We start from the raw sequence: 72,089 nt of genomic DNA on the forward strand, positions 1-72,089 counted from the left end.
AGATGAACTAATGCTCTAAGGTCATCTTTCTTCCTCTAATGCCATCCTAAAATAGAAAGAGAGGCCCAAGGCCAACTCAGTTCTGCATAGGAACAGAGTAGCCCTATAGGGCTACCTGCCTTGTAATTCTAGCATTTGAAAATGAAACCTGTAGCTAAATGAGCATCTATATGGAATAGGGTTTATTGGATGATTTTAGGATGTGCTCAGATAATGGTTTATCTGCATTACAGTAAAGCTTCTCATTGTCTGAAACAGCTTTATTCACATGATGATGCATGGAATTTAAAGTTGCAATAGCTCCTCAGAGTGAGTTGTCTTCAGTAAAACAGCAGGTTTGTCTGGGGTTGCAGAAACTTAAAAAGCCACTTCAGGCCAAATCCTAACAGCACAACATTCTGGACTTTGACATTTTTCCTTTTTTTTCCTTAGCTGCTGGCCTGGGTGAATGGCTTTGAGCATCATGGGAGCAGTTCACTCTGGGATAAGCCCCTTCAGCCAACTGTTCAAAGCCCTTTTTGCATGGTTTGCCTCTCTAGCAGGTGCCTCTGAACTGCCTCTCATTTTATTTTTGGATTTAAAAGAATTTGCTCAAATCTCAAGAAAATCCTTTCAGTCCTCTGTGTGGAACAACACTTTACAGATGTATAAGGATCACATACTTGGTAAATGCTGAACCTAAAAAGGAATCCCAAAGAGATGATAATAACTGCGCTCAGAGCTTTCAATGTGGTGGAGGATGTGGTGGGAATTATTACTGCAACAAAAACACTTCAAATATAAAGAGGCTTTTTCAACTGAGCAGCAGCCCAAAACATCCAAACTGCACAGAAAACAGGAAACTTAGGGCTCCTTAACAGCTTGTTGGAAGTGAAATAAACAAGAAATGACTACAATGAAGATTACAGCTAATGAATTATCCTGGGTCTTCTTTGTTGTATTTTGCATTTCATGATGGGCCAAATGTTGTCATTTGGTGAAAAGTCTGAATTACAGACAAGCCCGCAAACCATCCGGGTTATTTTTACTTATGCTTTTGTAACAGATGCATTGCAAGGCCTTGCATGAAAAATCTGCTTTTTGTGTGGGAACAAATGTTGCACTAAAACAGGTACTTTTCTGCATTGATGGTGTTTTTCAAGGTCTACAAATGCAACCCCAAAGCATCAGAGATGCAGGACTCTAAACATTGCTTAGTGCTGGTCACTAATTTCCTGAATCGATACGATTTGATTTTGATTAAATCTGATTTGACTCAATATCGATTCATTTACAGCTAATTGTGTAACACCACCTGTTCTTTCTTTTATATTAAATACATTCTCAGATAACTATTTTATAAATCAATGAGTCCATTTACTTGACAATCAAAATCAGTTATCTGGAAGTAATCAGATTACTGTAATAATCTGCTCTGAAACATCTACATGTATTTCTGAAATACTATAACAATACAGTGTTTCCTCAGTTTTACAGCCAGAAATGCTGCAATGAAGAAAAAAAAAAAAAAAACACTGGACAGATAAAAGTTAAACTTAAATGTCCTGATGAAAGCGTTTTTATTCAGTGGAGTCGCTCTAAATATTCTTAAAGTTCAGATTTCAGATAACATGTTGATGTCAATAAAGCCTACAAATAATACTGAATCCATTTAAACCCATAATACGACTCAGAAATTTCTTCAATGACGGTAGATTCAGCCTGTTCAGCTGTGCGCGTTTCCATGACGACCGTGACGCTAACATCGTAACAGGAGAAATACTCCATCTGCTCCTCATTGGAGCAGGATGCTTCCATCTTCACCTGCCTGAAAAAATTTGGAAAACTTTTTTGATTGACGTGTTTCCTGACACGTGCACTCCGTCTTCTGATGGAAACCTGTGTGTACACGCACATGTGTGTGTGCTCACTGCCGTGGACACAAAGAGCAGCTATGACATGCCGTCATGTAAACCAGATAAATAACATCAGACTGTTTATTGTTTGATAAAAGGACGAAGTGTAAACTTGTTCTAGAGTAAAATTTCCTTAAATGACTATACCATGTTTTTTTGTTTGTTTGTTTTTGAATGGTGTTAGCTGCTAATGTGAGCAGTATTACGTTGTAAAATACTTAGCAAGTGAACGAAATCCACACTGGCGAATGAAAACATCTGAACTTAACATTATCTCGACAAGAGAAGCGGATTTTGGACCAAGCAGCAACCTCCAGCAGTAAAATGTGAAACCTATGTGGATGTCCAAAACATTGCAGTTCACCCCTCATCCACTAGGGGCTGGTTCCAAAACAAAGTCAAATCCCCATAGACTCCCATGTTAAAAAGACCAACTTCACAGCAAAAATACACGTTTAAAACCTGGTACAAAAATCCATTTTAGGATTAATAGGTCAAGTTTACCTTCATGACAACTGTGAGGGTGGTGATTTTTTTCTAACTCATCCGTTTGGATGTTATTTAATCTTGAAATTCTGCATAATTAGGGGCGTGTCCTTTTGACTGACAGGTATCCAATATCCACGGCAAGAAGGGCGAGTGCAGCACAACTGCGGTTTTTAGCCAGCTAACAGCGCACCTTAGCTTTAGTCCACATACCTCCGTTAGCTGGTTAGCTACTGTTAGCTCCGGTGTTAGTTTGGTTAGCTCTTAGCTACAGGCAACTCGGAGTTTGATGGGTGTCAATCATTCACCCCCACCTTCACAGTCCCCCTGTCAGTTCCACCTCTTTGCCAATTTTTGGATTTTCCAGGAATCAAGACACGCGTGACGCTGCCAAGATGGCTATGTTGGTGGGAACTGTCCAATGAGTTTCAATTCAGTTCTTCAGAAACCTACCGGTGACATCATGGAGGCTCTGTCCATACAGTTTATGTTTTGGACAGAGGCTGAGTCTCATGATCAACATTTTGCTGAGTCTTGAATTTTATAAATTAGAATTAGTTCATATTGATAAATCAATTTTTAAATCCAGCCCTATAAGTGCTACAAGTCCATGATTTCCAAAATTAATGTCAGATGATGACTCTTCTGAACTTCTTTTCCCCTTTGCTTCAGTCATTTTGCTCAAGTTTTGGCCCAAATGGAAAAAAAACAAATCGAAAACAGCACCATTTTGGGACTACAGTATGTTATCTCCGATAGCAGACATGTTTTGTAGGGCTGGGCGGATTGATTCTAATATAGTACTGACACCAAGGCTAGTATTGGTACCACACTAGCTGATGAGATTGATGATTTTCTTGCAGAGGGCTAACACTGGGTTTTGCTTTTGTTTAGCTAATTTGCACTGTTGATTTTATTTTTCTCAAAAAATTGTCTGTAAAAAAGGGAATAACAAAGTTATTTAATCATTTTATCACATTGTTGATGTTGTTATTTTATATAGTTTGCTAACAAAAAGCTTAAATTAAAAATTTTCAGTGCTGCCATTTGGTTTGTTAATAAAAATGTTTTATTTGACAAAAATCTTTGTACTGTATTTGTTTTTTTTTATCATAATCATGATCAATAATTGAAGCCAAAATTAAATAATTGTGAAATTTGAAGCAACAAGTATCAGTATCTGTATCGGTGATACTTGCTCGGCATTTTCTGGTAATCAAATCGATAGGAAAATTTGCAATATCACCCAGCTCTAATATTTGGGCCTAATCTGGGCTAGTTTTAGCACTTTTGGCTCAGTTAAGGTAAGTGTTGTGTAGGCCAGAAACGGTCCAAAAAGGAGGCCAGATTAAAGCAAGTTCAGTGTGGGCCATGTGGTGATTATAAGGCTGAGTTTTGGCTGCCACACTCACATGGAGTCATAAATTCTGTTTTTGGTTTTTATCCATGATAGAGCTGTAACCAGTACTTTTGGATGATGAAGTGATCTGTGTTCACAGAGAAGGATTTCTGGATGTGTTCCTGAGCCCATGTCGTAATTTAAACAACAGAATCGTGTCTGTTTGGAGTAGGACTTCTACAAATGTACCATCAGGATCTGTGGGACTTGGTTGTCTTTGGTTTAGTTCTTGTTACTTTCTTGCATCTTTAGTCTGGTTGGCTTTCATTTCCTGCTCCCCTGTCTCACCTGATTCTCAATTGTTCATTGTCTCTCTTGCTCCTTATTTATTGTTAGCTCCCTTTACTTATATACCCCCTGGTTTCTTTTATTCCTTGACATATCCTTTTTGTTACTTTCTTGTCTTCCCAGTCCTGTTTTTTTCCCATGTATTCCTAGTATTAGTCAGTCTTAGTCCATTTAGTGTTTTGTTGTTTTAGCACAAAAGCACTTTGCTATTGCAGCGCCTTCTGTTATTTTTAAGTAAATCAGAATTCCTACCTCCGCCTCCATCTTGCCTCATCCTGCACTTCGGTCTGAACTTCTCCTTGTGACTTGACATATAAAATACTTTAGGCTGCAATTTTGTGCCTTGATGTGTAAAGTTCATGATTAGCTTCTGACACTTGGCTGACCTTCTCATTGTGATGCACATCTGTACTTTCACTTTTTTACTTCAAACTTATTCACGTACAGTTTTATGATAGAACTTCAAGGGTGTAGGATCATAGAGATTTTCTTATGATCTACAGTCTACTGAAGAACTTTACAGAATTAGATGTCATCTGTCTTCTGCTGTTTTCACTGTGGGTTTCAAAGTGAGATAAACATGATAAAGAGACTGCTGGACATATGCATCTAAGCAATGGAAGCTCTACCTCATGGATGTTCATTCATATGGTAGTTGTTAGTTTACAAAGCACTGTATGGTTTAGAGCCAAAATACATTCTGGATCTTCTGGTTCGTTATGAACCAACCAGATCCCCCAGGTCATCAGGATCAAATCTACTTTCTGTTCCCAGAGTAAGAACTAAACCTGGAGGCAGCATTCAGCTTTTATGCTCCTCACATGTGAAATAAACTCCCAAAAAACTGCAGCTTTGCTGAACTCAGAAGTTTCACATCAGGGTTAAAAACTTTTCTATTTGCTGCATTTTATCAAAACAACTATTAATTCATCACACTGGAACTTTATTCCTTGCATTTTATCTATTTTCTATCTATCTATATTTTAGCTTTGTTTTTTGGTTGTTGTTTTTATTTATTCTTTTCATTTCTTTTAAAGTTTGCTTTGATGTACTTTTTAATGCTTCCTGCACTCCCCTGTAATGCTTTTAATGTTTTATGTAAAGAACTTGAATTGTCTTGTACATGAAATTAGATATTAATTAGAAATTAGAACTAATGTGTGTGCTAGCGTGTGTGTTTATGTGGGTATCTGCTTGTTTGGGCAGGGATGGGATGGTGCTGGGGGATTTGGGGATAGGAGGAAGGAAGGGGGTACTGGAGGAGGTGCAATGCCCTGACTTGGGCATCAGGGTGGGTGCTGGCCCACATTGGCTGTCCGATGACACCTGGTCCTTCTGGGCCTTGGGTGGGCCTCTGCCTTGGGTGGGCTGGCTTGGATACGTGCTCTTGGGGTGCGGCTGGTGTCCTGGGTCCCGGCGCCCCCTGGGATGGTTCTGATCTTTTCGATTCATTCCTGTTATTTACAGGAATAAGTAATAATAATTAGGGACTAATACTGCATGCTGAGACAGTCACTGTGTCGCGTTGTGTGTTTAATCACCAACAACTACAGTTATGTTCATATTTTTCTTTGTGCTGCTGATGTTTTTGTTGTTGTGACTGATGTTTTTCTACAGCTTGTCTGTCTTTTTTATAGGTCAATTTTGTTTTTTTTAAAGTTGTTGCAGGTGTTTTTTTCCCTTGTCTTGAATATCCTTGTCTTTTTTTCCTCTTTTTTTCTCTCCTCTTTTTTCTTTCATTCTTTTTCTTTTATTTACTTTCTCCTTCTTACCCCTCCAACCCTCTTGTCAGGTCCATCATAAAATATAAAATCAGCAATAGATAGATTGAAAAGTAAAGAATAATGTTTAAATTATTAAAAGGGGCCTTATATCCATGAAGGTCCTCTTGGCAAAGTAAATTTGTTCAGCACGACACAGCAGCCATTGTGCTTGCTACAATGGACAAAGTAAAATAAAAAACACAGAAAAAACAGAAGCATAGAAGATGTGGTATTGAAAAGGATAGTGACCAATAATTAATTCAAATGTACAAAACCAACCCAGTCTCACAAAAGAAGGCATGATACCTACTTTGGTCTATGTAACAGAAAGTTTCAGTTCCACAATAAAGAATAAAAGTTGCTCCATCTTTCTTATTCTTTTCCCTACAGAGATGCAGGCAAACTTCAATACATAAGCACAGAGATGTTTCACTACTGTTTATTTGGTCACAAATTTATAAAAAGAAGAAGGAAGCAAAAGAGAAAGGTGCTAATTCTCTCATTTACGTCTTAGTTCAAGACTTGTGCTTATCATTTTTCACTTCACCAGCACACCCACAGTCAAATCGAAACCATTGTTTGGAAGAATATGTGTGGGAGGAAGATATTTCAAAAACACCACCACCCTAAGAAAGCTCAAATATAACCTCTGATCAGACTAAATGTGCCTTTAGATCAGTGTTTATGATACGAATGAAGATGTTTTAGTGCAGTTTTTACTGTGAAATTAATAATCCTTAAAGTCTCTCTTCAAGAGAAGATTGATCTGATTTTATAACAAATGCATTAGAAATCTTACTAGAAAGAAAGAGCCTTATAGAAAAGCTTTAACAAACACGTTCATTTTATACTGCATTAATTCTTTTTATTATTGTTCAGTGTTGTAATGTGGGATAATGGAATTAGACAATTGAGTTTTATTGTGCAACAAGGGAAAGCGGGAGGCGAGGAGGAGGAGGACAGAGTAAAAGCGAATAAAAGGGTTTGTTGAGGACAATGGCTCCACTCTTCAGGGACCTCTGAGGTCTGTTTATTCTGTTCTTACCTCATGCTCTCGCTACCCAATGTTTATTCATTGATTTTACCTCAGAAATCCAAGGAGATGCCCAGGCAAGTCTCGTAGTCAGAACCTGTCCATCTGTGGAAAGACAAATGTGATGAAATATGCATACCTGATCCATGCATACACTGGGCAGCAACTTGCCTTATACATTATCTCATAGAACAGCCAGGTGACCTCATGTACGCGGTTCATCACCATCACTCAAATGTGTTCTTTTGAAAGGCGATTAAACACACAAACACTAAAGAACTGAGCACACCTCTGTTTTTTTTCACTGCACAAAACCACAAAACCTATATACATACATACATACATATATGTATATATATATATATATTCATTACACATTTGGAAGTTTTTGCTATAGAAACATGGAAACGTTTTTTCTAATTCAGTAAATGTGCATCTGTGAATATACTAATCTGGCCTCACTAGCAGCTGCTAGTTACTGCCTGACTGGCTGGGTTTTGGCTGCTAACAGCTAATGCCCACTCATTAAACAATGCCAAGTCCCTACACTGCTGCCAGCCAGCATAGCCAGGCCACATCCAAGTGACAATAGCCCGCTGGTTCAGCCAGACCAACCTCCAGCTAACTTTTAGTCAAGCTTAAGCTAGCTTTTTATTTCATCAGTTCCTCACCGTGCAAATAAAAATGCAGTACAGGCCCACTCTGCTCACAGTTCTCCTATCGAGTAGATACAAGCTCTGTACCATATCCTTAATTCTGTCATCTGGTCAAATGGGCTTCTTTCCAGCTACTGTCTTTTCTTCTATTCTGTTTTTTTTTACCTCCGAGCTGACTTTTGCACAACCTGCCCTTTATTCCATCTCCACCTCTTCCTTATACCAGATGATTCTTATCATAAGGCTCTGCCATTCATAATTGTTATATATACATTATTTTTAGGTATTTTACATTTTTATGCAATTTATCCATTTCTGTTGGCTCGGTGTGATCAGTCGCAAAGCTAAAACAAAGACTAACAACCAGTGGCAGAGTTAAACTTTTACACAGGGCAAGACTTTATAAAGAAAGGAAATTATTGTGTTGTCTGCGGTCACATTAGAGAGATGTTGGAAATAAAACATCATTACGATAATAATAATGAACACAAAGTGGAAATATTTTCAAGAAGTTCAAAGAGGCCCATAGAAGGTTCAATAAGGATCTACCAGATGGTCCCTTTAGGGTGCAGAACTTGGTGCTTAATGTGGTAGAAGAGGGATCAATGGCTGATGAAACTGATGTAGGGACACTGGTGATGCATGCTGTCTGGAAAGACATTTCCATCCTCCTCCAACAGTGACCTGTCAATCACCTAAAGGTGCACCTAGGGTGTTTAATCAGATTTCAGAGGTAACCAGTGCCACCCTTGCCACCTCCTAGCTCCGTCCCTGCTAACAACCATGCATGTCCATGCTCACATAATGATGATTGTCATCAGCTAACGTAACATGCAGGAAATCTGAGCACTTGAATGAAACCCACACAGAACCCACACACCAGAACATACAGTACAAACTCCAATCAAAAAGACCCCAAACAGAGGTCCAACCCACAAACCTTCTTGCTGTGAGGTAGACCACTTAATTTTGTGGTAAAGTTAACTGTAACTTAACCAAAAACTTGATTGACAGTATCAGTAAACACTTTGGACATACTTCTCTACTGGACTTAGGGTTAGGGTGGAACTTGTTGATGATAGACCCTGGCGATGGGAAGTCGTGGGTGGTGAGAGTAAGTCATCCATCATCTGCCCATTAGGTCTCCGCCACTGGTGCGAATTCTATCTTTCTTCGGTGATGTCAGAGCTGTCTCTGTTCGACCCTCTCATTTGCACCCTCTCACAAAGCTCTTGGTATTTGTAACCTCAGTGCAGACAGGAACACAATAACATCATTGAATGTACGCCCCCCCCCCCCCCCCCCCCCCCAATCTCTGTACTCTGTATCATTAGCTCCATGTTAGCACTTGTCAGCTGTTTTAAACTGTTTGAAAAATTTAAATACAAACAAACGTTGTAGCGTATAGAGTAACAGACAAAAGTTTTTCCTATCAAAGAAAGATTTATCTAACTGACATATTTTTTTTTATCAGGAACAGTTTTTTTTTTTTTTTATAAAACAACATGGTCTCAGTACTCTTTGTAGATAACACCCCTCATGAATGACTCACAGTGAAGAAACTGCCACCCACATGCTTCTGCAGAAAAATGACGCAAATGTTCCATTAAGCAACTTTTTCTTCATCTTACGTGTAATTGATATAATGTTTAGCTGATGGCTGTGGATCTGTGAATTAAGTGATTCATCACTGAATCAGGGCCTCAGCTTACATAACTACTGCACTTTTCCAGGATGTGACTGCTCGTCCTCTAATGTAGCCAAGACACTTTGTCTTGCTGTCTTATAAAACAGGACAAATGTAATTTATTCATTCATTTGATCAGCTTAAAGTTTCCATGAAAGTATATCTGTTTACAGCTGATTGTGATGTTGTTTTGTAATACTTTCTCTCTGTTATTAAGCTTGTACTGCCCTCTTCTGGTTCTAGTCCATAATGCATCATCGACTCACCCATAGCATATACTCATCTGGCACTTTTTAAGGTACTTCTGGCTACTACCAGATTATACCCTATTTATTCCTTCATAAACTGTGCCACAGATTCAACACAGTGAGGGAAACATTCCTCTGAGATTTTGCTCCACAGTTGCTGCACATCCATGATGAGAATCTCCTGTTGCACCACATCCCAAATCTGCTCTGTTGGATCTGGTGACTGTGGAGGCCAATAGAGCCCAGTGAACACATTGTCATGTTCTAGAAAGCGGTTCAGTATTACTGAAGCTTTGTTACATGGTGCATTATCCTGCTGGAAGTAGCCATCAGAGAGATGCTACACTGTGGTCATAAAGGGATGGACATGGTCAGAAACAATACTCAGGTAGGCTGTGGTGGTTAAATGATGCTCAGTTGGTACTAAGGGGCTCAAAGTGGGACAAGAAAATATCCTCCACACCATTACACCACCAGCAGCCTGAACTGTTGATCCAAGGCAGGATGGATCCATGTTTTCATGTTGTTTGAAACAAATTCTGAACCTACCATCTGAGTGTGGAGCTGAAATGGAGACTCATCAGACCAGCAACGTTTCTCCATCTTCTCTTGTCCAGTTTTGGTGAATCTGTGTAAATTGTAGCCTCAGTTTCCTGTTCTTAGCTGACAGGAGCGACTCCTGGTGGTTCGGTATTTTTTTTCTTCTTCAGACCATTCCCTGTAAACCCTAGAAACGGCTGTGTGTGAAAAACCCAGTAGATCAGCAGTTTCTGAAATACTCGGACTACCAGCCATGCTACGTTCAAAATCAATTAAATCCCTTTTGTGCTCAGTTTGAACTTCAGCAGGTCATATTGATCATGTCTACATGACTAAATGCAGTAAGGTGCTGCCATTTAATTGGCTTTTTACATTCAAACCTAAAACGGTTCATGCATATAGCATGTAAACAAACATTAGGAATGTAGAGAATCCTTTTTGAAAGATTGAATGGCTTTAAAATGGCTCTGCAACATAAAAAAGGCCAACATAAAGAAAAATGTGCACTAGGTGGCAATTCCAAACTTTTGATTGGTGTTGTAGCTACTAAAAGAGCTTAACCAGTGTAGAATTATGAAATACAAACCACATTTATACAAAAGGTGGGAAGTTTTCTAAAATGGTACAAAAACTTGAATTTGATTCAGGAAATTTTAATGCAAGATGGCCGAAGCTGGAAGCCACTCGCATGAAACAGCCATGTCATGCATAGCCACATGGACTTAAGAGAAAGCCATATATATGAACTCAGTATCTTCTATTAGGAACTATCAGATTCTTTCAGGTGAACAGAAAGACAGTGGACATATGTACTGTGGTCAAATGAGTCCACGTCACAGTTGATTTTGTGAAAAGTGAATGTCAGATTCCTTGTTGGTATAAGGATGCATCTGTGTCTGTGGCATAGATGACTTGCATATGGATGCGTTACCCCCTGTAAAGGGGAATAATGCAAAACAGACACAAGGCATGACGTTACTGATGTCACGCCCAGTGTTGGAATGGACTAGCAGGAGCAACACGTTTCCCTACCATAATCAATTGAGACACGATCAACAGGTAAAACTCAAACTTTGAAGAAAACACTCTATGAAAACAAATGTGCAATCAAAATCAGCTAAAAGAACATCAGCTTCATACAGTAGGTGAAGATAAAGTTTATATAGTGTTGCATGCATAAATATCTACAGTCATGTAAATTAAGTATGTTGTGATACAAGAATTCATCATACTGTGCTACTCACCTTAAATCTCTCACTATCTACAGAAATGAGAATTGTTTTTTATTACAACTCAGTGGAAACTCTTAAAAAAAAGAGTATTTTGTATTTTGCTGTATTTTCCAGATAAAATGCTTGAGGCAACATTTTTTCTAAACGACTGATCACTGGCACAGATAGAATCCCGCTGCCTGGTATTGATGCCCTGATTTGGAAGAGTGCATCCAGTAAGATCTATCATGAAAATTAAATTGTAAATGTTCATGCAATTTAGGCAGGGCATCATTTGATGGAACATTTCCTGGCAAACACTAACATTTGGCATATTAGAACTGAATAAGGGACATAGTTGGAGGCCAGTCTGTTAAATGCAAAAAGCTGAGGCCTTGATACCGGTCCTACTTGGTATTTATGTGACGGTGGGATCTGTAGCCAATTAACACTGCTTTACGCAGGCCAGGAAGGGCAGAGCGAAAGTCTGTCTTTTCTTGGCAGAGGCACCGTTCCTGACAGATGGTGCTTAGAAAAGCTAAGCTGTGTACTTCCCTCTCTGGAGATTAGAAACTGTAGTAAACATGACTGCAGGTCAGCTAGGAAACGTTTTTTTCCTCAAATTTTTGCCTTAGAAAAAATATTTTTTTCTAATTAGGATTCCCTTTTTGTTTCGACTCTGCATATCCCATTTTTTGTGTACAGTCATTGGAGTGATAAGATGTCCCTAGAGGACACAACACAGATTATATATTTGTTATAAAATTTACTGCTTTCCATCTGGGAGTCTTATTTACCTGCAATGATTTTTGGGTAAATTATAAAACAGGAAATACAACAATTGAAATGTCAGTCAACAGAAAAGTAACTAAAATAGCTGTAATCATCTAGAGTAGTCTCAGAAGTGATAATAAGAGTGTCTTAGTCATTGTCCTCCCACAATACATTCACACTCTGAAACCTCCTCAGTGTGTTCATAAGTTTATCATTGTGCTCCCATAGAACTAAAACTTGCAGGACATATTAGATGAATGTGAGTGATTCATTTAATTTTTATTGTTCAGTATGTTCTTCTTAAAAACCCTGAATCTGTCCTTTCCCATGATGCACAGCACAGTACAGTCTATTTGACCTTCCTGACTGACAAATACAGATTTTGGTTTTTGTCTAACTTTTACAATCACACTGAAAATATTGATATGTTTCTTTATATGCTAATTATTTTCTTAAAAATTGCACAGTAGATGGATGCAGAGCATAGAAAAGACAACACCAGTTGGGCCTATCATTAATTTAACCATTTCACTTTATTTACCTGCTAAATAAAACTAGTTTTTAATATATCAAAAAAGAAAAAAGAATATTTGACAGATATACAAAGCAGAGTTTGAAGATTCAGAAATTGTTTAAGCAGGAACTAACAGCAATATTGGTTATACTGATTTATCATTGTTGGGACTGTGGTTCTAGCTTTGCAAATCACTGGATTTCTGTTTGTAGTCTTGGAGGACTAGGATAACCATTGTCACTTCTTTTCTTTCGATGCCTGCCCGTTGATCAGGCCACATTCCCAGCGCTGCCAAAGCTGAGCCTTCTGACCTCCGGTTCTATGAACTTTTGGGTCCTGCTGCGAGATAAGACGGAGAAAAGAGCAGGATTTAAAGTAGGAGATTAGCTCCTGCATGTTGATCCTCTGAAGTTAAGATGGGAAGTATTTGGACTAATCCAACAATTTGCGTTTTCTTTCACTCTTCATTGTGACAGCCACATAGAGCAGTACACCTAAATCCATGAATTACATTACTAGAATTTAACCTAAGTCTTTCTTGATATACAGAGATTAGAGCTGAAGCATCACCTGTGTTTGCTCAGATGTCTTCTGGTCTTTCTTAGAAGGTGGAGGCCAAACCCGTTCCAGTTTCCCACGTGCCTGTAGCCTAAAATCTTAAGGGAGAGAAAAATAGACCATTAAAGGCTTTATTATTACCATTTTTGAATCCTAACATGCAAACGCATGTTCAGCTACGCAGCCTGGATGTTATTTTGAAGGGTAAATGGTTATTTCCCCAAAAACATGTTTAAAACGATTTTGTAGAATTTGTAGGAGCTGATGCAGGAAGTTACTCCACCAGACTGAAGTCTAGTCGCTTTGTCCTGCTTAACTGGGATAGTCTACTACTATAGTTCAACATTGAGACTAACAAGCTTTACCCTGTAATACATTAACGAATGTTGTTCATCTCCATATCTTGCTGCTGTAAGCAAGTTTTTAGAAAATGACTCAGCCATAGATTACTAGCTAGTGTAGGTACACGTGTGTACCCAAAATTATGCAATTAAAACATTAAGGCCTGTACATACGCTGAAGTACAGAAACATTTGTTCTCTCTTGCAAAAGGTTCACCTAAGCTGAATGGTTAGTTTTTTAGCAAGAGCTCGAAAAGGTGATGAGGAAGTTTGCAAAAACTACGCAATGCATAAAGTAAGGATTATAAAGAGTAAACCACCACCTCGTGCTCCTGTCCATGAAATGTTCTGGTCAGAACAAACTTTGTTCTTGTTTTTGCCACATCATAAAAAAGACCTTGTGGAGTATGTACAAGCTTTAACTCTTAAAAATGTGCAGCTAACACAACCTCATTTTAAAACCAGACAGTCTGAGACATCAAAGTGACATCTGCTAAGTTAATGCTAGCCTAAGCTGGTAGCTCAGGGATCACCAAGTCTGGACTTCTTGGGCCAGTGTCCTGCAGGTTTAAGATATTCCTATGTTGCAACACACCTCACTAAAATTGATGGATTATTAAAAAGCTTCTGCAGAGCTTGATAACTATCTTTTGGAGAACCATTTCATTTGAATCATGTGTTGCAGCTGGGAAACATCGCAGGACACTGGCCAAAAAGGTCAACTGATCCCTGTTCTGGCTTATTATTGCTCAACATTAGTCTTTCAAAAAATGTAGTATGTTTAGAGCATACAGCCAACACAGCCTTATTTTAAAACAAGACAGTTTCAGACATTAAGGTGACATTAATAGAATGTGTTACTAGTTAATGCTAGCTTAAGCTTCTAGCTAGTCATAGCAGAAGAAATCTTCTAGCAACTTCTTTGGAAACTGTGTTTATATAACAAATGGTCACTTTAAAACTTTCTAGTTTTTACATCTTATATGCAAAGATATCACAGTTGCACAAAATTGTCCTCTTGGAATGTTCTCTTATCTTTGATTAAGCATATCATAGTGTAAAACATCTTTTCGATGGTTAGGTTGCTAGCTACAGAGGTCACAAAACTTTAGCTATAATCATGCAATTTCAACATATGTCTTTTAAAAATGTAATTATGTATACTGTATACAGCCAACACAACCTCATTTTTAAACAAGGCAGTTTTAAATATTAAGGTAATATTAACAGAATGTGTTATTAGTTAATGCTAGCTTAAGCTTCTAGCTAGGTATATCTGATGAAAGCTATTCAGCAAATTTTTAGAAACTGTGTTGGCATAGCAAATGATCACCTTAAATCTTAATTTTTACATCTATTGTGCAAAGAAATGCCTGTGACACAATTTAAACTGTCTCTTTGGTTTAGCAAAGTTTTTACTTTTGATATCACAGTTCCACAAAAATGTCCTCTTGGAAGTTATCTTCGCATATTACGATTTTCTCATAAATTCTCATGTCCTAATTGTGATCTTATGAGTCAACCACTTAATTTACACAATCTGCTACTTATTAATCATATCTTAATCATCTTAATCTTGCTCACTCACCATCATTTAGCCACTTTGGCTGAAAATAGCAGCATTGGGCTGCTCAGTCTCTGTCTGGTTGGCTACACTGTTTTCTTGGATCTTCAGCCAACATAAGAAGGCCCAAAAATTCACACAAGCTGTTCACACTCAGTTTTCCTTCCAACAAGACAAACTGACTGAAGCCATTTGTATTTGCACTGTAAAACTATAAAATTATAACCAAAACCAGAGCTGCCTCCAGCTCAAGTATAAGTGCAAACAGTAGTCCCTCATTTTGGCACCTGGCCTGTTGGCATCTGCTGACTCAGCTCAAGGTGGCTGCTAGAAAGATGCAACCCTAACTGGAGGTGACAGACATGGCAGTATGTTGGCGATAACTACTTGGATAACTCTATGTAAAGCTAATGTAGAGTGGCATTTATTTAAGTGTTACTGACTACATTTTTTAGGGTTGGGAAGCCGGATGAATAAAGATCTAAGTGACACTCATTTATGATCTCAATTTGAAAGGCTTTTGGCCAGACTAGTAGTTCCAGTTTGCATTATAAAAGTCTTTAAGAATATTTAAAAATGAATGATATTTCAGTGGTGAAACAAACCAAAAAAGAGACACAGCTCTATGTTACTACTGCGTTTTGAACTGAAACTTTGGGATTGATGGTAAATGTGAAATTGATGTATACGATGTAAAATGCAGACTAACCTGATTTTGGTGTCAGTGCACATCGAGACTTTTCTTCATCTTCACTATTCTGTCTGCAGACCCCATACAAAGTGCTTCTCTGTCTGCGCAGCTCTTCCTCCCTTTCCCTGGCCTCCCGAATGTCCTTCGCTACCTCTGGCTGCAGAGCCAGTGCAGGACGCAACTTGAAGAAGGGGTTTTGTTTAAGGATGGGGGATTCCTGGCTTTTATTTGCCTCCGTTGTTTTGCTTCTTGTCTCCACAGCTGATATAGTGGCTTCACTGTTTATTGAATCCATGCTTCTGTGCAGTCGCAGGTGCTTGTCTTGTTTTGGGTAAGGAGATAGGCGTGTTTTGTCCCGAGTGCCCCCAGTTGGGCTCTTGGGTCTGAAGTTTTCAGGACTTTTGTCTCTCTCTGAGGTTGCAGGGTTGAACAGCCTGAGAGAATGTGTTCTGGAGACAGGAGAGCTCTTGAGAGTAAACATTTCAAGGCTACGAGTTCGCTCCAGAACAGAGGGGTAAACTTGATCTTTCACCACAGTGACGGGGGGTTTCAGGTGCCTTGTCAGACCCTCGCTGTTGCCCTGTTGGAAAGCTTCAAACAACAATTTTGTCTCCTTTAACTGGCGGACCTCCCCTTTGCTGTACTCCCCAGGAATCTTACCCTGGTTGACCAGCACCAGCTCTCTCTGAATTTCCTGACTTATCTCTTTCTGCATCTTCTTCTCAGAGAATTGCCACTGAGTGTGTTGACTGGTGCAAGCCTTAGTAAGAAGTGACTCAAGAGAGACATTTGTCTTGAAGGGAATCTCTAGTACATCTGGATTACCTGCAAGGTTAAAAATACCGTCGGCTCTCTGCAGGTTCGGCTTCCCCTGAGCTGCCTCATGGATCTGTCTTTCCGTTGAGGTTTCAGCAGCTGAGAATCGCTGTCCAGTAGACAGAGAGGGAATTTCAGTAGAGGATGCTTCATGAGGGTTAAGCGGCAAATCCGAAGGGATCAGGTGGTCACTCTGATCATCCTCAGAATCGCTCGCTTCAGTTCTGGTAATCTCCTTGGGCTCTGTCTGTCCTGGCATTGTAATCAAAGATATCCCTGCTTTTGCTTGAACTTGGTTACTCTCATTCTTATTGTCAACCATCAAGTTTGTATTTGCTTTGTCTTGAAATCTACCATCCTCATCATCTTCATCTGGCACACTCCTTCCTCTCACTTTCCTGTCTTCAAATCCAACCTCTTTTTCACTTCTCACCACTTTCACAACCTTCTGGGACTCATTAGGGATCTCCTCATGTCGTAACTGCACCATTTGCAGACGCTGAAGCAGCTGTTCTCCTTGTTGGATATCAGTAACAATTCTCCGGCTTCCATCTACTTTCTCCACCATTTTTTCAGAATCTTCGGAGGTGGGAAGTTGAGTTACTTGAGTTTCTGTACTGCCACTCTCTCTTCTCACCCAGAGAAATTTTGTGAGGGTGTAATCCAAAGACCTGCTCTCAATTTGCCCTTCACTGTCATTGATCACCTCTGCTGAGAAGTCAGCTACCTGTGGCTGATTGGTTGTTAATTCTATCGTGTCTTGCTTGCTTTCAGAGATAACTGATGGCTCAGAGGCTTGAAAATCACCTTGATTTACACCGCGACCAGGCAGTGTTGGGGCCATTTTCTCGACACAGTCTAGATCATCCCTTGATAGTTTGGAGTCTCTTTCACCATGACAACAAATGTCTTTATGTTTAGTTTCACTTTCCTCTTTGTCTTGACAGGCCTCATTTTCCTTCAAATTTGAAGGCTTTTGTGGATAATTGTCCTCTTCTGTGTCAGTCTCCTCACAACTTTCATCTCCTTCACTCAGAATTAAAATGTCTTCAGGCTCTCCATCTGATCCCTGATCTCCTGATATGTTATCCTCAAACTGTTTCCCAGCCTCATCTGATGCTTCCATCAGACAAACGTTATCGTCAGTGGATGTTTGTTCTTGATAAGCTGGTGGAGTAGAGTCCTTGTCATTGGACGGTAAAATGTTGTCCATAGACTCCCTTGAAGGCTGCTCTGTTCTTAATATGACTTCATCCGTCTTGTTTCGTGCTGCCATTAACTGCTTCTCAGTCTCATGCCTGTCTAAGCCTCTGGGATTAGCTTCAGCCTCTGTGGCGTCAGCTGCTCCATTTGAAAGGGTCACACCAGAATTACTGTCTGTTGTTCCTGGGCTTCCCTCTGCTGGCACTGAAGGAACCAAGCAGGTTGTAGGAAGAGAGGTTGGGTGGATAAAGACATCATCTGCACCTTCATCATCCATCACACTGTAGTACCTTGTATTCAGTGTAGGAGCAGCAGGTGGAATGTTTGTTTGAACTTGGGGTGTCTCATTAAAGATGTCTGAGGAACTCTCTGCACAATTAGTCACCTGGTTGGAGTCCATCTTCACCCACAGGCTACCATAGTCCTGGGAGACCACTTCAAGGTTTGGGTGTGGAATCTATTCTTTCAGTGATAACAAGTCTTTGAAGCACTTAGAGCTGTTTCATCTGAATCACCTTTCAAGTTCCTTTAAGGTTGAATAAAGGAAACATGACAAAACATCATTGAAGTTGAAAATTAAATGTACTAACAACAGCACACATGCATGATTTTAGTTTGGATGGTAAATGGACTTGTACTTATATAGCACTTTTCCAGTCAGCTTGACCACTCAAAGCACTTTACACTACCTGTTACATTCATCCATTCACACACACACACCCTGAAAGGCACAACGGGAGGCAACATGTCTTGCCTAAAGACACTTTAATAAATTGTGAGTGGAAGCCTGGAATCAATTCATTTATATTCCAGTTGGAAGATCTTCCTCCTGAGCTACAACCACCCAGGTAGATATTTCTGTTAACAGTTTTGCAACTCTGTTGATGCATAGGTGATGGTTAGGCTGTCTAGAGACACATGTGGCTGAAGGAATTACAAGCATGTGTGCAATAGTACAAGGCATCTACAGTAAGCTCTCACTGTCTGTGACACTAGTTTAAAGTAGGTAAACTAGGCGATTTTTAATAATTATTTGCACCTTTACTTATTCACATTCTCTAAATGTGTATAAAATGTCAATGTAAACTGAGCTACTGTCCAAATGTTTATGTCTTATGCTAATTTAATGTTTTTAATTTGACAGAAACAATACATTAACCATTTGAGCTCTGTGCCGTTTTCTTTTAGGCCTCTGCTCATGATTAAATTAGTATCTAACTGCAGCCACAAGGTCTATTTGTATACTTTTGGAGTCATAGTAAAGAGAGATGTTTTTAAGATGTCTAAATATCACTGTATGTGTTACTGTTAAAGAATAGATGAAGATGTGACATAGCACAAATTGAAAAAAAAGTTTCAGGCTTGCCTAAAAAAACTGGATGAACTCAGGCTTTAAAAGGTTAAAAACATGTTATTGAGAAAAAATGCAGCCCCTGATATGTATGTACATACAGTTAATTTGCACTCCTTTTCCCTGGTTAGTCTTTATATACAAAAAATGAAAGGAAAAAGAGAAAAAGAAACACTACACCTCATATCAGAAATAAAAAGAGCATATGAAATTAATTGAATCCAAATGAGAAGAAAAGAAGGGAAGCAAAATCATCCTTCAAAAGTAGATAACGCTTATGTCTATATTTAATGATTGCAGAATTAACTTTATTTAATCAATGTTTTACCTGACAGTTAAAAATTTGCAGGTTTGTTAGCATTTTTATTTATCATAATAGTGCACTGCAGATCTGTAGACTATTAAAAGAGAAAGAAGACTGTCCAAACATTGTTTTCAAAGTTTCCTATGTGAAGTCACAAAAACATTTTTCCGTATACATGTAGGGGCACCAAAGTCAATAAAAGCTACATTACCTTGTATTTAGCAGGACTTAGAATAACTGTCTTGTTTGGGTGATTTCTTTATCCCACTGTGTCCTAGTGCAGGTAGTTCTGCTGATAAAGGGAAAGAGTAATCGGCTTTCCTCTGTGTTTTGACACGCACTGTCCACAGTGTCTGCCAGTCTGCTCGGCCTCAGAGACTCTTATCATAGCAGTTTGCCCATTAAAAATGACATTTCTTTCATGTTTCTGTTTGGTATAGATATTTTAAATTATAGGAATAACATCTATCCATGAGCCATACTGAGCATTAGGTTTTTTTGACCCTCTTTAACTGGATATATAATGCATATTTACACTGACGTAATATCATTATTATTCACTATGTTGTGTTATTGATGCCTTTTTTAAAGAATATGTTCTCTTTGATGGAAGTGTTATCCTGGTTTAATCTAGTCCACTGAGCTGCCGGTTTAAATCTAGTTTATATTTACACCTGCATTCAGGGGCTTAATGCCATCCACACTGCAGCTCAGGATTATCAACAACAGCACACAGTATATAGAGCTCAAGCAACAGGACATATTAATGCAACTAAATGAGCTTAACCTGTTTACACCACATGCCTTTCAAGGAGCATTTTCTGTTCCTTTGTTATGAAGATTATTGCAGGTTATTATCATTTAAATGATTAAATTAAACAGATTAAACAGACAGCATTAGATACAATAAATGTTAAATTAAAAGTCTGAACATGTTATGTGATTATCCGATATCTGTAAGCAGGTTATTCTGAGTGCACATGCTGATACACAACCACACACATACACACACTGTATAATTTTTAGTAGCATTCATGAAAGCAGCGTTTTGATGAAAAAGACTTAATGTTTATCTGTAGTTAAACTTTTTCCTCTGCTATCACGAGACAGTATTGCACAACTTAAACCTGGCATGTAATCAGAAAACGAAATATAACAACAAAAAGCTAATTTCTGCAAAAGTTGATGCATCATATGGAAGTTTTTCAAGCAGACACCCACCTGATAGCGCTGTGACCATGCTCCTACTTTCCTCAGTGTAAATATGAATGACCAAGATGATCTGCTTAACAGATGTATCCTCCTGTCCTCTGTGTCACGTGAGCAAACAAAATCGTCTTTAAAAAGCAGCCCCACTGTTCAAGTGAGCCACAGTACATACAAAGTAATAACATGGATTGTGACTAAAGTAGGTTATATATTGAATTCAGGTCCCACTTTGATCGTCACAATAGATAGATAAATCACAGATGTGCTGTGATTTGTGAGTTTAAATCTGACTTTACTGTCAATTTACACAGTTAACTTACTGGTGATATACAACCACATAATCATGCTTTTCATTTGTTTTAGTTACTAAATTTTGAACTCAAACCTCAAAAAGTCACCAAAAGACCGATGTAAAATGTTCTTTTTCTGCCTTTTTTTAATATGACTGTTTAACAACATATTTGACAGGTTGTGGCCCATCAACACAGAAGAGCTGATGTTACAGCTTTCTCTGCTCATATTTCTGCACAGCTGCAAGCTGGAGTTTCTGCAATAAATCCACTTCTCACCAACAACATGGGGACAGCCTGATTGTTCACCTGTTGAAGAGACAGAAGCAGGAAAGAGGGAAAAGTAAAACAGATCGAGAAAGTGTACTTAAACATTATTGTATATCCAAACCACATGACGACATTATTCTTCAAGGAAAACAAATGGACCTTGCTTCACTGAAAATAATGAAATGACCTCCAGATTATTTGTATCTAAACTTGATGAAATTATGGTGAAAAAAACAAACAAAAAAAAAAAAACTAATACATAAATAACTGTCAGTGCGATGAAAATGAGAGTTTAAAACTAAAGAAAACATGTTGATCCACTGAAATTTTAGGAATTCAAGCTTCTCAAAACGGGACTAAAACACCCAGGTAATGAGGTTGGAGGGATGCATTAACTTCTACACTTAATTGTATATTAACATAATTGAATGAATTAACTAAAAAGGATTTTCACATTACCACCTTAATAAAATCAGGATTTTATAACCACAGCGTCATCTGATAAAATAACCCTTCAAGTCATTTAAATGCAACATGTTTGCGATACTCACTTGCAGGTTTTCTTTCACAGTGTACAGTGAGGTTAGTTGCACATAACCTCAGTTCCCCTCCTGGGCAGCATGTATACTGGAACAAAGACAGTGGTCCAGTTATTTGTCCAGGTGGAACTCTAACCATAGCTTGGCTCAAATGTGGATATAACCGCACTGGATTAGATGTAAATGTGCTAGTTCAGTTTATGGACATCTCACCCTTCAATGTACAGGCTAGCAGGGCTATTTAATTTGGTCCGACAAGCCCCCAGTCCTGCAGATTTTCAGTGTGTACCTGCTCCAACACACTTGACTCAAATTAAATTTGATCAAACAGCATATGAAGCACAATGACTTATTAATTTGAGTAAGGTCTGTTGGAGAAGAGAAACATTGAAAACCTGCAGGACTGCGGCCCTCGAGGGACCAAACTGAATTGCCGTGGCTTGGAGGATATGCTACTGATGATTTGATGAAAAAAACCACCAGACACCACTGGAGGTCCTGTTGCATTCTCCTATGAAATTATGTCATAGACCAACTAATTATCTGTTTTGCTTCACCAGGTGTGAAAAGTCCAACCATGTTATTAACCCTTAAGGAATTAGTATAAATTATCAACACTGACTGGGTTAGCAGCTTGGCAGTTGTAGCTAAGATGGCAAGTTGTTTAGTTCACAAACTGTACTTTAGTTCCCAGCCGTGGCCTATTTAAATTGTTCTGATTTAACTTCTTAGTTAATGTAAATGTAGCAAGAAAGCAAATTAGTTGAGTGCATGTGTAAAAAAAGATTAGCTGAACAACTTGAATGAATTGGTAACAAGTGATTGAATTAAGTTTATCCAAGTTCAGCTATTAAGTTGGTCCAACTCAACAGCTTAAATTGTTTATTTTCTTTCAAATTAAGAATCTCAATAACTCCAACCTGCTATTGTGGAAAGAATAACACACACCAGCACCAGGTGGTGATGGGTTTCTTTGTGCCATCCTTCACACTCATGGGGCCAACTTTAACAGATTATTCCAACAACTTTGTCTAAATGTAAACATAACACAGACAGTAAAGCACATAACTGGAATTTATAGGGTAACAATCACAAAAGGTTAAATTTCCTGCTAAATACACATTTCCCATGAGTCTTTGCACAACTGATACTAAATGAGTAGCTTTGCCTGTCAAGTTGAACTAATTCAATAAATTTACTTCGATGAAGTTAATTCAATTACTTCTTACAGATCTAAGCAATTTATTTAAATTGTTTGTACAATTTTCTTGATTTCATGTTAATTCAAGCAACAAAAGAAAGTTTTTATGACTAGCCAAAATAATTAAGTAGAATTTATTTAAAAAAAAAAAAAAACGAAAAACTGCTTCAGATCAACAAAAGCCCAAATACTCGTTTTTCAAGTGTATGAAATGTGTAACCACTAGTTTTAGTTTCCTTTTAAATGTTGTTTATCCTTCACGTGATAAAAACAACACTTTCGCTCTTGATTTAATCACAACTTTGTACGACACTCAGCAGGCGCCATTAACAACTGAGTGGTGCATTTTTCTGCCCAGAGGGCATGCTGGTTAAAAATAATCTGAAAGTCACGGTCTGTAGATAATCCGGGATTAAAGTGTACTTAATTTGGTTTAAAGATCAAAGCTAAATTAGCCTTTTTGAAGACTTAATCTTTAATGAACTCCGAACTGGCAATGTAAAGAAAATATCATACTTGCATAGCCTTATTATAAACAATAAAAATAAAAATTTACATTAGTATCCATTTACTTTTATTTATTTATGTATTCAACAATCCTCTTTGTAATGCCCAGAAGCATCTTATCGGCAACAAAAGAAATACCCAAAGTAGATGAAGAGCTGCTCAATAATAATAAGGTTAATATTCATGTTCTTGGTGTCTATGGATATTCAGAAACCTCAGAAAATGTATTTCTAGGGTCAATAAATTATTGTCGGTTACTACACCTGAATGAGTTGCGATAAAATAGAGAAGAAAGGTAAAATTTAATTTCTTGACTGTTCCTTTTCTCTTTTTGATAGAGGATTACATCATGCTAACAATGGTACAGTGATCACATTCAGCAACAAACTCATTTCTAAAGATTAGAGCAATCCCACAGTTTCTGACCTCAAAACTCTGCTTTTGACTTGTTTCAGTTGCACACTGCAGCATCCTGAAGCTGAGCAACTTTATTGCATGACTTTTTCCAGCTTGGGGGATCACCTGGGGCCATTTTGAATGCACACCATGGCTGATACACCTAAAGAATGCAGGACATTTTTGGAGGAAGCAAGGAAAAGAAAGAAAGTGACAAGAGAGAAGACAAGAGTCAACATCAGAATGACCTTTACTGGCTAGAGAGAGCTCTGAGAAGAGACAGGATGAAGATGGATGAAGAATTTCCGTCATTGGGGTGCAAAGTGCAAAAATCTGCATCTGAAGTTCAGTAGCGGTGCTTTTTTTATTTGCACTGAAATACACTTTTACTTTTGTTTCATAAGCATTAGGATCTAAACTTTACGCAGCAATTGAAAATAAACACCATTATCCTGTTTTATTATCATTCCTTTTATATAATGATATTTATTCTTATGTCTAATTTTGTCAGCAAGGGCCAGTAGGGCCTAAATGGATTTTACTAAATGGATACTACCTTAGGAACTTGAACACTGAGATACATCTGCAGCAAGCTTTAGAATTTCAACATAAAAGCATGAAACATGAACATTTTAGGATAAGTCCCCCATATTCATGTAAAAGCTAGTGTTCTCAGTAATAACTGCAGCCCTTGATAACACAAAAACATATGTTTTACACATCTTACATGAAGATCAAAGTGGACAAAGTGAATCACACCATGACAGTCAAAACAAGCATGCTCAGATATGAAATATGGCTTTTTCTTTGTTATTAGGCTTTTTCTGATCCTACATATAGCAATGCTAATCAGGGGGAAAAGCTAAAGAAATTGCAAAGATTAGTTGCTGCAATTGAGCAAGGTGTAGTTCTCTGCTTTGTCCACCAGGAGGAGGAGTCTGTCTTATTCTCAGTAGTTCAGAGGTGTGGGTTTTAAAACAAGACACTAAGGAAACAATGCAGCTAACAGTGTCTAAAACTTGGCAAATGATGTGTTTAAGGCTGCAAGGGAGCATCTTTCTCCCCTTGTTTCTTACATGACAGAGCAACAGTGACAAGCCTTGCACTTTCCTTTATCCCCCTTCTCTATCTCATCTTTAACCCGTGCTTCATTTCCATCTACCGGAATCAAGGTTTTGTCTTTGGACTCTTCCCCATTCTCTGGCTCTGCTCCCTGAGTTAATGGTGACTGTGGTGAAGCAGACATTTCAGCTCCTAAGACATGCTCTTCTCCATCCTCAGTAATAAGAACTCGCTCCACAGTGAGCATGCCTTCGTTTTCTTCCTGACTGGAACTTGCATCATCAGTGTAACCCAGGAACAGAAGTGTGACAGGATTTTCCTCCATGTTATCCCCTTTTTCTGCAGCGTCTCTGACCACCATCATGGTTTTGTCATCTGTATTTCCAACACGTACAGCACATGTCTCTGTCTTCACCTCAGCTTTCATGTAGCTGCTTCCAGAGCTGTTTGACTGTATGTTGTTCACTGACGTCACATTATAGGCAGTCAGAGGAAGAAATTTTTCCTCTGGATAGCTACTGGTTTCCTCTGTCTTCATTCCTGCATTGTTTGGAGTGACTGTAACTTCATCCAGCAGCACTTTCATCCCAACCCCATCGATGGCGCTCAAGATCTGACTGAGCTCGTCACTCGAGGGCTGACCCTCTAACCCGCCGACGGTGTGGATGCTCTTCCTGCCATCATCGAAGACTGTGGTGGCCTTTGGAGCATCAGCAGGTGTGGACACAGGGGCCACTGACCTGACAATGGTTGCGCCTGTCTTTGGGTCTCTGTCCACCTGCACTTCTAACATTCCCAGAACTGCAAAGACAAAGACAAAGAAACCTGGATTATGGTAACTAACATGAAATGTCAGATGCCTAAGAATGAATAAAACTCCCCCCAGTTTTTAATCATGTAAAGTCCAGATAAGGATCTTTTCCCCACCTGATAAAGCCCAATACATTGAACTCAGCTTTGTGCAATTAATGGAAACTTGCACAGCATAAATAACAAGACCACATTGAGCAAAAAGGCAGAATGTTTTATCTTTACACAGCTGCATGAAAAATTAACGAAGAGAAATAACAAGTGGGCTAAATATAACATTGTACTCAGGCCATTTACTGCAGCCCCATCGTTAAGTTGTGCTGGGGGGCTGATGTACAGAACTGATAGACAAAGCAACATTAGATAAAGAGGGCATCTTTAAAAGCAAAAGAGACCAATGCATATAACTAAAGACAGCCTTTTACCATAATTCTTTTCTTCATCAACTTGCACTAATATAATTTTTCTTGATAAGATTGATTTTTGGGCTATTTATGGAGGTTTTTAAGTGGGATACCATAATATTTATTCCTGTAGATAAACAATAATATGTATGCTTAATTATAACAGAATCAGTTCCTGTTTCTCACCTGATCGGCCTTCTTGCCCACTGTCTTGAAACATCATGTGTGCCATTTGTATGTAGATGTGATTCTCAGGCTTTTTATTGACTGAAAAAGAAAACATACACACAGAAATCAATATAGACAAAATTTCCACTAAGAATAAAAAGGCCTTTATTATCATTACATGTGGTAGTGCAGTGAAATTAGGAGTAGTAGTCCTACAGGTTTCATATAAAATAAAAAAAAACATAATGGAAGAACAGTATTTAGTGATACTACGCATATCACTAATAGTAATATGTATCCTCATAGCCTGTGTATGAGGCCCACAAATGAAAAAATCTCTAACCTGCTTGCTTTACTTTTTAGTAATCATTTATATTTATGAAGCACTTTTACTGTACTTAGAATGATACCCAAAGCACTTTACATTATACATCACATTCACCCATTGATGGTGGAAGCTGTCACGCTAACCACAACCCATCAGGACCAATTTGGGGTTCGGTGTCTTGCTCAGGGACACCTCAACAGGAGCTTGACAGGCCAAGGATTGAACTGGGAACCCTCAGGCTATGACCACTCTACCCGCTGAGCCACGTCTGGTGTTCAAACGGAGGTTTCTGAGTTCTTTTCCTTTGTGTCCTCACAAAGGGAAAAAAGGACCACTTCCCTCACTAAGGCTGAATTTGAGGTAATACACTTTCAAAGCAATGCTGTTGGATCTCTGACACCCACATGCAGTTGTTGAAAATATGTATAATATGGGACCTTTAAAAATACTGACATTTTGCCGCACATTTCTAGAGAAGGTTTTGCCCCTGTGGAAGTAAAACCACTAATGTTATGTAAGGCTATTTACCTTGTGTTAGCCTGAAGCTACATAGCAGTGCTAATCTAGCAGTGTTGTTTTTAAGATGATGTATTCATATTTAGTTTTCAGTGAATGTATTTAGGGACTACATATCAACTTAGTTAATGAAGATTTTAACATTGAAGCTGAAAATAAACTATAAAGATGCAAAAATAATATCTCAGTATCCAAGTTGCTTTGCACCAACTAAGCTGAAAGCTAAGTGAACAGGAGGCTAGCAAGGCTGCTAGTTAATTTTAAAGTAAGCTACGGCATAAAAATGAAAAGAAATATATCCTGTAAACAGACTGATTTTGTATTGTATTTTGTAAGATAGAAAGGGAGACATTTCCGACTTTTTTGCGAAGAGGAATGACACAGATTAGACCAAGCAGACCCCAGGTCCAGTACCACAGTAACACGGAGCTACCAACATCATTGTGGTCAGACACAAGGATCCAGTCTATCACCACCACCAGTTAACCAGAACTAATAGGGAGAGAAGCCATTCATCCCGCTACTAGGGATGTCATGATTACTAAGTTCCTTGGTGCGATTATTGTCTAAGAATTTACGATTATTAGGATTATGATGCGTAAATAAATTTCCCAGCACTATAATGTGTAAAATTACCTGAAAACTCCCATGTCTATTAGTTTTGTTTATTTCAATCTTTCATCCAAAAAGAAAGCTAACTTATATAACAACAAAGTAAAATATGTGTAGTTTCTTTTTTCCTTTCTCTGCAACCTTTTATTTGATCATGCTTTACAGGCTGGTGAGCCGTCCTCCACAACGACACCTTGGTCGTTTCTTTTCTTTAACCCCAAAACAAAATAATAATGGAAAAATCCGACAAGCATGTCTTAATCTGTTTGTTTGGAGGGAAAAACTCTTCCTCTGCCGGATTGTCCCACTCAGGTAGCCTCTGCAAACCTTGTGTAATAAAAAAGCAAAGCAACAAAAGCGAAAACACGCAGAATTGGTATAACTTTGCTTTCATTTCGTACAGATGTTGCACTGATCCACTTATATAGTTCATACATAGTATTTTATATAAACTGATGATTTTAAGGGATCTTTACGATTAATTAATAGTAGTGTTTAATCCCACGATTAATTGTAAAATTAAATAATCATGACAACCCTACCCCCGACTACCACATCAAGCACCATACATAAAACAATCCACTTACCTTTCTATGGATGTTTTTGAACTGGATGCAAATATTTCTACTTGGTAATCCAGATGTAAAGATGTTTAATTTTTCATGTGACCAGAGTTAGCACAGCAGCATATGTTAGAGAGAGGGTTGGGTTTCAGGAGTAAACCACAGAATAAACTGATTATTTGACTGGCTTTATGGAACTTCAGGAGGGTAAATTTGACAAAGTTTCTGTTCCATCAGATTCACAAAGTTTCACTGTTTGCATGACATCAATAAGAGGCATTTTGAAATGATATTAGGTGTTGCACAGCTGCCTTCTTTTGAGGAATATTGAGATATTTTCTTTCTAACTGAACTGTTAAACTGTGAACTGGTAAAAACAAATTCATGTGTAACATAGATAAGTCTTAAAATGGTTTAAACTGGGTGTTTGACGATGGCTAAAACAATTCAGTTATTGATCTGTCATTTCTTCCTCTCCTCTCATCTTCTCTGTTCTATATCTTTGGCCACAGTGTGGGCTGAAATGGGCCAAGATATTTTTGTTATAATGCTGCTTTTTAACTGTGGAATGCTGAAAGAATGCTAGAAATGTTGCTTCAGTCAAAGCAGAGCTGCTTCTTCACCATATCTTTATCAGTACCATACCATACCATATCAATATTTCACAGTCATCGTCAGAGAAGTGTTGAACCAATCACATCAAGAGGTGCCATGATTATTTTCACCCAATGGATATTTTAGCCTTGCAGTGGGATAGCCAGTGAGGGATGGAGCTAAATTTGGGCCGTACAGTCCACATTATCTGCTTATAGGCACAACTTCAGCAGAAATGTGCAGGTTAGCTTTAGGTTAAACATGAGAAATCCAATGTTCATTAAAACAAGCAGGTAATGATCATTATTTACGTTTCTTTTCAGGTAAAATTCTTGTTTCATTTAAATTTAGATTGTGATAAGGTCACCTGCTATAGTATCTAAAACATTATTCTGCATCATTTAAAATGATAAAAGTATCTAAAAAAAAAAGGATATTATTGGATAAACACGAGTGTATGAGCTGAAGTCTTGCAGATGATGCAATAGTACACAGCTGGTGTATCAGTGTGGGCTTTTAGCTGCAGCTGAGCAGTTATTGAATCTTTATTTTTTCTCTTCTTGAAAGAACTCCTTTTTGGGATCAGCTGCCTCCTTCATCTTGTCACGAGGCATCTTTTGACTTTTGGTTTGTTCCCTGACACACACACATGTGCGCATAATCACAAACGAAATATGTGACCGCACAAACAAACACGTTGGAGCACATAACAGCTGACTCATTCTTTGACACTGGAAAATAAGAGCACATCGTGGGTCTATGTGTGTGTGTTTGTGTCCTCATCTGTTTGATTTTATCATGGTTAGCAGAGACGTGTGCTCTGGAAAAAAATACCTCATTCCCTGATTCATGGTCAAAAATTCTCATTTGCAACAAACTGGTGTGTGCAAATGTTTTTAAATGTGTGCCTGAAATATTCTTCTGTGTCTATTGTCTTCTATGACCAGAGGGAGATTTTCTTTTACTGTTTTTACTTTTTACTGGCTTCCTACATGTTAGTCCTTCATCTGAATGAGAAAGATGAAGTCAAGGAAAGTTCAAACTGTTGGGAAACATAGCCAGGGGAGAGAAAACAAGTCTGATTCTGAAAGGAGGTCTTTGCTGAGAGCTTAACATTAAACAGAAAGACAAGTTTGAGCACCATGAGCTTATTTTTGAATATGTGGCCTCCACTTACCAGGTTAGCTAGATGTTTTCTAAATCATGTTTATTTTAATGTTTCTATGGTAAGTTTTTCCTGCATGTAACATTCATGTATTTATACTGAGGTGATTTGAATTTTTGCTAATTTATAAAGCTATTAGTCTGCACTGACTGCATTTAAAACCACCGCCTACAAACTACACATACGTCACTAACTTGCATGGTTCGAATTACAGCAGCCTAACCTGAGACACAAAGGGAAAGCTCCACTTTCAAGTTACATCTTATTTTATTTTCCATAAGGTACCTGATGTTTCTTAAATAAAAAGAACAGCATTGATTTGTCAGCATTGTGAGTTTACTCATTTATAAAGTCTCTTTAATATTTGAGACAATTTTGCATTGAGTCCTCCTGTGGCCATCTATACTCTACTGGATTTACATAACCGCTTATATGTGGTGTTTTATTGAATGGATCAGCAGCAAGTTTGTTTCTGTGGAAAACCAATAAAATAGTTTAGTGGCAGCTAGTGACTGGGGGTAGGCTAATAAAAAGAGGTGACCCTAATCTTTTTTAACATTGGTATATTTATGAGTTTGATGATTATGTGAGTGTTTTTCTGAACTAAGATGCAGGCAGTCCATTCTGTTTCAATGAGACTGACTCACTACAGCAGCTACTGCTTCATTACCGAGCCCAGGTGGTGGCCACTTAATTAGCTTACTTTTGTGATTGTTATATCTCTGCCACCCTTATGCAATGATGACTTCAAAGATGCATGATTTTTAATGACGTTATCGTTCCTATATGTGATATTTCTGATTGTTTCAGCTATGTACAGTAGCAGAATATTTTTTTGCAATAACCTAGTTTTTGACTGTGCTGTCATGGACTAATATGTGTGCACGTGATTGAGGAAGTTGTGGTGCACGTAAAAAAAAAAAAAAAAAAGGCTCCCTTAAAAGCCCCCGAGTAATTCGAACACTGCTTTCATCTATGCAGCTTTATTAGCAGCTATTTCTTTTAGAATGCTATGACATTTTTAACTAGTTTCTGGTTTAGAAAGTCAGGAGTAAACAGTGGCATAGCTGCATTTAACTTGTTTAAAGCTCAGTTTTTTTTTTAACATGTATCTTTTATAATACAAGTGTTATATTTCCTGTCCTAAAAGAAGTAACACCAGGCTGAAAGTGTAGAAGAGTAGCTGGTGGTTAAATAAATATAAAGAAACACAACAAAACTGAAAAGTTGTGTGTCATTTAGATGTATGAAAATAATAATGATAGGCAGGCAGGCAGGCAGGCAGGCAGATAGACAGACGGCTCAAGCCTTTATGGGGCCCTGAGCAGAATTTGATTTGGGAGACACCCCGACCACCATCGGTACTCAACTGTTTGATCATTTCATACAATGTAAATTTAACACACATATTCATTTGAATAATTTGTAGTTGGCTTACATAATACCAATATGGTTTTTAACTTTACTGGGGTAGCGAATTCTGAAAATGGTCTAGCATTAATTAACATTTTTTGTTATTTAGTGTGATATATGAGTGAACATTTAAGTTCACTAGCTTAATTAATTAACCTTCAGTCTTACACTAGAAAATATCTTAAAACTGCGGCTGATTTGTCCTCAACCTCTTACATTAGTGAACCTCAGACATTCTATGGTGCTCCGTGGTGTGAAAAAATATGCACCGTATTATGCATGCAGCATATAACAATCAACAAGAATAGATTTAACTGATATTTTTTGCCATACCACCATTTAAAAATAGCATTTTTGTGTGTTTTACTATGTCAATTTAAATTATTGAATGATAAATTTCTAATTTATTTTTTAAAATCACGATATCTTGATATTTTACGTGTACTTCTGGAACCCCTGGTGGAGCGGTTGGCTAGTTCCCCTTGGTGGCAGACACTTAGTTTTCTTCTGCGTTAGGCCACCTCTGCATCATGGGAAAATGTATCCGACATAGACTGGTTTGATTTTTTCAAATCAGTGCACCATCCAGGGTCTTTTAACATTTTGGAGATAATTAAAATATTTCACAAAGACTACAAATGCATCCCATAATTAAGAAAAATCACTATGTACTTACTATTAATATGGTTAAGATAAAATTGATACGATACGGTGAGTTGATTAAGTTTTGATAATACTGTTGGTTTTGGAGGACTAACGTATACTAATGTAAATTTTATAGTCAATTTTGTTTGTGTGTGTGTGTGTGTGTGTGTGTGTGTGTGTGTGTGTGTGTGTGTGTGTGTGTGTGTGTGTGTTTGTGTGTGTGTGTGTGTTCCAGCAATTGATTTTGGATATTTTACATTACTAGTGTAATTTTATGTGAATGGGTGTTGGCTTGGATCCAAGTAAGAATAGCAGCAGCAATAAGCCGTAGCTAATGGGGATCCACAATAATAAAGAATAAACTACTAGTCCAGTACAATTTAGAAAGCAGACAATGATTTCTGTTATTTTCCATGCAGGCATAGGGAGAGCAAACAGATCCCACCAAGACATGAACCAGTAGCCATCTTTGTTTACAGCAGTGTAGAGGTAGAGTGTACCATTGCACCACTCTGCAAACCACCTACATGAATCTCATGGTGTGTTCTTTAACATATTGGCCTTACTTAAAATGTGTTTCCTGTATTAAAATGAAAAAATGAACTTCTTAATAATAATAATAATATTAATAATAATAATCCCATCCTTTCATCCTTTCTAGGGAGGGATTACTTACTGTGATGTTCAGAGCTAAAAAGTGCCGAACTACTTAATAGTAAAATATTATTATTATTTTTTTATTTTTTTATTTATTTATTTATTTTTTGACATGCTAAGAGTTTATGGTCATGATTTCTTCGGGGGGAGGGGGTGTTTATGTTTTATGGAGACTTTCTCGTGTTTTTCAGTTTATCTTGCTCTTCTTGTGTTCATTGCTTCTGCAAAGCTGCTGTTCTGAGTTTGGTCAGTATTAGCCTAATTTACTTGTTTCATATTCCAGCACCGTGGTTAGGTTTGTGTTATTTTGTTGAGCTCGGCCCTTCATGATTCCTATTCTTGTCTTATAGGTCAGGTTCTGTTTTGCTAGTTTGTTAATCATTATCTCGCTATTTACTGCAAATTTAAATTTCTGGAAACTTTTGTCAGTGAGGTAAACTGTGTGTTGCCCTCTAATGTTGTAAAGATAAATCGAACAATAATAAAGATATTGTGCAAAATGCAATCAAATATATTTTAGCTTAAATTTTCTCCCCTAAAGTTTACAAATTATATTTTTAACCTCACCGAACAACCACTTCTAAAGTAAAACAGAAAATGACTGAAAGTATTACAGTGATGGTCTCATATAGAAATTAAAGTCACTGCATTGACTTCATGACTTCATGACTGGATGTGATTCTTGTGCTTAAAACACGGCTAAGCTTCCAACACCCAAACACTGAGTTTGTAAGTCATTCTGCTAGATCGTTGCTGCTCCTGACAGTTGTGTTAAATGGATGCCTGGTGTTAAATTATGGGGTACAGGGCCCCACACTCAGATGAGTTAAGTAAAAGATAGTAAATCTACACCGTGTGGAAGGTCCCTGTACTAATTCTCTTCCTGAGGTCTTAGGCACACCGCCTCGGCATGTGGAGAACTCTAAAACTCTGAAATAGAGCTGCTGAGTCTAGATGTAGCTATTAATGGACAGTTGGTATTTGGGAGGAGGAGGGTGTTGGGGGAGAAGTCCTGTTACACACTACGCTGCAGACAGAAAACATGTTAGGACATAAACAAACACATTACACACTTGAACTGTCTGTCGGCGCTGACAGAGCTGATGCAGTCGTTCAAAAGATCAAAACAAACAGCCTGCAGTGTTCTGACATTTTGCTCCTCTACAGACTGAGCAAAGCGTCTGTTGCCGCCATTTACAGTGACTAAAGCTGACAGACTGCTCTGGTTTGAGAACGACAGGGAAAAGGTGTCTCAGATTGGTGTGGCTGCACAGAGACAAGGATGTCGTTGCTCAGTAAGCTCCATCACTCATGTCAGGACATGGTGGTTTTAACAACTTGAAAAGCAATGGGACCCTTTAACTTGAGACAAAAACTCTCCTAGTTCTAGCTGAAGAGCTACCAGAGTTGCTCTTCAGTAACACAGAAAGTTACTTATTACATGAGCAAATCAGAAAATGCTGTGCCAGTGAAAGAAACAGATTACAAGGAGAAAAAAGAATCGTGGTGACTCTTGGATTTACTCTAACTTACTTCACCCCCTAACCCTAACCCTCCAAGATACCAGATTAAAGATGGCTGCACCCAGGACCATTTGTAGTCCATTGTGGTCTTTTTAAAAATCCTTTAGAATACATTTTGTGTCTCTTAAGTTTCTACTGTAAACAGCACAGAGTTGTTATCGATAATTACGTTTGGTACGGCGGGTTTGTTCGCAAAAAATCTGGTCAATATGTGTGGTTAATTAATCTTTTTAACCAAAATGGCTGCTGTTCTCATGATGCACATTTCAACAATTGGTTAAAGATGTCGTAACCGGAACACCAGCTACCTGGTAACGTCACATATTCTCGACCGCTTGGAATTCTGAGACAACTGGAACGCACTGTTAGTCCATCACAACTTAACATACAACCAACAATACAACAGCAGCCTTTCTGATTCTAATTCTAGTTCATTTGCTTGAAAAGTTCAGTTTGTTTAGTGAGGTGTGAAACAAACAAACTAATATGTATCAAAGAAGCAAACTCTGGTTTGCAAACAATCATAAGTCTCAGCTTCAGATGAACCACATACAGGAAGTGGACTATAACACATGGCACTGAAGGTAAAACACAAACAAAGCGGACATGCGTGTAGAACGATAGCCGGGGTAGAAGCTCATGGGCAACCCAAGACCATTACCACTCCTTTAGTTGCTCTTTTGTGGTGGAAACATTAACCAATAGATGAGCTTGGTTTTCTTGTGTGGCTGCAGTCTGTTTGACCAACAGCAGTATAAAAGCAAACTCAGCCGAAACCTGCAAACCCAAATTGAACTGAGCCCCTAATGGCACAAAGTCTAGCAAACTATTAGGTATAAATGCACCCATGAACTTCTACGATAGTAGTATTCCTGCAGAAAAGTTTACTGAGGCTCTAGAGCATGGACTACCAAGTACTACAGTTCTGCAGGTTTTTAGATGTTTCCCTGACAAAACATACCTGATTCAAATGAGATGGTCCAACAACTTGTTGTCAAGTTAATGACCTGTTGGTTTGAGACAGGTGTGTTTCAGCAGGGAAATATATAAAACCTTCAAGAAAGTTGACTCATTGACTGGAGTTGGTGACTCCTGCTTTGAAGCTACATATGTTGCACTTAAGAATATGGCTTTTCCTGAGATGCTTGTTCATTTTCCTACAAAACAATCCAAAACCACTTTCTGCACACAGTACAAAGAAATGGCTGAGGAAAAATAAGGTACATGTGCTGGACTGGCCTGTTGGAGAATATTTAAAATATGTGGTGACCCTGAACTGTTTTACAACTTGTGATGTATCTGCAGGACGAATTCGACAAAAGAACACCTGAAATGCTTCGTCACTTTTATCCTTAGTGCCAGAACAGGTAAAGGAACATTACAAAGACCAGAAATGCAAAAACTGATGCATATTGACAAACTGAATGAAGTTGACATAAATAAAATGAATGTCAAACATAGTATAGATCAGGGATCACCAACTCCGGACCTCTTGAGCCAGTGTCCTGCAGGTTTTCAATACCTCCATACTGCAGCACACCTGACTCAAATAATGGGTCGTTAAGAGGCTGGTGTAGACCTTGACTATTGACTATTTCATTTGAACCAGGTGTGTTGCAGCAGGGATGCAGTGAAAACCTGCAGGACACTGGCTCAAGAGGTCCGGAGTTTGTGATCCCTGGTATAGATGGTTTAATTTTTTTGTTTCTATCTATATTTCATGTTTCCCATACTGCTACGGATATGATTTGGTTTCATATGATTAACTTTTTTGTTGTGGCAGCCTGGCTCGCTGTAGACCAGAGCCTGTGTGGTGGCTGCTGGACATGCCTCACGCTTGCCTTGTGTTTGGTATTATTAATTGTTCAAATTTTGAAACTGATTAAAGTTATTTCAGGGTTCCTTGTGAAATCATAAAAAGGTAAAGCGAGACAAGGATTTTACAAAAAAAAAAAAAAAAAAGTCAATAATAGTGGCTTGGGGGATTAAAAAGAGCTGAGTCAAAGCATGTTAGAATTTGTAGTGATCATTCAGTGAAAGGTTTGTAAATCCCCTTAATTTGGTTGGTTAGGATCCCACATGCTCGGGATAAAATCAAAAACAAGTTTCCTTGGCTAGGCTTTTTTTATGAATTGGTGTGTAAAAACACATTTTTTGTAAATCGGACTAATGTTAATTTGTTTGAACTGGATGATGAACTTTGCTGCCATGTGTTTGGTTAATTAGATAGCAATTAAACAGGTGTACCCGAGTAGCAGGTGGGTGAATTCTTCCTCGTGTTGAGCTGCTACAAAGACAAAGAGAGGTGTTGTTGCATCTTGTGGCTAAACTCATGCAGCTGCAGAAGCGTTGGTCTGTCCAGACCAAACATGGAGAAGCAGCATTTAGCTGTTATGCTGCAAACAAGTGGAGATTAAAGTCACTAAATGACACTTAAATCCATGTTAAACACTTTTCTTTCTTTTTCTCATACACCTATGCATGAAACCTGCACCGTATCTTTTAACTCTCCTAGACTGTTGCTGGCTTTCAATAATTTTAATTTTGTTATTTTAAACGATTTTATCATGATTCTGCACACACTTTAATTATGTGCTATTATTTTGTATTTCTCTTCATATCTTCTTTCTTTTATGTAAAGCACACTGAAGTGTTTTTATGTATGAAATGAGCTATATAAATAAACGTTTCTGGCAAGATCTCCTTCAGGGAGGTAGTTAATGGTGAGGCTTGCAGCTCAGATCAGAGACTCCAGTGTTTCTGTCCTTTTTAACCTTCCTGAGCATCAGTACTCCTCCTTGTAGCTTTTCTCTATGTTAACATCAAATTATTAAATACGAGCAGCTATTAGTTCAGAGCTCTGTGAAATTCTGCACATCAGATGTAACTGATATAAAACACAAGTAAAATAACAAGTCCAAGCGACCCCACCCAGAATGTCAGAACAAGACGTCATCCAGGAAGCAGCTCACTTAAAGCCATGACATGACGCGAGGGTGGGACTCAGCAGAGGTCAGTTTTAAATGGGAAACAGCTGGAAGGAAGAGCTGTCTCTCTGCTTTTACACAACTGAAGTAACTCCACATTTTACTTTTATTCTGTTTCTTGCAATGAGCTAAATAAGAGAACGGATACTATTCTTTCTGCTGAGAAATACCCATAATTCAAATCGCACTTCCTGGATGACTACAATATTTCCACATGATTTACTTTGCAAACCTCTAACGACAAATTGTGTGTTTAGGATGAGCCACTCGGTGAGATAGACGGACCTGTTTTTTGCCTACCTCTTAGCCTCAGGCTTCACCTCGGCATCTGCAGATGTCCCTCTTGGACAGGAGGAAATTTAAAGTCTAAAAAAAAAATAATAATAATTTGAATTGAACTTTTTCAGCCACTCTCTCTTTTTTTAATCTCACATGGCAGAGGTGTGTCACCACAGTAAAAGATGAAAACAAGGCAGCTATAATGTGATCAGTGGTACTCAGCAATAAGAACTAAACTACTCACAGCAACAGAAAGTTTATTTAGACATTCAAAACATTATTATTATGGGTAATTTTTATAGACTGAAGCATATAAATGACTCACCCCCTACTTGAATTAGTCCAAAAACAGCAGCCTACTTTGAAAAGAAGCAGCTGAATCTGCTGTATTTTCTTGTCCTGGTCCGAGACCAATGTATTTACAGCTGTGGGTAACACTTGCTTTTCAATATAATTCTTTGGTAACTCCCTTTTTGCTGTTATGGTCCCTAAAGACAAGGGCTTCCTCTGTATGAAAGCAAACTAGTGAGAAAACCAGACAGGGAGAGAGAGAGAGAGAGAGAGAGAGGTGGGGGAGGGGTTGGGGTGGTATTTTTAGGAGACTTGACCACAGATTAAAATAAGGAGATGCAGCTGGCTGAAACGCAGGGATGCCGAAAGAAATACTTCAGCGAGTCAGCACATTCGGCCCTGAAACATTTCTGTACTGTTACTGTATCAGTAAACATATCGGGGCCACATCGAGGAGGGTTTGATGGAGGTCAGACAGATTCCACATACGCCCTCAAACCTTTAACTTGGGAATGTTGTCCCCACTTTTACTCCAGGCGGTTTAGATCAAGTGACAGTGTTCTGCTAAGGGGTGTAAATATTTATTATTACAGAAGACGTTCCTGATTTGATTGGAACACAGCATATGCAGTCCCAATACTTATTTTGGAAATAGTAACTGGATCTTGTGTGAATCCAGCCATTTATTACACTCATGGTGTCTGTGAGTGAGATAGAGTGGGTGTGAGCTGTTTGTCAAAAGAATTCTGGTTTATGCTGATAAGTAACAGCTATCTACTGTTATCAGCTTATTGGTTCCATTAACAGTTGTAAACTGACATTGTAAACTATATATTATATATCATATTATATCTATTATATATATATATATATATATATATATATATATATATATATATATATATATATATATACATATACATATATACATGTTACGAGGCTTTTCAAAAAGGCAACTTGATATAAAAAAGGTCACCATAGGATATTTGTTATTTTTGAAGAACCACATTTTATTTCCATTTTTAGGTTTCAAAATAAAGAAAAACATAAACCTTTATAAAAAGAGGATAAACAGACTTTCTTCTAAGGGATGTAGATATTTGTGGAAAATTATGTAAAGTAAAAAAAAAGTCCCTGATTTCCAACTTAATGACAAGAAAAATGACATGAAAAAAAAATATTTTAGCCACATATTTAGAGGCAATGTGGAAGGTCCAGAGAGACACTTGCTGCTCCAGAGTCGCAGGTTGGAGACCCCTGATGTAGTGTTTGTAAACCAAAACTTACTCTATTTTCTTTATATAGCCGTAGGCCTTCTTTTAAAGGAAAGAGACATTTTGCGCCTAACAATGCGATTAATTGCAGCATGTCATGAGATTAATCACGATTAAAAATTTTAATCGTTGCCCAGCACTAATATATATATATATATATATATATATAAAATGAATAACGGATGTTTTTAGAGGCCCTATCACCCCTCTAAAATTGTGCCAAATGGTTCAGTCCACACTGTCAGTCGGTTTTACCAAATTTACACACAGAATGCAGCCAGACAGCCAGAGGAGAAAGTCACGTATTTCCCAAAGAAAGTGAAGTCTGGATGCCAGAAAAGGGAGAGAAAAAACAAAAAAATAGGATAAGAAAATGAAGTGAGGGGCAACTTCTTATTAATTTCTTAGAGAAGAGAGGTGAGCAGCACCTGAACTCAAACAGAGTTTGAGCTGGTATCTTCAGCAGTTGTCTAGGTAACATGTTAGGATTCATTTAGGGACAACAGATTGATTGCTATCAGAAATTCATCGAAGTTGTTACCGCCTCGTGATAAAAACCAGTTCCAGCTTGTTTTGATATTTTAGTCCTTTCCCACTGATCAATCATGACATGTTTGGTGTCAATGGATTACTTGTAACTGGATTGTGAAGATGCTCCTGACGTTGTGTTACCTGAAAAACCGAATGTACCAGACACTGAAGCCTGAAATGTTGATAACAAATGATCTACCATAATTTTTTAAATTAACTAAACAAAACAGAATCATTTCCAACTTTAAGGTGTCTGATCAGTAAGTCAGCGTCTGGTTATTATATCACCTACATTTAATGCATCTGAGTCAGATTTAATACCTTATAAAATATCTAACCTGGAAAAAAAAAGGAAAGGAATGCTTTATAATTATTACTGAATTAATTCATTCGGTGCATTAAAAATTAAGGGAGTGACATGAATCAGAAAGTGGCCCTGCGATGGACTGGCCACCTGTCCAGGTGTACCTGCCTCTCGCCTGCTAGTTGCTGGGATAGGCTCCAGCTTCCTCTCAACCCTGAATTGAACTAAGTGGTATAGAAAATGGATGGATGGATGGATGGATGGATGGATGGATGGATGAATCAGAAAGCTGTCCAGCCTGCATCTTCTAAGATACGCAGCATATATTTACAGTAAGACAGGAGGTACAATACAAAAGAAGACATGTTTTTTGGTGCATCTTAGCAAATGGCTTATTGCATAACAATCATATATACTGAACCTTTCAGCACCACTTTAACATGGTAACGTCAGTATTGGCAAAGATTAACATCATGAACCACGTGATCCTCAGGTTCAGACCCAGCAGCAGGTCCATCATCACGTCCAGATGAGGCTGAAGCTCTTCATTTACAATCAATCATCTGCAGCTGGTTCAAACAGAATGATCTCAGTAACACTAACATTAACTTTTATTCTATTGTATGTTCTGCTATAAGCAGGTTACGATAACCTTATTTTATTTTCCACATGCTGTATTCATTTTTGTACGTTTTGTTTTATTTTGAAGTTTCTGTTGGTACTTTGAAGACCTATTTGTTTGCCTTTTTTTTTTTTTTTTTACATTTTTTTTTACTTATGGGTGCTATATTTTATGATTAAACCTGCACAAAACGAGTCAATATGAGTCTTATGTCCTGCTGCCGTGTATGCAACAAAAGTTGGGTTGGTTCCTCCAAATCACACTCAAGGATTATTGAAAAGTTGGCCGCTATGTTGTTGCTTTGACTGACAAAGAATATTACTGAGGGGTAAAAGTGAGTAAAAGGGTGATATTCTCCTTGGATGTTGTGTATCTAGCTTTAAAGTCTCATCCACATAATATTGGAAAAATCCAGCAAATTTAATGAATTCAGTTCAGTTTTTGGCAGAGCTCACTGGCAAGAATAGGTGGCATGGTCCTTATCTCAAAAGGCTCTACCCCCTCCATGTTAACATGGAGGCAAATTCAAGCAAGCATTGATGCTGGAGGGGCAGACTTATTCTGTCAAACAGAGAGGAGGGGACGAATAAACAGACTGCGCTGAACTTTGTGGATTTAGATTAGCTTGACTCTGGGATCACACACTGAAGCCCTTGGCAAGCGCCAGCTCATGCTGTGAGAGGAGGTGGACCTGTAGTGTAAAACTGTGAAAAGAAACAGCTCTCAGTCATTTTATATTTAGCTTTCCCCCTGAACTTTCTTCACACATCTTGGGCGCAAGATCGACTTCAGTTCCAACTGTTTTCCTGGCCTATGGCGCTTATCTGTAAAATGCACTCTCTTTTGCAGCTAACAGTGAGGAGAGCATCAAAATCCAGATATTTTAATTATGTGCTAACTATACTTTGAACAGCTAACAAAAAGACATTATCTATTCAATTTGACTTCGTCCATAGATGCCATGATATGCACAGCCGCCTCCTGTAAAGCAGTGCTCCATGCTTCATAATGCTGTCACGCTCTTTACATCAAAGCTTCTCTCTCTAAAGAACTGTCTCTTTGAAGTCAGCCAGCTTAAAAACCCTTTGAGATGTATCATAATGTACCATTGATGACTGTTAGTTCAGCAGAGATGAGGGAATATCTGCTCTATCCTGCCTGATGAGCACCACCCAGCCGGAGAGCAGTGATTTCATATTTCTACTGCATAAGTGAAAGTGAGGTGGTGGACTTTAGTAAAACTCTGTGGGGATTTTGAGCCCACATGAGCATGAAGAGGGAATCATATGGAATAGATATTCTGTGACCTCTGCCTGTTATAGCTCAGTGGAAATAAGTATTAAATTGTAAGTGTTTTATTTCAGAGGAGGTGTTGGGAATGAAATAAAAGCTAGTAAAGTGACACCATTTAGCAGGAAGTTGTTTTGATTCTTTACTATTAGTCATTTTAGGATCTCGTAATCTTTTGTGTCAATGTTAAAGGTATGGGTTTAGAATAAGGTAATGGCAGTATCAGAGGGAGTTCACAGAACCATTTACCCAGGGCGTACCATTTACCTACTACTGATGTAAATGAACACAGTTTACTCTTGTCTTGCGCAGACGCCTTCCCTGTCCAGAAGCACTCAGAATAGGATTGGTCCTCATGCAGCAACAGCTCCCAGCTGCATTCAGAGCAGTACATGATCACCTCTGTTTCATGACCAGGCTGAAAAGGAAACGTACAAAGCTGCTGCTGGATGATCCTGCACTGGCTTACCGTCAGATAGTATAAACTATCTACTTATACTATAAAGTATGAACAGATATTATATACATTCGGTTTATAAAGGGATAGTTCATGTTCATAGTTCATTTTAATACTGAACTAGTTCATTTTATTTCAGTTTTTATCATCCTCTAAACGCCAAAGTCGCAAAATTGCAACAAGCACCAGGCCATGTCTCCAGAACCTAGGGGAAACACACACACACACATACACATGCACATATATATTAGTGCTGGGCAATGATTAAAATTTGTAATCACAATTAATCACGTGACATGTTGCGATTAATCGTGATTAAACGCATTGTTACGCGCAAATTGTCTCTTTCCTTTAAAATAAGGCTTATGGCTATATTAAGGAAATGCAGTATTTTAGTTTACAAACACTACATCAGGGGTCTCCAGCCTGCGACTCTGGAGCAGCAAGTGTCTCTCTGGACCTTCCGCAATGCCTCTAAATACGTAGCTAAAATATTTTTTTAAATCTAACTTTCTTGTCTTTAGGTTGGAAACCAGGGATTTTTTTTTTTTTACTTTACATAATTTTCCACAAATATCTACATCCCTTAGAAGAAAGTCTGTCTATCCTTTTTTTTATAAAGGTTTTATGTTTTTCTTTATTTTAAAACTTAAAATGGAAATAAAAATGTGGTTCTTCAAAAATAAATATCATATGGTGGCTCTTCATTAAAAATATATATTAAGATGCCTTTTTGAAAAGTCTCGTAACATTTGTGGCTCTAGGGGAGTTTTATTTAGCTGGCTGAGAGAAAACTTTCATAAAATAAATTAATAAAATAAAATAGGAAGAAGAACAAAGGCCAGCCTTGTTCAATTATTGGAGGACTTAACAGTTGGCTGACCATCTAATTTAGCAGTGACGCTAAATGAGGGCCGTACATTATACAATATATTAGTATTGTGTGTGTAATGTTTAATACTATTTTTGCTACAGGAGGACTTTTATTTGAAATGCACCCGAAGGAACTGTATAGGGCTAAAGAAGTAGTAAGAAAGTAAATAAATTAGATGGCATGACCTATGCCCCCGGACGACTGTAATTAATACAGACAGTCACAGCAGTGTATGTTTACGTTAGGCTACATAATTAACACTTGCAGTAATAATTTGCTAAATGTCAAACAGAAAAAGTAATGTCATCAAGCAGTCTTATTCATGCTGTTGGTCTCTTTATTTACCAGTGGCAGTATAGAAAGGAAAAACTGAGGAGAGAAAATGAAAGGAACTTACAGCAGGCAGGCTGGGGAGGCAGCTCTCTGCTCTCCTGGATAAAGCAGCCATCAAGCAGCAAGGAGAACAGATAATACTTTTGTAAAAATGTCTTAAAGTGCTGGGAAGCTGCCTCATTAGGTGTCTGCAACTGCTTGTCCAGCTAACTAAGATTTCTGTATTCTATTCCCCTCTTAGATTTATATTTTATCTGTTTTATACTGTATGTTTGTTTTTTGATTGGTTGTTTCAATGATTACTGTTGGTAATGGAATTTGGACTGCTGCTGTCTTGGCCAGGGCTCCCTTGAAAAAGAGATTTTGTAATCTCTATGGGACTTTCCTGGTAAAATAAAGGTAAAATAAAACAAACTGAATATCACCTGTTATGTTAGGAACAAGGTTGTCAGCTTCAGCATGATAGTTGCCAGCCTCTCCTTACTAAAGCCTATTCGAGTGTTCAATCCAGTTACCATAGACCCATAGAAATGCTAGTTGTTAGCCTATCAAATGCTAATAGAGACAACAGATCATTTATTGATAAACAGATACACGATACATGATACAGCCAAAGTAGAATGAGTTGTCTCCTCCCTACTTTTCACCACTGGCCACTTAATTACCAGTGCAGGCTTATTAATGGTTGGATCAGATAGTGCCCTTAGGGGGGATACAGCCTATGTAACACTGTACGTAACGCAGTGTACACTGCAGGGTGCTTAATAGTCTTAATTTTGGCTCTTTTACCATTGCTAGTGATAATGCTCAGCTGTTATTGAGAACAAATAATCTACATCTGTACATGAAGACAGGGCTCGCCACTACAGAAGTGGGTGGTAGTATGTACTTCATGAAAACAGGGAAACTGGAAGATTGTATGGATTTACGGAAAATATTTAAAGGGAAAAATATTGTTCTGTGTAACATGTTGACACAATCCAAATACGCCAACTGTACGCTACACTGATAATACAAAAGAAATGGACTTTCAGTGATGTTTTACATGTGCATAACCACCAGTGGCTGGTTTGGTGTATGTCTGGACTGCCTTGTGTGTAGGGATGGGAGCACCCGCCGGTCAAAAAGGACGATAAGGCTGTATGACAGAGTTTAGATGGTTGGCTGTAGACCTAAAAATTCCTCCATAGGCAGCATTAATCATTTCAAATTGATTTGGGTGGTCGTGATGGTGGAAGTGATCCCCCTTTTAGATAGTACAGCAGAGTGCCATGGTATTATTGTGTCAGAAGCAGCTGATAGGTCTGCCAAGATAAGAACTGATGGCTGAGCTGCCGTGGAGCTGCTTCAAAGGCTTTTGTTACAGAGCAGAGCTGTTTCAGTTGAGTAGTGACTCTGACAGCTAGTCTGATTAGACTGAAGGAGGTTTTTCTGCAAGAGGAAGTCTTATACATGTTTGATTTCCCCTTATTTATCGAATCTGTTTGCAGTTGAATGCAATCTGTTGTCGGTTGCACTTACTGACTGGATATTAGATTAAAGTAGTTATCTTAATCTTTTGCAGTGACATTTAAACTACAAATTCTTTAAAAACTTTCCATTAAGGACATTAAAACAATCAGTTAAGCACCATTGTACTCGAGTAAAATGATTCTACATAAATGTGAGTGCATTATGCAGGTTTCCTGTTATAGTACATAATAAAACCAAGTCAAGGAAGAGATGAAAGCTGTGGTAACAAGTACAGGTACTGAGTTTACAGTTATAATCTAAAATAACTTGTCACTTAAAGTCAAATTAGATTACAGATATGGGAAGATAAAGACAACAGCATCCAGCCACAGGTTGGAAGTGTACTGAGGTTTTGCGACATATGAAGGAGGAGTCATGACGAGTTCACTGCTGGGAGGTTCAGCTCTATTTGAATATGAGTAAGCAGCTCATTGAGAAGCACAAGGTCAGTGACAGTGCCCGGGGGAACTGGTATCATCTCATGACAACAGCCTCAGCTGATGAATGTGCACACACGCATATGCTATAAGAAATTAAACATGCTGTTGTAACTTATATAGTTAGGAATACTATGTCTTATATGTAATAAGAAATGTTTAAAAAAAGACTTATATGATGGATGCTAGATGCTAGACTGTGTATCTATACTCTTGGGCACATAAAGACAGTGGGATAGCTGAACAACAAAATGACTGAAAACACTGACAAGTGCAAGAACGAGGCTGTTTGGAGGATAAAAATAAAGAGAGGCAAACAAATGTGGCCTGAATTCCACTTAGATTTATGACTCAGGAGAAAACCCCTCAGTCAAAGGAAGAGAACAGAACGTCCCTGAATCATGCAAATGACTCAAATATGGAGGTTTAACCATTCAGTAGATCAGTGGTTCTCAAACTTTTTTTACTGTGCCCCCCTTACTCATAACATCACAGACGTGAGGGAGATGTAATAAAAACACATTTACTGTTAAACCAAGAGCAAGATATCTGCCCTCTTTCATCCCAGTTACCTTTTCTCCATGTCTCTCTCTTTCTTTTCTCCCTTTGAGGCATTCAGTAAACCCTGATCTGTGTTCTGCAGTTCTTCTTCTTTTTGGTGGTTGGCAAAACAAATTGGTGCATTACTACCACCAAGTGGTCTGGGGTGTGGACCAGAATGTTTCCAAGAGCCCAAGTTGTCAAAACATTAGTTTGTCTGCTATATTTTCCCAAAGTTTGAGAACCACGGCAGTAGACTAATAGAGATAATAGTAGACTTAAAGAAATAATATTTCTTTTAAAAATGACTTAAAAAGTAACAAGAAAACAAATGAATAAAAGTATCTTGTGTTTCTTTGACAAAGCAAGATTGACGTTTATCAGGAAAAAAGCTAACATAAAGAAGTATTGCAAAAAGTATTCACCCTCTTTGGCTTTTTACCCATTTTATTGATCAAGGGCAAGGGTCTGCAACCTGTGACTCCAGAGCCGCCAGTGGCTCTCTGGACCTTCAACAATGGCTCTTAATACATGACTGAAATGCTAAAGAATACAGATAAAATAACAGATGCAAGTTTTTAGCAGTTTCATATTTTTTATATAATAATTGCATTGAATTTCCACAACATGAACAAAAAGTACCAGTGAAATTTTTAGAATATATATATTTTTTGTTTTATGTTTTTTTTTTTTGTTTGTTTGTTTTTTTTATTTTGTTTTAATACACAAATTTTCCACAAATATCTACATCCCATAGAATAAAGTCAGTCTATTTTTCTTTATTTTAAAGCCTAAATTTTCCTATTTTCTATTATTTCCTAAGTTGTCTTTTTCTTAAAAGTCTCGTAACATTTGCGGCTCCAAACAAGTTTTATTTAGCTGGGCTGAGAGAAAAATGGCTCTTTAGATCATAAAGGTTGTAGGGCCCTGATTTAGGGGTCAGACATCTTTATAGCATCTTTAATAGATTATGCTACTCATGTGTTAAATAGATGTTTTGAGTTAGTTAATGCATGATGTATCCTGTGGCAAGTGTTAGACATAACACATAATTACAGTTATGGTTCACCAAAGGTTCAGGCTAAAAGACCTAAGGTTCATCATGCATAATGTTGTCTAATAAACTATGAGCTCACTAAAGTAGCAGTATTATTATCCCAAATTCAGAGGTTCCCTCACTGACCTATATCTCACTCTAAGAGTGCATTCACATTGGTGCTGTTTGGTCTGCTTAAATGAACCATAGTCCACCTCTACTGATACGGTTCATTTGGAGTGATGCGAATGCTCATGTGCACTCTGGAGTACACCAAAGATGTGAACTCTGGTCAGCTTGAAAACCAGGTTTCACCTGTGAGTGAACCCTGGTGTGGTTCATTCACAGTGTGAAAGCAAACGAACCATCCATTTAACCACAGAGAGGAAATGATAATGATAAAATGATAAGCGTGTCGTAGAGCAATGGGTTGTATATCTTGTTGCCTCTTGCTGCCTCTCCCGATGCTCATACTGGACAGCTTCTTGTAAAAATCATATTAGGTTTAAACACCAGATTAAACACAGAAATCTCAAGATTGAAAATGTTTTATTGTTGTTTCAACAATATAATTTATTTGTAGTAAACGAGCCGACAAAAAGGAAAGGATTTATGTTCTGGTTCGGGTCAACTGATGAGCTGAATTTTCATCTTCCTCCTGCTTTTTTATCCTTTTTGATCAGATTACTTTTTGATGAACTCATTTCAGCCCCAAGTGAGCAGTTGTAACTTCTCCAGTGTGGGGGACATGGCCCCCCAGTACCTTGATGATCAGGGTACTACTGTTGCCTTCACCTTCCAGGCTTTCTCCAGCTCTTCCTTGAGCCCTTGGTATTTCTCGAGTTTCTTGTGTTCCTTTTTTCTGATATTGTCATTATTCTTATTAGTAACATTGATCACAATGATGGTCATGATGTCCAGTTGGTTGCCCATTACCATTTTATCTGTCTCTAATTGAAAGTCCCAAAGGATCCTGGCTCTCTCATTCTCCACCACCTAGGGAGGCGTTTCCAATTCAAAGTTCATAACCAGGAAAAAGACATGAGAGAGACGCCTTTCTGTGCCTCTGTATGTAATGCTTTCTTCTCCCATATTCCTTTCCAGTATTGTTCAGTGGGGGGTGGGAGTATTACCCTGCCACTGGGAGTAGCTGGTTTGGCTGAGAAAAGCCAATCCTAAGTCAAGTCTCCCATATGGGAGTCAGATGCCTTATCAACTAAGCTATCCAGCCACTAACTTGTATTATGCGTTTTTAGCTCAGCCAAGGCAGAGATTATGTATTCGGTTGTCTTTCTGTTAGCAAAAAAAGCTGGTTTTTTTAAAAGAACTCTTTGCATTGGGGAGATATGGATAGTTTTGCCATAACATCTATCCATTTTTTGCCGCTTATCGGGAGTTGGCTTGCGGGGGCAGCTGCCTGAGCAGGGAAACCCATATTTCCCTCTCCCGGGCCACATTAACCAGCTCGTCTGGGGGGATCTTGAGGCATTCCCAGGCGAGCCAGAGATGTGGTCGTTCCAGTATGTTCTGGGTCTTCCCCAGGGCCTTTTCCCAGTGGGACATGCCCGGAACACCTCACCTGGGAGGCGTCCAGGAGGCATCCTGATCAGATGCCTGAGCCACCTCATCTGTTTTCTCTCGATGCAGAGGATTCCTGGATCACCGAACTTCTCACCCTATCTCTAAGGGAAAGCCCGGCACACTGCGGAAAAAACTAATTTTTGCCGCTTGTATTCAAGATGTCATTCTTTCAGTCATTACCCACAGCTCATGACCAAAGGTGAAGGTGGGAACGTAGATCGAACAGTAAATCAAGAGATTTGCCTTTTGGCTCAGCTCCTTCTTCACCACGACAGACTGGTGCAGAGTCTGCATGACTGCAGACACCACACCAATCAGCCTGACGATCTCCCGGTCCATCCTTCCCTCACTTGTGAACAAAGCAGGACCTCATTCCCGTCCCAAAGTAAGCACTCCACCCTTTTCTGGCTGAGGACCATGGTCTCGGATTTGAAGGTGCTGATTCTGCCAGCTGCTTCACACTTGGCTGCGAATCACTCCAGCAAGAGCTGAAAATCATGGCCCGATGAAGCCAACAGATCCATATCATCAAAAAGCAGAGATCCAATCCTGAGGCCACCAAAGCGGATCCCCTAAACACCTCGGCTGCACCTAAAAATTCTGTCATAAAAGTTATGAACAGAATCGGTGACAAAGGGCCTTGGCGGAGTCCAACCCTTACTGGAAACAAATTTGATTTACTACCGGCAATGCGGACCAAGCTCTGGCACCAGTCATACAGGGACCGGACAGCTCGTACAAGTGGGTCCTACACTCCATACTACCGCAATACCCCGCACAGAGCATCCCGGGGGACACGGTCAAACACTTTTTCCGGCCAAAGCAAAAAGCAAAAACTTGGGCATGGGAGGAGTTAGGATTGGCCATGGAGAATGACTTCTGGACCATTTCGAGAAGATTCTGGTCTACCATCCGGCAGCTCAGGAGGGGGAAGCAGTGCTCCGTCAACACTGTGTACAGTAGGGATGGGGGCTGCTGACCTCGACTCGGGACGTTGTGGGTCGGTGGAGGGAATACTTCGAAGACCTTCTCAATCCCACCAAAACGTCTTCCGATGAGGAAGCAGAGCAGAGCGGGGTGGTGGTCCGCCTCTTTATAAAGGGAGATAAGGGGGGATAAAAAGGGTGTGCTCCAACTACAGGGGGATCACACTCCTCAGCCTTCCTGGTAAGGCCAACTCAGGGGTCTTGGAGAGGAGGGTCCGTTGGGTAGTCGAACCTCGGATCGAGGAGGAGCAGTGCTGTTTTCATCCTGGTCATGCCCACAATCATTGGCTAAGAAAAACATAAATAAATAAATAAAAAATTACAATGGCATGGAGTTAAGTGCTTCTAGTATATGTTCCTGTACCAGTTCCTGCCAGTGAAAAACCTGCTTTGTTTTTTCATTCCATTTCGGTCTCCACTAACCAATGTCCACATTTTGGAGAAATCTTCCAGATACCCCAGTGGTGATCGATCTCCTACCATGCTGTCTTGTTCTCCTGATGTTCTGGCTTCATTTCAGCCACTTTTTGTTGGGCTTTTTAGTGTTCTTCGTGTCTGATCTGTGAAATTTGGTGATCCGGGCTGTTTTTGCAACTTTGTTATGATGCTATATACTTTTCATTTTAAGATAATTCATTTAGTTTAATGATGTTTATTATAGTTTTAGATTTTTTTTAACCCAGTACATACATATGCATACATTACTTCTTACTGTATTTTTCTTAACTTATGCATTTTCTTCTTTTAATTTTACTTTAATTTGAGTTGTTTCATTACATAAAATCCTCAGATGTGAACAAAATTATGCAACAAATTTACACATACACAGCAGTGTTTATATCATTAGTGTTTGTTTTACTGCACCAGTGCAGATGTATTATCCCACACTTCCCTACATTAATATGTCCAGCTTACAGTGTCTAAGTACTGGTTATTTTACTTGTAAAGTTTATTAATTGTCATGTTTCTTTTCCAACCTCAACTGAGTGATTTTCAGGGACAAATGCAGCTATATAATGGATGTCATGTTAAACCAAGTTGTACGACAGGAACTGACAGGTGGCAGAGTTCAGCTGGCTCAGCCTGACATGCAGTGACTGATAAATGCTGACTGGATGTCCAGATGTCATTCAAGTTGATTCTGTTCTCCTTTCCAGCTATAACTCTGTCAAAGAAGTGTCTTCTTTTTTCTGTGACATCTACACTTGCTACTATAAAATTCTCATTAGTGTGTCCTTGGTTTTGAGGCAGCTGACAGAAACGTTAAATCAGATTTTTTCTTTCTTTTTTGAGGAGAGATGTTCAGCCCAGTGTGCACATAGGTCGTCCTGTGATTGATCAGCTGCAGAGTTTCTGTTTACGTGTTGTCTGTTTTGACATTTGACAGCAGGAAACTCATGTCCTGCTCCATTTTCACTTCAGTGTTTCACCATGTTATCTCTACCTCCAGGGGTTTTAATGTTTTTGTATACAACAAGATCCTATTTAGACATTTGGAGCTTTCTTGCTTCCAATAAGTGAAGCCTTAGATCCAAAAAGAAGGGATATAAATCTCCAAATTGATTATGACACTGTTTTATATCAATTCAGCCAATGTTTGCTGATATCACAATTTCGTTTCCACATGTTCTTTGTTAATAGCACTCATCTGCTTTCTCTCTGCTTTGCAAGAGAGAACAAAAGTAGGAAAGGCAGACACATGGATTTCATGGTCTGTATCACTTACAGTACATGAGGCTTCTTTTCTTCCTCTGCCTCATTGTCGCCTAGGGGGCTCAAAATGGCCTTTTAGTGCTGTCACTTCCTTTTTACACGTCACTTATTGTTTAGGTTTGTCTAGAAGTGACGGGGGAGACTGTGTGAGTGCTGTGAGCGGGTGCAATCAGTTTGCACATCAGTGAGGAGAGATGAGGCACAGCATGCTTCTGGTTTTTAAAGTGAAATTATCACACAAATGCCTTACAGATTTTATTGTAATTTTTAGAGCAGCACAAACATGAAGAAAGAGGTTAATTGGTACCCATAAATCTCGTATTTTGAGATTTTTTTTTTAGATAAACCAGCCTTTGTTATTTTAACTGTCCAATGTAAGAAAGTGAGCATTCATTTACAGATACAAATGTGTTTGTGGGAACTTTACACTGGACCAAAGTCTTTCAGAATGCCAAATAAACACCAGTTTACACAAAAATTTTACACAAAAATTTACAAAAGTTACACTAAAATTTTGTGTCCATCACAACCCAGCCACTGTCTTTCCATTGATGCTGTCCTGCTGGTGCAAGCATGATGCCTTCACATGCCTCACCGGGGAATCTGTTGTTAAACAGGTTACTTTACTTATTTTACATAGTTGTTTGAGTTTAAGCTACAGTTAATGTATTAGCCAATGAGGACAGTTAAATGAGCTGAAAGCACAGAAATAACTTTAAATGAAAAAATTAATTACAGAGGGAAATTAAAAAAGGACCATTTCATCAAAGTTAAATATAATATGTTGGGTCTATATGTAGCAAACTGTTTATTTCTTTCTGTATTATCTAAAAAAGACATTTTTATGAATTCTGGGTTTTTTGGGGTTTCCAAAAATTATCTTACGTCAATACTTTGCTGTAAAATTGATCACCATAGATATATAATAATATATATTACTAATTATCTAATAATTTAGTACCAGAATTTGTCCTACTTTTAATTCTGTGGCAGGTAGCAGAATGTGGAGTTTTAGAAACATATTTAATGAAAAAACAAATAACAGTCAATTCACATACTAACAGCAAATGATTTAATAAAAGATGAGTTAAAGTTAAAGCTTTTCATTGTTTTATTTTTTTTATTTTTATTTTATTTTATTTTTTTTTATGTTGCTCTTATTAGCAATTGGGGTAATGATGTAAATCTTTTTTTCAATTGTCTTTAAGCCCATCCTGCATCAATCACAGTCACACAGAACATCTCAAAGATCACGAGAGACCCAATTTATGGATATATTAGAAGTTACTTTACTATTCTCACTATTTATGAAGTTTAATTTATAATATTTAACAAAATCTTAATTATTTTACATCAAAAGACTATTTTTAAAAATTAAAAGTAACTTTTTTATTTGTAGGGATGCTCAGATATAAAGTGTCATCAGATATTATATTCTTGATTGCAACTGACCTATTAGCAAATATTATAACATCAGCTGATTAATATAAAAAAGAAAAATATAATGATTCAAAGACAGAGTGATAGGGAGTGGAATACTTTAAAACTGTTATTCCTTTATAATCTATATTTAATTATTTCCCTAATCAAGGAAAAATAAATGAATAAAACAGTTAGTTTTAACTATGGACCATCAGCCAAATTACACTGTCCATCTAAGAAAAAGGCACACTAATGTTTCGCTGGACCACCTTGAGCTTCGATTACAGCATGATTCAGATCAGATCAGATCAGAAATACTTTATTAATCCCTTGCAGGGAAATTCATGTTTTCAGTACAACCCATCCAAGACTAGACAAAACAACATATAACACAAACAGGAACAGGCAGACTGACGGAGCAGCCGTTTCTACAGCGCTCCTTGTCTTAGATATAGGTGAAAGGTAACATTAGGGGAGTAAGATGTAGCTGGAGAGGATAAAAAAAAGGCATCTCCACACTGGGCCTAAGGGCCCATTATTGAGATACAAAAAACACTCCTCAGTACATAAAGAACATAACTCAGACAATCACAACATCAGAAACACGTGGCGGGGGAGGAGAGGGGTCTCCCATCACAGCAAGTGCAGACGCAGCTGCATTCTCAGAGCGCGTCCAATCAACCCACTGCCCGGGAGTGGAGGGAGGTGGGAAGGACAGCCCAGGCAGTGAATAACGGGGAGGTGTATCTGTAGTGGTGTACTTGAGTGTGGAGCGTGTGTGTGCGTAGAAGTGAGCATATGAACTCTGTCCCAGTTCTCCCTCACAGTCTCTGCCGCCTGATGATAGTGGGCATCCTTGAGAGCTGATCCAGGTTAAAGTCCATCGCCCGTGAGGAGGGTGGGGGTAGGATGGGGGGACTGAGCATCCGTCAACAAAACATTCCAGGGAACTTTAAACCAGCCATCCAAGGCCAGTACAGGGAGCCGAATTTGATAACAGCATTTGTTTTGGTTCAGGCCAGAGCTGTTTCGTCTGCCTTGAGTCTCTCAGTGGTCCCACTGGCGACTCCAATCATCCGAATTTGTGGGTCAATTTCCATCCAGCCGAGCCGACAACTTCTCCAAGTTGGTGACCATCTTACGTACAAGCTCAGGAATCGCAACCAGTTTGCCATCCAGAGCTTGAATAGCCTCCAGTTTACGATTCAGCTCCTGCACCGCCAAAGCCTGATTGTTCATAGCTCGACACACACCAGCACAGAAATCCGGCAGCTTGCCAGTGACTGCCGACAGTGTCCGAATTTTGCGATATGCCAGGAAACCGCCCACTCCAAACTGCAGAAACCCAGTTATCATGAATCCGAATGTATAGATGTCTTCAGCGTCCTCAACAGAAAGGATCGACAGACACATGACTTTCCACACTCCCCAGGAATCCATCACATATCCAGCCGAAAACGTTCCGCCAGGACAAGCAGGCTCCCCTACGCCTGTTTTCCGGTTCGAATAAATTTGGTCGATTGCATTTAGGGACCAGCTGATCAAATCCATATCTCAAGATTTGAGTTTCAGAAAGAAATGCAGAGAGAGGCTCAGAGAGATGACAGGACAGTAGCAGGGCAGAGTGGGAGAGGGAGGGAGAAGAAAAGCGTCTGCCTCGGTTGAGAGCCGGAAGAGGAATTCAGTGAGCTTCTGCAATGTCACAACTTTTATTTCTGCCCAGAGTTGCACAATTTTTTCAACAGAATCTGAGCTAAACCTTCTCCAGCACATCCCAAAGATTCTCACTGAAGCTCAGGTCGGGCTCTGTGGTGGCCTATCCATGTGTGAAAATGAGATCTTCTGTCCCCTGAACCACTCTTTCACAATCTGAGTTCAGTGCGCCCTGGTATTGTCACTATGGCCTCATATTGACTCAGATCTACCCCAGACCAATATGTTTTGTCCCCCATAAACCCCTCACAAAGCGGCTAAAGGGAGGGCACCCAGCCCCTCCTGTACCACCATGCCAGCTTCGTGTTTTGGATGTATGATGTGTGGAGGGTCCAGGCTGCATGGATAATGGCGGTCATAGTTTTTTTCCAGGACAAGCTGGATCCCTTTTTATTAGAAGGTTAAAAAAATATCTGTACTGTTTGGTAACAGAAGGAGAAATGTAGCTCGGTCAGAACACAGAGAGCTGCGTTCTAAAAGGTTTCCGAGTAGTGTTAACATACCCTCTGAGCCACAGCGTGCCCCTAAACATAGGGTAAATAATTCCAGACCCATCCAGTTAGCTTCATTAAATGTTAGGTCATTAGCAGGGAAAACATTTTTAATGATTTCATTATTGAGCACAACCTAGATTTTATGTGTATGTAGATTTTATGAAACTTGGTTAAACCAAAATAACAGTGCAGCTGCTCTCATCGAATCAATCTCTCCCAACTTTAGTATTATCAGTGAGGCCAGACTGAACTGAGACCCCCCTGAGGAGGGGGAGTAGCAGTTTTATTTAATGAATCATTTCAGTGCAAGCAGTTATCTTTTTGAAATTTTACTTGTTTTGAATACGTGGCTCTTCAGCTGAGAGCCTCGTCCAGTGTAATATGTTAAACTATTTGCAGGCCACCGGGACACTGCGCAGCATTTTATAATGGTTTTAGTGAACTGCTGTTATAATCTGTGTAGATTTTGATTGTGTAATTATTGTTGGTGATTTTAACATCCATGTACAACCCTCAGGACAAAGAGACTAAAGACCTGAGTAACTCCTCATTTCCACCGGGTGCGTATGCGCCGCGTCACGGTTGCATCATGGTTTTGTTCCAACCTCTGTGGTGTTTCAATCCACACCGGGAGCATGTCAGGTGTGGAGCGCCCCCGAGTGCAGTCTGCCTAGCAGGATCTGCAAGACCACGAAAAGACAGGAGTATTGTAGAATTTTGTGATTCTCCACTTCCAGGATAAACGTCTCTTCATCCATGATGAAAAAAAAAAAAAAAAAACAGAGACCCCCTAATCTGTTCACACATAATGTTTACACAGTTCAGCAGTGGAAATCTGCATGGGGGCTTTTATTTTGAAAAATACCGGAAGTTTTTATACTGCTCCAGTCTCTGATTTCCTATCTGCTCTAACAATGTGGAAAACTTTGGACTGACTCAGCATATTAGAGATCCCACACATTAAATCACACACTCTAGATTTAGGGCCAAAATACATCCAGGATTTCCTGGTTTGTGATGAGCCAGCCATATCCCTCAGGTCATCAGGGTGAGATCTACTTTCTGTTTCCAGTGTCAGCGTTCAGTTTTTACGCTCCTCACTTTCAGAAAACTGCAGGTCTGCTGAAACTCTCGGCTGCTTTAAATCAATGATTAAAACTTTTCTCCTGGCTGCCTTTTATCAAAACAGCTGTTAATTCCTTCAGTTCAGAGATAGGGTGTCGTAGAGAGGAAAAGGGTATACATGTACAACTCATATTTACGTTTTGATGCCATTTGCAAAGCAACTGAAAAGATATCCAGGAAGAAGCTGCATTTTTTCAGCTACAGATTTTGTTGCAGGAAGAATCTGTCAAAACATTTGCCAGTATTACTTTTACTGAGGAGGAGGCTAGCAGCAACTAAGACAATGTGGGCTCATAACATTATCAGGAAAGGCATCAGCTCAGAGAATTTAAGCTCATCTGTACAGTGAGCACTTCCAGGTCTACTTAAGGCTGAGTAGGGAGTAATATAACAACCTTTTGGGGAGTGTTACATCGAGACTCAAGGCAGCCATCACTCAATACAATGTACGACAATTTGCTAGAGGGATTGATTGTTGACATCTGCCAGATTCCCTCTGACTGGATGTGTTAACATGTCAGATTTTCTATTTTTATTATTTATTTTTTTTATCTAGCCTTTTCCAGCAACATTTTCTGATGTAAAACTTCACAGAAACACATCCTTGGAGGGAAACTGGTTGGCAGCCAGGGCTAGGAGCTTCCTCTCAGCTGATAACAGGGAGCCTTGGGGACTTGGGGGGGCTGAGTCAGATCAATATGCTCTGTGCTGGAGATTCGCCTGAAGGCCGCCCTCAGCATAGACACACACACACAAATGCATGCACATGCTTTCATGTTTTAATTTGGGCTTATTGTTTGCCGAATCTCTCTACAGATGCATGTTTGAGAATGAGCATATCCATGTTTGTCTTTAGTTTTAGATCATGTTTGATCACATCCTGCTTCTGTTGCAGGTGCAAGCATGTACTGCTATGTTTCCTGTGAACGTTCAGGTTTTTATCTCAGCCTTTAGGGTTCCTCTCATCTGTGTGACGGATTTGTTTTCCATGGAGTTGTCATCTTGCAGCACAGATTGTGAGCCATCGCGTGTGGCTTCCTTCAAAGGCCTACATGTAGCCTGATGTCAGTGTGACTTACTTCATCATTGGCTTAAATCACCATCAAAGCCCCGGCAGACGAGGCTGTTGCAGATGGCTGCTGTGTGCTCTGTTGCCTTGTTTGTCAGAGCGGCTCTGTCAAGTACTTGTTAATGAGGAAGAGGGGAGATCCGTGTTTCCCAGCAGGCTGAAAGCTGCCCCGTACAGCCGTCAGTATTTAACCCCTCCCTTCTCCTGAAATAACAGATCAGTAAAATATGATGTTGCTGACTGTTGCACACCATGTGCTGCTGAGTCCATTTCTCTCCCTGTTTTAACCCGCTCCCTTGCGCAAACTAAGAAGATTCTCTAAGCGCTCTTTGCTGTGCATGCTTCCCGCTCTGATGCACTCTGTTTTGCTTAAAAGAAAAGTAATGTTCTTATCTCAAATCCTTCAGTCCCTTGTAGTGAGCTAGAAGCTGCTGAGAACATCAGTCATTTCAAGCACCAAATTAATAAATAAAAGATGTGCAATTACAAAACTTTTCAGTCATCATTAGGCCCCTTTATCATTTTTTTCAGTTTGAGGGAATAATAGATAATAAATTTCTATTAAAGCTCAAAACAATAATAATAAAAAATCTTATAAAGGAAAAAAATCAAATTTATTAGTGTAGTTTCAAAATGTTTATATAGTGTTTATATAATATATATATATAGTATAACAGCATTATCTTAGGATACACCAGACAACCAGCTGCAACACATGTACAGAAACAGAAAACTACCTGCAACATCTGCAAGAAACAAAGGTGACAATCATCGGGAGCACCTACAAAAAGCTGAAAAAAAAGAAATTATTATTAATCAGCAACAAAAACATCGCCAACACAAAGAAAAATGATGAACTTAACTGTAGATGTAGGTGATTAAACCCCCAAGACGACACAGTGACTGTATCAGCATGCAGGTTAATAAATGTGGGAGTATAGTAACAGACATGAATAGTGATCAGTGATCGTGCAAATGTGAACAGGCCACTGCAAAGATTAGAGCCAGACCAGGGGATTCCCAGTACCGGGAGACCAGCCACCACCCCAAAGCACATATCCTAGTCAGCCCGCCACAAAGTCGACCATGCACTGAGGACGGCAGAGGAAGGCCCCAGCCAGAGTGCCCTGCAGCCATGAAGTACATACCCCAGGAGCCCAAGAGTGACCCCCAGGTCCTTACCGAAGGTACCTACGCATTCTCAATTATTCTGACAATATTACACACTTTTTTAAAATCATAGGTCATATACTGTATGTGTGTTTTCACCACTCCTTTAAGTTCAATTATTGTGAACAAACCCATATTTGACAAGTTTAACCCATCTGTTAATAACAAACCAGAGAGCAGAGGACAGGACCTGCAAGATTTATTCTTCCTGTGTTTTGACCATAGACTGTCTATAAAAGAAGGACGGAGCCTCCGTGATGTCACTTGTAGGTTTCTGAAGAGCTGAATTGAAGCTCATTGGGCAGGTCCAACCATCGCGACGCGTGTCATCGTGACGCGTGTCATCATTCTCGGAAAATTAAAAAATGCAAAGGGCAAAGAGGTGGAGCTGAGAGGGGGACTGTGAAAGTGTGGGTGGATGATTGATACCCATCAAACTCCAAACTACCTGTAGCTAAGAGCTAAGAGCTAACTGAGCTAATGGTAGCTAACCAGCTAACAGAGGTAGATGGGCTAAAGCTAAGGCATGCTGTTAGTCAGCTAAAAACTAAGGTACTCTCCCTTCTTTCCAAGGATATAAGATACCTGCCAATCAAAAGGACATGCCCTTATGCCGAATTTCAAATTAAATAACATCCAAATGGACGAGTTATAAAAAAAAAAAATCACTCCACCTCACAGTTGTCATGAAGATAAACTTGACCTATTAATCCTAAAATGTTTTTTGAACCAGGTTTTAAACATGTTTATTTCTGCTGGGAAGTTGGTCTTTTTAACATTAGCATCTATGGGGATTGACCAAGCAGCAACCTCCAGCAGTGAAATGTGAAGACTATGCAGAAGTGCAAAAAATTGCAGTTCACCTCTCATCCACTAGGGGTTGGTTCCAAAACAGAGCAAATCCCCATAGACTCCCATGTTAAAAAGGCCAACTTCACAGCAGAAATAAACATGTTTAACACAGTTTTTTGCCGGCTAACAGTGCGCTTTAGCTTTAGAACACCTACCTTCATTAGCTGGTTAGCTCACATTAGATCCAAATTGGCTCAGTAAGCTCTTAGCTACAGGCAGCTCAGAGTCTGATAGATGTCAATCATCCACCTCCAGAATATGCTCATGACTCAACACATTTTACAGCCTTTTTTGATCTCCAGCTATTTTTAACCTTTTACACATGCAACCTTGCTGTGGTTTGCTCATAACAGAATCAAACATAAGTGTGCCACCCCAGTGCCATCATTTCAACCTGACTGTTTTCTGTGTAAATGTTTTGATGGACTTTTGCTATAAAAAAGATAATAATCCCAAATTCTTGACTTGACAGCAGTTTCAGCTTTGACTGTACAGCAGATTTAGCACATTTGCGTGTGGGGACATTTGTCAGAGGTCTCTCACTTAACATCTTACTGCAGTGGGTTTGTAATATCACATAAGATGCAGGAATTTCCATTTTCACCTTTTACTTTATCCCCTCAGGCTGGCAATTATTTAAATGCAGCTATTGTTTCATGTCACCCCCGGCCTCCTCAGCTGTGACATACCAGCAATAGAAAATTGTTTAGTTCATAAATTAAACACCCTACAGATGATGCATAAAGCCAGCTTTTTTTTTTAGGTTAAACAACATTATGCAACAATTCTGCTTTATATGAGGAAGTGTTGCATAAGGGGAGAAGAAACTGAGAATATTTACAGCAATTTAGATTGCAAGGTAATGAGACCTTGTCTCATTTTTCTTTGCATTAGTTAGCACGGGTATTCACAGGTTCAAGATAATTTCCATATAGACGGCAAAATAAAATTTGTGCTTCACTCCTCACTGAGTAAAAGGACCCATCGGCATCTTGGTCTGGCAGATATCCCTGCTGTTGGCTGGGCTGAACAGATGGAATATGACTGCATCCATGCATCTTATCTGTTACTTCTTAAATAACAAAGATATTTCCACTAACTAAAAGGCTTCTTGTTTGCTTTGTAGCTCTGTAGACACAGTTGCTTGTTGACCCAGTGACTGAAATATGTAGAAGAACATCAAATGTAGAAAACTCTTGGTAATGTTTGTTTTGTAGCTGGTCTTGTAGAATCTGTCCAGATGTTTTAAAGACCAACATTATAAGTCATGGTGGACAAAGAAGCTTGTGGAGTAAAAATATGTGTAAGAAATAATTAAGACCATGCAATACCCCAAATGTCTGTGCTTCTTTTCGTAGTTAATAATTTACACTTCCTTTTTTGTATTTAAGATTATGTTGCAAATAAATTACTTAGAGTTTAGTCTATTCTTTAAGGTGGTAAATTCTAGGTCATCTTTGCAAACCAAGACACTTGTCTCCATGTCTTTATTTGGATAGAAGTCGAGCATTCAGTCATCTCGGCTTGTATCTTCCATTTATCTGCCACTGAATAGGGCTGGGCGGATCAATCCAAGTATCAATATTATCAATACCAGGGTAGTACTGGTATTGATCGATATCAGAGTGATGAGATCGCTATTTTTCTTACGAAGAGTTTTGAGGGCAAAAAGCCAAAGAATGAGAGCCAATAAGTAGTAGGTTTTGTTAAGGTTAAGGGCGGATGGCAGGAACATCACAGAAATGACAAGATGATGGTGAACGTAGAAGGAGGTTTAATAACAAAACATCTGGGAAATGGTCAAGTACTGAAAATAAGCTGTGGGAATGCAGAGTGGCTGGAGTTCTCCAAAGTGTAGAGGACCTAGTGACTGCAGAATGCAGCCTGACTTAAGCTTGACAGTGAGGGACAAAAACATCAGGATCACTGGAAAGTCATGACAGGAAATATAACTCAGCTGATTGTTAGATGGCGGTAAACTACTGCTGGTAAGCAGACCAACTGGTGCAGAATGAAGAGCAGTCCCAGGCTTTAATAGTGGAACCAAATCAGGAACAGCTGTGTCCAATAATCAGCCACAAAGGAGAGCAGGACGAAGGAGGAAGGGCAAAGACACAAAACAAATCCTAACAAGGTTTTGTCTTCATTTAGTTAATTTGCACTCTTGACTTAATTTTTCTTCAAATAATAAAAGGGATATAAGGGGCATAAAAGGGAATAACAGTTATTTTATTATTTTGTTATGTTAATGTAATTTTATATTTTTTACAAATAAAAAAAAATAAATTTACATTTTTCAGTTCTGTCATTTAGTTTCTTGATAAAAATACTTTATTTGACAATAATCTTTATACTGTGTTTGGATAATAAAAATCATCAAAAATTAAAAGCAAAATCATTAAATGACTGTGAAATTTTAAGTAAAAGGTATTGGTATTGATATTGATATTGGTATTGGTATCGGCGATACTTGCCCCTGATTTACTGCAGTCTACACATTGTGATCACTTACAAAGAAAACCCCCCATCCTCTTAAGGAAACGTATGATGCACCAAATGTGAATGCATTGATCTGCCCACAAACTGGCTGGAAGGACATGGCATGCTGGCACTGTAACCCGCCTAGAGCAAGAACAATTAGCATACATGTTTATGTAGACATGACCCAGATGAGGAATAAATATGCAGCACTGTCTCCCAGTTCTCCCACTCTAAATACAGACTGAACTATTGCACTGCGATTGCTTAACTGTTATTTAGCACAGAAATAACGTGTATGCTCTGTTCTTCATAATGCCTGTGGGTTTCATCCATATGAAACATCAGTACAGCTTCAGGTAGCAACACAACAAAAGATCTGCTGAATTTAGGTTGGAAACACTTCTCTGTTTTATAGTTACTTTCTTTCTCTGTACTGTAACAGCTGCCCTTCCTCTTTCACTCTGTCCTTCAAACTGTATCTCTGTTCTCCCCTGAGAATGTAGGACGAGCGGGGAGTCAGGGATCAGCAATGATAGTTTTAATGGGTTGACAGTGCTTGAAAAGGGATTACCATTTACTGAAGGTCAAAATATGACGTCAGCTGCAGTTCAAAATGGATTAAAAGATCACATACTACAAAACAGGCTTGCCATATCTCATATATTAGCATATATAATTATTTATGTTAGCATGGTATGAAAATTGATTTTTTTTCTTACAGATGAGCTATGAAAGTTAATATGTAGCCAGCTTCTAATGCAGGGCTACTCAATTCGGTCCTACGAGGGCCGCAATCCAGCAGGTTTTCCATGTATCCCTGCACCAACACACCTGAGTCAAATTAATGAGTCATTGTGTAGAACCTGATTGGCTGTTAGAGCCACCTAATTTGACTCAGGTGTGTTGGTGCAGGGATACATGGAAAACCTGCTGGATTGCGGCCCTCATAGGACCGAATTGAGTAGCCCTGTTCTAATGTCTGGTTACTTATGTTAGGCTATATCAGTGTTTCTCAATCCAGGTTCGTAAGACCCCCTGCCCTGCATGTTTTAGAAGTAACCCTACTTTAACACACCTGAATTAAATGAATGACTTGTTAAAAGGTTGCAAAGAACTTCATGAGGAAGTTAATTAATCTGAATCAGGTGTGTTGGATTAGGAACATGTCTAAGACACGCAGGGCAGAGGGTCCTGAGGACCTGGATTGAGAAACACTGGGCTATATCTTTGCCCAAGTAACATTTCCATCAAGTTATGCTGCAGTGTGAGTATAGCAGCAATCCCAACATTAACATAAGCATGGAAGCGTGGAGCTGCCACCCAAGAGGAAAAAAGATTTGGACCATATCATGTCACAACATAAGTGTTATTGTAAAAATGTGAAATGAATCATCTTACAATGTGATAGTTTATTGTAAAAACAAAGTTATAGGCAGGGCATGTTTATTTGTTTAGCACAATTCAACGACAGGGTGACTCCTATTGTGTTACAGAATACAAGAAGTACAATTTAACATTGGAAAACAGGAAATCGAACATTGGATAAAAACAGTTCCCCATTTATTTGTTAGTTATTCATTTCGGAAAAGATGCAGAAAATATCTTGATAAACAGATTTATCCTTGCCAGGATAGATGTTATTTGCAAAATGGTTTTCTTCCCACTGAGTTAGTGGGAACCCCCATGTTGCCCCATTAGTATGTGATTGTGGCAAAAACACACTATATACAGATTAGAGAGGATAAATAAGGGTAAAATAATTCAAAGCATTTTTTAGAATAAATCTTTGGTTAAAAGACACTTTTTAAGTGTGAACTATTTGGCACTGAAAGCTAAAAAATGTGCAATTATGAATTTTTTCTCACTGTGATGATATTCACGATCCAAGTCTCATCAATGTTCACTTGGCCAGAAATACTATAGAGTCTCATTTATGCTCCCATTATGTATGTAAACAGGAATATTGTTGCAAATGTCACTGCCATCATACTTTCATGCGTTGTTGACGTTAACATGGTTGTTAGCCAATACATCCACCAGATGGCAGTGCAGAGTTCCGACATCAGTTTCAGACAATAGCCACCATGGTGATGGTGAAGGAGATCAGGATCATGTACGTTCTCAGAAAGAGACAAGCAAAATCCTCACTATCCATTTTGTGCATAGAGCATAAATCAGCTTTAAAGAAGGAAGTGGGGGATGCAACATTGTGGTAACTTATGGACCTTCTTGCAAAGAACTGGTACTTTTTGTCTTTCTTTCCAGTCATGACTCCTTATGAGAAGTTTATGCAAATAGTTCTCGACCTTATTAAAAGTGGCATGTACCAACATTGATACCGCTGACCCAACATGTAAATGACGTGTTTGAAATCCAGGTGGGAAAATTTTTCAAGCAGGCATTTAAAAACCCATGAAAACTCAAAATGCAATTACAAAAACATCCAAATGCTATGCAGTGATATATTTGAACTAGGGGTGGGTCTCGATTAGAAAAAAAATTATCAAATTAATTAGAGGTTTTGTAATGAATTAATCTTGATTGATCGCAATTTAATTGCATTCCCCCAAAAAGCAACTTTTTTTTATTTATTTAAATGTATCTTAGTGGATGACTTAATTAAATAATAGACACAGACATTAATATTGTAAACTCAAACTCTAGTAACGCCTGTAAAAATGCATTTAATTGCATAATTTTAAGTACTTTAACTATCAGCTCAAGTTCCAGCTTCTTAAGAGTCTACACAAGCAACTGTACTTTAAATTTTTAAATGTTATTGTTACGACTCACTATAGGGGTATGAAGAGGCGCAACAAAATAAAGAACTGTGGACAGATGTTAATAAAGGAAACCAATAGTTTTATTGTTATAACGGGAAATGGGGAACAAACAAATGGTGGCAATGACAAGTGCTGGGGTTAGCGAAGCTGCTCAAAAAAAAGAACACAACAGAACCACTATAATCTAAATCAAAACCACCCAGTTGAAAACAAAACCAAGAGTAACTGACACGGATGCAAAGAACTGGCCTACTAGGCAATACCAGTAAAAATGAGGAGCAGCTCCAGTAGAATGAAAGTACTTCCCATAAACTTAAACTTAACTAGCTCAGCATATTCTACTATTAACAACTTCTAAACTAAACAGTACCACGGTAATGCTAATCAAGAAAATGACTTAACCTAAAGCGAAGCCAAATGGGCTTTAGGGTTTACCAATTAGAACAAAGATATCAAGACTACCAGTCATTAAACAAAGTATAACACAAAAACCAAACCATAAAAGCACAGTCGGATATCCCTAGCCTATCTACACAAAATTACTACCAGGAAGCACACAATCCAAAGACACCAAACACCACAAGCCAAGGGCAAACTGTCTGTGTCAAACAGTTGCCTCTGGCTTTTATTTCCTGGATGGTGCCCTCAGGAGCTGTGATTGGACCAGTGAGGATCCAATCAGAAGGAAGACGGCTGAGGCGTGTCCAATCTAGTCAATTCCAAGCAGGCACTATGGGGCAGACGTTTGCATGTAGAATGAGCTTCAGGTGGCAGCAATAAGCTTTTGTAACAGTTATCGTCCACACTCTTCATTAATAGGCATTAATATCTGACTGTAAGCCAGGGTGGAATCAGCCAGCAGCAGCTTGCGTTCTGGCCATAAACATCTCCTCCGTTCACCTCTGGGGGCGGAAGCACTACTCATTGAGAAAAGTACACATTACATTCTTTCATGTTAGCTTCCAAAAAAGTTGTCACCTGTGGCTTCTTTGAAATAAAGTCATTAGATGGGTCTGGAAACTCGCTAAATATAGCACCAAATTAGTTAAATTGGCAGCCGAGCTTTGACGAGTCTCAATTAAATGGGTGTACTGAAAATCGTGCACTGACAAACGTTCCATGATGTTTGGAATGCAAACTGTCATTAAATGTGTTAATTTTTTTTTAATATGGTAAATTTTTTAGAATTAATTAATTGTAATTAAAGCAGTAAAGTCCCACCCCTAATTTAAAGCTCATAAGTTAAAACTGCAGTTTTGTTTTTTAATGTTTATTGTACTTCCTGTAAGACAGGGCTACTCAATTCGGTCCTACGAGGGCTGCAATCCAGCAGGTTTTCCATGTATCCCTGCACCAACACATCTGAGTCAAATTAATGAGTCATTGTGTAGAACCTGATTGGCTGTTAGAGCCACCTAAAATGATTGCTGCCAAGGGGAGGCCTATGGGTAAGGCTCCTCTTGATAATCTGATTAATTAATTTATTTATTTACTTTGAATAATGGAATCTATGTAATCTTGCTGGACCTGACAGATAAAAAAGGAAGACAGCAAAAAGAAGCAAAAGGGAAAGAAGAAAGAAGAAAGAGGAGACGTAAAAAGCACAGACAGAATCCAACGACCCTTCAATCCATACTGTCACCAGACAACAAACTGTTAAACTTGTACATAAACACACCAGAAAATTTCCTACGGCTTTTACTGAAGAACAGAGCGGCTAGTCATTAAGAGTTCTTAACTAATAACCCAATCAAAAATGCATATCACAAAAGTGGCACAAAAACAACCAAATACTAACTCACAGAGGAAAGAAAGATAAATTATCTCTTAGTATATAAACCCACTGGACAACTCAGTGACTGTGTCAGCATGCAGAGCATGAGGAATAAGGAGTGATCAGTGATGAGGAGTGGTAAGTGAGATCGTGCAAATGTGACCACGCCTCTACGGAGGCCATAGACAGACCCGGGCTGCCCCGGAGCACCATCCCAAGCTACCCCCACCCAAAGGGTGGCAAAGGAGAGCCCCAGCAAGAGCCCCCGTGGTCTTGGGACACAGGCCCAGTGTCCCCCACCAGGGACCAGCCATCCAGGGCAGCCCAAGCGAAGGGTCCAGGGCCCCAGGAGCCCAGAGCCCCCCCCCCCCCAAAGGTAGAGGGCCCGCACCATGCCTAGGAGAACCAGGCCCCCCCAGCCCCCCCCCAGACAACAACCACCCAGCATGGGCGAGCACACACCCCGATGTTCCAGCCACACACCCCGGGAACCAGGGCACCATCGAGATATGTCAGTGAGTTCTGGAGGAAAAGTAATATATCAGCAGCATAAAGACTTATGTTCTATATTTTTGGCATGGATTCCTTTAATCTTTTTATTTTATCTTATGGCAGCCGGTGGGGTTCAATAAAAATAGCAAAAAGTGAAAGAGAAAGCGGGCAGCCCTGCCTGGTGCCTCTCTGCAAACAGAAGCTTAGACAAGTTTGGTCATTGGTCTTCACACATGTATTTGGGTTGGGATGTCACATTTTGCTCACACAGTGACCATGCAGTGAACATAACCAGTCCATTAATTCTCTGTTTCACTTTCACCTGCTTGAGAGTTTTGGATATAAAGGTTTATGAAATAGCTACAAGTTACAATAGTTACACCTACTTTCTTATACATTTGTCAAAGATTGACCTTCATTTTTGAATAGCTAGAATCTTTCAAACTAATATTCCAAATATTAACTTCCAGGAATAGTTTCTGAGAGGAAAAGAATTTTTGGATATCAAAGATATTTCTTGCCTTTGCTGATCTGTCTTCTTGAAATAGCTTTTTGTGTCTGTGTGTGCTCTGTAGACCACATAATATTTCTACTTCCTTCACATATCCATCTTGCTTCTTTCTCAAATATAAAACAAAGATAATCTCACTCCTGTGTCCTGAGATCAATAATACACTCAGATAGCTCCAACAAGCCAGTGATCCATTTTTCAGCATGAAAAATTTTGTTTTTGTTTAAAAATTGATCAAGAGAAACAGGATGCAAAGACAAAACTGAAAATCCTTTCAGTGGTGCTATAATTCTGTGGCATGTATTTTCATTTTTTAAAACAATCTATGTTTTCCCTTTACTAGAAAAGTACAACAGCAAAACTACAAACAAAACAAATATCTGATCTTGTGGTAATATAGAAAAACAAGCTTATTTTTGTCTTAAATGTGATTCTTACAGTGCTGTGTGTAGTGGTAGAGTATGGCTACAGTCCATTATTACACCAGTTTTATCACTACAGTGGGCTCCAACTGCTCATACAACATCTAAGTGAGAGGTTTGTATGTCAGTAAAGCTTGATTTATAAGTCCCATACTGAACGTATCTGTGGGTCAGAGATCCCCATCATAACTGATCAGAGAGTAATGGCTCTGTAGGACAAAGGGGCTCATAAATGATGCAGAGGAAAAGAGAGGAGAAAGACTGAGGTAGATGTGTGGTTTTGACAAGCAGTGTAGACGACAGGGCGTCTAAGACAGTGAGCCACATTCTGACTAGTTTTTCTAGGAAATAAACCAGACACGATGAGAGCAGAGATTTAGTGTCTGTGTTCTACCTGTCCATCATGTCAGTCAGAAACTGACAACCACCTGTGAAACTCAAAGCTCTTTTTCAGCTTGTCAGCTGGTATCTCCAGATACTGCTGTAAGCCACATGATGGACATCAGGGAATTAAAGCTTAGTGCATGATTCAAAGCTCAGTGGTTCATTAGTGTCACAGAGAGTTTCCTTGACTAAAAAAATCTTTAGAAGAAACTTATCAGATGTGATTCTTATGATATGCCTACCTCTGGAGGGGAGGTGACGTGGTGGAAAGTCACAGTACTAAAACATGCAACCTCATTAGGACAGCTATTTTCTCACTTCTTGTCACCAGTTTATTTTTACTTGGCATTCACTGTTTGGCTTTAATCTGGCCATTACTGGTTGGGTTTGTAAGGAACTCTGACTAGAAGGGACAACTGACTTTGATAAACATTTGCTTCAGCTGTAAAAAACATGATAATACAAATCCTTTCTTTTTAATTTTTCTTAACTTTAACTTTCGGTGGACCGTCCCCAAAGAGGAGTGGATGGTTATTAAGAAGTAAATGTCAGCTGTGGATCTTTTATGTGTTACAATTTAATGATCTAACAAATGAGAGAAGAACAGAAAACTCATTTATCCTTCCAAATTCTGATGAGTTGGTGTAACACCTGGTGGAGATGCAAAGCCACACTTAATAATGATGCGTAATTCCCTGAAGGGAAACTCTGCCCTTGCTTGTTTTGCTGCGGGCAGATCAGCCCTGTTCAAAATCAACTGTCCAACATATCACAAAAATGCTAAAAGAATCTAGTTGTAGTCTTGTAAATAGTGATTTACAGTCTTTGTCAAATCTCAGTCTGAGACTAGGACTAGGAAAACTCTAAACACTGGCTTTTAGATGTGAGCTGGTAGTTTTCTAGAGTCTTATGCAAATCTTTTCAAAGTCTTCTGGTGTAGGTCCAGCATTAGTCAATGCCAAAAAGCACAAAATATTTAAAACCATGTTTAAAATATTCTTGCTTTTGATCTCCATGAAAAAAAAATCAACAATCTCCAAGAGTGTATAAAATTCAATGGAGCACATCCATTAATCTTGAAATCTTAGTCGAACAGTGAGGCAGTACGATAATGGGAAGTACAACCAAACTGAACAATCATGGTGATCAAAGAGTAAAAGTAGAAGCACATTGTGCTATTCTATTCTATTCTATTAACCATAGCAAATTCTGAAATTAAGGTTGTCATAATGATTTTGTTGTATTGTACTAATGTATTACATTAGTAAAAAGAATAAAATAATAAAAATAATGTATGTCACTAAGACCCTCTTTGTTGTTTTTCCTTTTAATTTCTCCCCCAAGCTGTGATGAAGCAGGATGTATACTAGAAGATAAACAATCATTAAATGAAATATACAAATTAAATATTTTATCATCTGTTGATTATTATAACCTGAGCTCCTTACGGCTAACTAGTGAGATGTTATGAGGGACATAGTATGTCAGACATATTCTATATGTTCCACCAACTTCACTGAGTCATAGGGATTAAACAATATATCAATTTACTTCAATGCATCAATTCAATGATGCAAAAGAAAATATCACCAATCATCTATCAGGTTTTTCATTCTAATCTAAGACTGAGCTCAGAATTAAAAATGTCAGATGATATTTTATTTCCTTTGTGTGATTTGACATAAATAAAAGTGACTGTGTTGAATCAGCATGGTTTTTGTTTCACATCAATCCCTGACTGTTCAATTAAATTGGATCAAATCGTTATAAGCTAAATTTGTGATGTAAAAATTAATATAAAATATTGATAATGTACACCCTTTCTGAGTTAAACTCACACTACTTCTTATTCTGTAATGGTGTAATGATTTGTAAAAGGACACATCCATGCAGGACTGCACTGGCTTGTTTGTACACCAGTTTTAAAATCGCTGCAGTGGCTTCCCGTGCGTTTCAGGATTGATTTTAAGGTTCTTTTAGTAGTTAATAAATGTCTTAATGGTCTTGGGCCCTCTTACTTATCCCACTTGCTTTGAGGTCCTCTGGTAGCGGTCTATTAGTTGTTCCAAGGGTGAGGACCAAGACATACGGTGAGGCCTCTTTCCATTGTTACGGCCCTCGTCTGTGGAACAGCCGGCTGGAGAGTCTCAGGGCTGCAGAGACTGTTGATGTTTTTAAAAAGAGGCTTAAGACCTACCTTTTTAGCTTAGCTTTTAACTAATTTTTATTTGATCTTAACCTTTTAAATTTGTTTATCTTATTTTATTTTCATGTCATTTTACTCAATTGTATTTATTTTAATGATTTGTTTATTTATTTATTCACTTACTCTTAGATTATTGTTTCTTAAGGTTATTTAATATTTATTTTTACTCCAGTGTTTTCCTCATGGGGATCCTCCATGCCGGGGGCTCTGCCTGCTCAGTCTGAGGTTGTTATGCTATGTGTGTATAAATGCATGTTCCTGCATGCAACTGTAATTTCTTATTTTTTCTTCTTCTTTCTTCTTTCTCCCCTGTTATGCAGTTTCTTTTTGTTTTAATATGGAAGAATTGATTTTTCATGTAAACTTTGTGTTGCCCAAGCATGAAAAGTGCTTTATAAATAAAGTTTGATTTGAATTGATTTGTTTTCATACTCTATGAATGGGCAAAGGTGGCTTAGACAGGGTCTCATTGATCTTTGACACTAAAGTATCTTCACTTGCAACACGTATAAAGAAAAAATTATGTCAAGTTAAATCAGTAATAAGTACAACAGCCTCATGATGCTTCTTGGGTCAGCTATAACCAGCCAGTCATCATAACACAATAAAGAGCTGTGGGCAGTTCAGTCTGAGATTTAGATTCTGCTCATTATCAGTAAGAGACACATTCAGAGGATTTCATAGTGTCCTCCTACCCTCCACCCATTCTTAGTGTTGCCAACACTTTGATCTGCCAGTGTGAAGTACTGACAAGGAAGGAGTATTTTCAAAGATGCCATCCATGTGGAGTGTGGAAATCTTTCCCCCTTCATCCTCCCACCCATCTCCCTCATGGTCCTCTGCCCCCACCATTGCGTGTCTCACCTAATGAGGCGCTCTGCTTCAGCATGTGGGTGTCTTATTACAAGTCTCAGCAGCCTTGAGCACCAATCTGGATCCTTGTATTTTTGACAGACCCTCAGTCTTGCTCTGCTGTGAGATGCAGAAACACATTAACACATTCAGCCAAATGGATCAGCTCACACATGATCTATGTCTAGCCACATATATCTGATCTCACTGTGTTGTATAGCATGTTAGAAAACTTGGAAACTGAACATAATAATTAAACAAGACGGTCGATGGACTGAGAAATGAATCAGGAATCAGTGGATCAATGTAAGGTGCATAATATATTTATAAGCATGGTCTCCCTGCGTTTAAAATATTGATCATAGGCTTCGTGAATTCGGTTATGTGAGGTTGTCAGGGCAACTCTTACATGAAATCAGGGCTTCGCCTTCGACTGTTTAGCAGCTTAGCGAGAATACAGCGGCATGGAGGAGAGAGCCTGCGATGAGATCTTTTAACTGGTAAATAAGTTGCAACATCACTGGTCATTTCACCCAAGGAATATTATTTGGTTAGGTATTTAACCAAATGTTTACTTTTCCAAAACGCAGTCAGGTTTATTAAACTTAATGGAAGATACGTATTCCATTCAGAAAGTTTAGTTTTTTATTAATATACACTTATCTACTTTATAAAGTATGCCTGCTTAATTGCTTGTTAACACAAATATCTAATTAACCAATCACATGGCAGCAACTCTGCATATACTCATGTAGACAAATAAAGACAAAGAAGTCAAACTGAGCATCAGAATGAGGAAGAAAGTGGATGTAAGTGACATTGAACGTGTCACAGTTGTTGGTCTGAGTATTTCAGAAACTGCTGATCTACTTAAATTTAACACACAACCATCTCTAGGGTTTACAGAGAATGGTCCAAAACAGGCAGCATCACCTTAAAATTAAAAAAGCAAAGTAGCAGCATTTCTGTGGCCTTCACCACAGTAGCAGCAGGGTTAACCAGTTAACCCAGGCTAACCAGTTAGCCCAGGCTAACCAGTTAACCCAGGCTAACAACCCTTGTGATGCATGAAATAGAGTGATAGCAAAGAGTTGTAAT

At 38.7% G+C, this 72,089-nt stretch overlaps 2 protein-coding genes across 3 annotated transcripts; both read right to left on the minus strand.

Annotated features, from left to right (window-relative positions):
* Positions 1–12,536: 12,536 nt before the first annotated feature.
* Positions 12,537–18,190, minus strand: LOC121634383. 2 transcript variants are annotated; one of them, XM_041976981.1, is made up of 3 exons: positions 15,667–18,190; positions 13,065–13,150; positions 12,537–12,830 (listed from the first exon to the last, which is right to left on the minus strand). In XM_041976981.1, exons 1-3 carry the CDS (start codon positions 18,065–18,067, stop codon positions 12,732–12,734), a joined length of 2,586 nt encoding a protein of 861 aa, XP_041832915.1. In that variant the 5' UTR covers positions 18,068–18,190; the 3' UTR covers positions 12,537–12,731. The 2 variants fall into 2 exon arrangements, with proteins under 2 accessions (XP_041832915.1, XP_041832905.1); XM_041976971.1 differs by having other exon boundaries at positions 12,537–12,833.
* Positions 18,191–23,411: 5,221 nt separating this feature from the next.
* Positions 23,412–36,463, minus strand: LOC121634518. The gene is made up of 3 exons (XM_041977197.1): positions 36,442–36,463; positions 26,197–26,277; positions 23,412–25,597 (listed from the first exon to the last, which is right to left on the minus strand). The coding sequence occupies exons 2-3, from the start codon at positions 26,240–26,242 to the stop codon at positions 24,807–24,809; spliced, it is 837 nt and encodes a 278-aa protein (XP_041833131.1). The 5' UTR covers positions 26,243–26,277; positions 36,442–36,463; the 3' UTR covers positions 23,412–24,806.
* Positions 36,464–72,089: the final 35,626 nt, after the last annotated feature.

The sequence above is a fragment of the Melanotaenia boesemani genome, chromosome 2, assembly GCF_017639745.1.
Source record: "Melanotaenia boesemani isolate fMelBoe1 chromosome 2, fMelBoe1.pri, whole genome shotgun sequence".
In the NCBI taxonomy this organism is placed as follows: domain Eukaryota; kingdom Metazoa; phylum Chordata; class Actinopteri; order Atheriniformes; family Melanotaeniidae; genus Melanotaenia; species Melanotaenia boesemani.

Bases quoted from the DNA above. Each gene is read 5' to 3' on its own strand.
- LOC121634518 (XM_041977197.1), bottom strand. From the start codon at position 26,242: ATGGCACACATGATGTTTCAAGACAGTGGGCAAGAAGGCCGATCAG. The intron at 25,598-26,196 runs GTGAGAAACAGG...TTGTCTTTGCAG, and splicing joins TGGGCAAGAAGGCCGATCAG to TTCTGGGAATGTTAGAAGTG.
- LOC121634383 (XM_041976971.1), bottom strand. From the start codon at position 18,067: ATGGACTCCAACCAGGTGACTAATTGTGCAGAGAGTTCCTCAGACATC. The intron at 13,151-15,666 runs GTTAGTCTGCAT...CTCTCCCTTAAG, and splicing joins TGCACTGACACCAAAATCAG to ATTTTAGGCTACAGGCACGT. The intron at 12,834-13,064 runs GTGATGCTTCAG...CTTATCTCGCAG, and splicing joins AGACATCTGAGCAAACACAG to CAGGACCCAAAAGTTCATAG.